Source organism: Pleurodeles waltl, chromosome 9, assembly GCF_031143425.1.
Source record: "Pleurodeles waltl isolate 20211129_DDA chromosome 9, aPleWal1.hap1.20221129, whole genome shotgun sequence".
Lineage (NCBI taxonomy): Eukaryota > Metazoa > Chordata > Amphibia > Caudata > Salamandridae > Pleurodeles > Pleurodeles waltl.
In genome coordinates, this window is record NC_090448.1 from 376,916,495 (window position 1) to 376,988,583 (window position 72,089).

General features: G+C 48.5%; 1 protein-coding gene across 1 annotated transcript; it reads left to right on the plus strand.

Annotated features, from left to right (window-relative positions):
* The first annotated feature begins 2,185 nt into the window (after window positions 1-2,185).
* On the plus strand, window positions 2,186-35,087 carry LOC138259335 (E3 SUMO-protein ligase ZBED1-like). The gene is made up of 3 exons (XM_069206976.1): window positions 2,186-2,318; window positions 22,778-22,935; window positions 32,821-35,087. The coding sequence occupies exons 2-3, from the start codon at window positions 22,788-22,790 to the stop codon at window positions 34,824-34,826; spliced, it is 2,154 nt and encodes a 717-aa protein (XP_069063077.1). The 5' UTR covers window positions 2,186-2,318; window positions 22,778-22,787; the 3' UTR covers window positions 34,827-35,087.
* The last annotated feature ends 37,002 nt before the right edge of the window (window positions 35,088-72,089 follow it).

Consider the following 72,089-nt stretch of genomic DNA (forward strand, 5'->3'; position numbering starts at 1 on the left):
AAGAAACAATCCTGCGTCGTTTTGAAGGCACCTTCGGCATGTCAGTCTCAAAAAGTACTACCACCTCACTGCCCCCAACCTCTAAATATACTGGGTACAGGACCTCCCACAAAAAATCATTTAACCAATCAAAAACTACCAATAATTAATGATATTAGTTAAAAATGCGGGCAGAACGCCCGTCCTACCAGTCCTGATGCCCAAAATGCACACCGGCACCTCTGCGCCGCTCCGCGGGCCGAAGAAACGGAAATGGACGCCCCAGCCGCAAAGAGCCGACTGACCCCGTCAGCCGACTCTCAGGGCGCGTCTGTCAAGCAGCCCCGCCTGCTCGCAGAGACGTGACTGGCCAGAGCACACCTCGAGGAGCCCTGCGCCTCGAGGAGTGCAGGAACGTCGACCCCCAGGCCCCGCTGTGGAGGAAAAAGTGAAAGGTAAGTCTAGCATGGGCTAGACAGAAAAAACAGGAGGTGGTGGGGGTGGGGGGGATTTAAAAGGGGATGGGAGGGTCTAGGTGGAGGCAGGAAGCCTCATTGGTTGAAAGGAAGGCGAGGGAGGGACGGGAGGTAATGTTAACTAGGGCACCTTGTGCAGTTAGAAATGAGTGATGAAGTGCCTTACTGAAACTGGGAATGCAAAAGGAGGGAACGCACAAAGCAGTCCAAAGTGTGGCGCACAAGAAAACAGGAACAAAGAAGAGGAACACTCATTTCAAAACCCACCTATTGACGGTAACTAGCAGATTTTTTGTAGCTGCATCATTTGCAGATACCACATTGAGGTTTGAACAAAAATTAGAGCATTTCAAATTAAACGCCATTGTTTTTTTTGCAGGCGCAAGCTCTGAAAATCATATGCCGAAGTTAAAAAAAATGCAATGATGTTTATGACTTCATATTACAGTTCTCATGAGAACAAATGCACTTTTAAGACTCGCCTCTGTAACTCTGCACCTTCTATTCCGATCTTTACAAGAACTGCCAAAAATTAGAGTAAAGCATTTGTTAAGAGATAGACCAATAAAGATTGATTTCATAGTTGGAAGAGCTAAAGTTAGTGGCCATCAAAAAGCCCTTTTTGCTTAACTAGGTAGTCGCAAATTAAGGATATCAATAAATCAGAGCATTCCATTAATCGTTGTTCACCACAGTTGCCAAAACGTTTGACAGCCACAGAAAGTCAACATTTCAGAACAGAAACATAATTTCGTATCATCTAAGCCAAGATCTCTGGAGTTGGCTATTAATCCATTGTCTTTGTCAAAGCTTGTTTTACTTTGTCATGTTTTTTGCAAAAATGTATTGTTGTGGCAAAAGCGAAAATTGTTTTTGTCTCAAAAAGCACACAGTCGGCTCTGGCAACGAATGGGTCTTCTTTGTGAGTGATGTGCTCCTTGTGAAAGGCCAGAAATCCCTGAATCAGTGTCAAGTTAGCCAATGGCAGAAGTGGGCTGGTCCACTGTCCTGCGATGCCTGCTGTAGAGAGAGAAAGAAAAATGTGAATGACAAAATAACAGACCAATTGATGAAGGGGGGGAGGCTGAAAACCCCTGCGAGGAAGTATATTATACATTTAATTTTAGTGAAATCAAATGGTCTTGGCTAACGCCTGGTCTAAAGCGAAAACATCATCGCTAACAGTAAAACACACTTACATACCGTGTCGTAAAATAACTATATAAGTTCTATATTCTACCAATTATTATACTTGTTCAATAAGTATGCTCACGTTTGAAAGAAAAGCATCGTCATGTCATCCAGAGCTAACGATGCCAGATTCCTGTATACTACATACCTCGAATTCAACCTAGTGGGTTTGGTGAGATTAATGCTGCATACAGAACAAAATAATGCTGTCAGACATCTGTGACTCAAATTTGCTATTAATCCTGAGGTGATGTAATGTTAAGGAGCAGAAGCGTAAGCGCAGCGAATTAGCATGTTTTAGCAGATAAACTTTATGCGCTTCTGCATATTCCTAAACGCGGGAGAATTAACCCAAATGTTGTGTGATTCTGCGCCCGACAAACACTCTGCATTGCGCAGAGGCGCAGCATCCCCAGGAGTTGCGAGCTGTGTGGCAGGTCACGGCAGGTCTCCGCTGCTGCTGGGCGCAGGGAGGCGCGCTAGCTACGCTGACATCACTCCTCCGGCCCAGGCATCCCGGGAGATGTCTCCCCTCCCGCTTCCCGCGGCAGTGCGGACTTTTGAGAGGACCCCTTGCCGGATGACTTCCAGAGGAAAGGTTAGCTGGTACATTCTGCTGCAGGGTGCTGCAGCTGCGGCCAGACGGGGACCTGCCATGCACACGAAGGAGCCGTGAGTACTCGAGGCTGGCATGGCACGGGGCCCCTTCACCACCCCTTACGTTCTGCATGTTGATGAGGGATCGCATGTTATTCCTGATCGACTGAGTGCTTATGATTGGTCGACAGTGCCCATTTGGCAGATTTCTACCGCAAACCCACTTGACATTTGTCGGTCTGTGATTACCAGATTACTGCATCACCTGCGCCAACACGCTTACATCTCTGGGCTATCAATTAGCAGTTTAGTGGATTGTGGTTGTTGTAGTCTCAAGTTGTAATATGGGAGCCAAATATTGTATTTCATGGTGTCCCAAGTGACAGCAGGACAACCTTAAGTTTAATTTCCCCACACCCCAAAACACTGCTTTGCGCCCCCGTTTGCTTTAAAAGTATTTATGCTTATTTTTGACAGCACGCCCCCTTAATTTAAACGTTGTAAATCACATTTCCCTGGAGTAAATACACTTTATACTAATAGAAACGTTCTGAATATTGGCCAGGAGGCAGGCACTCGGAATAAAAAACGCGAACAGAGACGAGCGCTTCGCTTCCATCCGCTCCCGCTAGGAGTGAGTTGCGCGCTGGCGCAGGTCACTAAGCTGCAGACGCCTGGGTCGATAAGTGGTGGGGAGGGCACTGGCTGGATTGTGCACTACGGTGAAATGTTGGGCCGTGTGCAATCCTCTCAATATCCATGCTTGGTTCCATTGAAGCTTTTCCCCTGCAGAATGAATCCATGAAAGCTATGGCTCGGGCTCTCTGATGCGCACGGTCTAGGGTTCTTCCACTCTAACTGGCACCGCTGCCAAGTAGAGCATGTCAGGGCTGCCAGTCTGAATTCGCCAGGCAGTCCTCATACTGATAAAAGACGGTTTAATTTTCCAGGTATAAGTAATGACACGCAAGTCTCACCGTGCAATGAGCCACTCACCGTAAGCGCACACATGGCATCGAACAACTTGCGGTTTATGTCTGTGAAGACCGTGTCCTGGAGCGCACACTCCGTCGGGTATACACGTTGGTGCCGCCCTGTCCAGGCCAGAGTGATTATTAGAACACCTTATTCAGGGAACACGACAGAACCATACCTCGAGTGCCCTCTCACTACCTCTACAGGCAGTTAAAACACAAGTTTTGTTTTGCACCGCCCCGAATGCAGGGTTCGGTGGGGGGTTCTTTCCGCATCTCACTCAAGGTGGTGGGACTTTGCCCGCAATGCGCGCATATTATTGAAAACTGTTTCCTAGAGTCAGTACTTAATTTGTAAATAAAGAGGTGCCGGTGCCCAAAGCCCTCCTCTTAACAGGAGGCTGCTGTAATTAAATGTGTGAACACGGAATACTGAGGCAGCATAATCCTGAAGCCATCTCGGGTCTCTTCAATCCATATAAAGCCACTCCCTGCACCTTCAGCTCACCCTTGCAGCTGTTTTCTCCCTTTATGACGCTTTTTCGTTTTTCCCTTGGTCCGTCTTTCCCATAGGTGTCTTTTGCTTGCAGCAAATGCTTGAGGCAGAAGAGCAAGCCCCGGCCCTCAAAAATAAGTGCCGGTGCTCAGCACCGGAAACAACAAGCACGAATTAAGCACTGTCTAGAGTACACATGTATCATTGAGGGGCCGATTCCTGATGCAAGCCAGTCGAAAGTGAGGGGGGTCATATGCGCACTGGGCAAGCTATGAGACTTGCAGTCTTTTCTGCCGCGTTCGCTCGTTGTTGCAAGTTCCTCTAATCAGTGAACGCTCCGTGTCACAGTATCACAATCCCGTCCGTCGTGCACGTTCTGTGTAGCGGTGCTCGCTACAGGTGTAAGCTTACTGCCGGGGGCAGTCCCACGTCCGGCTACTTTGCACCCTAAGTATTCTGAGATTCAGTGCACGGTTGATGAGTCCTATCTATTGTGGCCAGTCTCTTTCCTGGTTCCTTTCTGCAGCCGTCAGTAACATGGGAACCTGTGCACGCCCAGTGTCTTGGGGACCTGTCATTGTGCACGCATGATACGGCGGATCTCCGTTGGCAGCGAGGCCATAATTGGAATGCGCACTTAGAGTCACGGGGTCCGGTGCACAGTGGACACTCGGAGTTTTGTGTACTGTCAATGTTCGTGTATTCCTTCAAAATCTCTCGCCGAGAGCTGCGGGCTCCGTCCTACTATACGGTGTTTCCTTCCTATCCTTCGTGTTGGCATCTCGGCCTCAGGCGCAGTGTATTCCCTTTATTTATTTAGCCACACCTTTGACCCCGCCCGCACGCTCACTGGACCCGCCCCACTGCTTGCAGCATCGTAGTTCCCATTCGTTTTCAATGCACTTCGAACACTGGTCCCCTCAGTGATGAATGAGTACTCCCGGCTCTAGCTCGGTCGGTGGTCGTTTAGAAGGTGAACCCTGCTAAACTGGGATAAGACCGACCGATGCCGCTGGTTTGCGTTTCCTGGCGGTAATGGCAGATTTGTTATCAGGTGATGTTGTAACGCCGTATCACCGATGTAGGAAAAGTGTGTAATTAAATCAGTTCAACAACATAAATAATAAATCTACCACATAACCGATAACGTGTGCAGAAACAGATTTCGCACAAGTCTAAAGGACGTCTCATTACCCTTGGTTCCGCCTCCGGTCAGTCAGTGTCTTGAGGCCTAGACTGAAAGTTCTCTAAGGCCGTGCGCCCGCCCAGTGGCATACAGGAAATGAAGAACCCTGAACTTTTCTGAAGTTTTCACTCCTTAGCTTTCGAGTACCCACCGCCTACCTGTAGCAAATACGTGGCTAGTGAAGGGACCGTGCCTGCATGGCACACATCTGTGCCACCTCTTCGTTGCAAGGAGTCAGGCCTCTGAAATAATACACATTCCTGAGCTGAATCTTGGCATATAAGAGAGACCAGTAATATCCCTACTTAGGGCATGAAAAATCGGCGCAGAAAAAACACTCATCAAGTTACTCAGCGAAGTTACTAGAAATAAGAAGTATCCACTCGATCTAGTTTTGCTCAGTAGAACTGACATTTATAGGTAAATACTGTGTTTTATTTATTTAAAATCATTAGCATTTTCCTTCCTAAAAAATGGCACATATATATAATTTGCAGCATACAATGCAGTGGGGTAGGCTCGAGTGAATCGCTGGTTAGGGTGCCTGACTGCCTTTATTCCTACCCTACCTGTCTTTCAGATAGGATGCTGGAAGGAGCATGGGTTTCTAAGCCCTGTTGGTGTATGAATGAAGGAAAGTACGAATGGTGACTTGTTGTAGTGTAAACAGCGCTCTAAGGGCTACATGTACGAATAATTGATTTGCGACTAGCAAATTGCGAGTCAGAGTGAATCGCAATTTGTGAGTCGCAAAACCTTATGTTGAATAGTGTCAATGACACTGTTTGCGATTCACAAGGGGGTCACAATTTGCGACCCCCTTGGGAATGGCTTCCCTCACAGGGATGGTGGCCTGCTGGAGACAGCAGACCACAATGTCTGTGACTTCTTTTAAATAAAGCATTTTTTTTTTTTAAATGCAGCCCGTTTTCTTTAAAGGAAAACGAGATGCATTTCAAAAACAAAACATGAAACGTTTTCGTTTCATTTTTTCAGAACAGGCAGTGGTCTGTAGGACCACTACCTGCTCTGAAAAAAATGTTTTTACTGCTGTTCACAAAGGGGAAGGGGTCCCATTCGGAGCCCTTCCCGTTTGCGAATGGGTTAGCACCATTGTGACACTGATGCTAACTACCATTGTTTTGCGACCACATTCGTGGTCACAAAACAATCATACATGGGACTGCGACTTGCAATTAGGAAGGGAACACCCCTTCCTAATTGCAACTCGCTATCCCTTTTTACGATTCGGTAAATAGTTTATTGAATCGCAAAAATGGGTTTGAACAAACCAAAATGCATTTTGCACGTCGCAAACGGCCTGATTCGCTGTTTGCGATGTGCAAAATGCTACGTACATGTAGCCCTAAATGCGGTATCCTGGCGCTAAATAACCTAAAGTGGTGAAGACAGTTAATTTAGCTCTTCTAGTGGCGGTCCAGGAATGTCCTAAAGAGTAACTTACTCGAGGTATGCCTCAGAAGGTCAGCCCGTTGTCACATCCAAAAGGCTGTCTAAGTGGAGCTAGAGCTGCTCATGTCAGACCAGTGACTGTATAGCGGTGGAGCTGGGCACGGTCGGTTAAGTGTCCCCATCACTTTTAAACGTTGGACAAGGGCGAGGCATAGTCAGTGGGAATCTTGACGTGACCTGACTGTCAGCCAATCCCGTTCACTTTCAAAGGTGATGTCTGTTCCACTGATCTATAAAAATGTCTTAGTTTATCGGAATGACAAGTGAAATAAGTAAATGGTTGTATACAGAAATAGATATTTTGGACAATCTTCCTAGACTTTGTGATAAATTCCTGCCAAGAGCAAAGCGAACACACGCAGTAGTTACATTCAAGTCGCTCACAACTGTCCTTTACAGATTTCCGTTTCGTTCTGCAGAATGTCCTAAAGTTCAGATGGAAACTCCCCCCACCATACTAATGATGAGGGCTAATTAACAGTTCTTTACCTGTTAAGCTGCCCACCTCTAGCGTGCAAAGATTGGCTCTTGCAAGGCTGAAGTGCTAATGTATTTCCACAGTGCGGACTAATGAACAAGTTACTTACTTTCGGTAACGCATTATCTGGTAGAGACTAGCTGCAGATTCCTTACCTTTGAATTCCCTACCATTACCACCAGTCAACTTCGAATCTGGAATTTTTTGCTGCGCAATACCCTGCGCACGCCATCAGGTGGCATCGTTCGGATCCGCATGCTTCATCCAGCTCTGCGTGGCTTCGTCAGCAATGTTGGAGCCGTCTGTGACATCACAGTCGCCTATAAAGGCACCACCCCGGCGCGCATACGTCAGTTCTTTTATCCACAAAACTTCCACGCCAGAAGCGCAGAGTCATGGATAGAACCGACATTTTGTCTCTGCAAAACTAGGACCCTGAAAAGGGATAAACCATAACCCAACTAGACATATCCGCAGAGTGAGGAGGCATGGGTGGGTGTAAGGAATCTGCAGCTAGATAGAGTCTCTACCAGATAATGTGTTACCAAAGGTAAGTAACTTATTCATCTGATAGAGACTTGTAGCTGCAGATTCCTTACCTATGAATGGATACCCAACCATAAGCTCCTGGCGGTGGGCTGCGGATAACTCTAATTACACTAATACTCTAAAAAGTCCTGTAGGACTGAACGGGCGAAGTGTCTGTCCCTCCGTACTTGACTGTCCAGGCAGTAATGCTTTAAAAAATGTGTGCAAAGATGCCCACGTTGCCGCCTGACAAATCTCCAGGACTGAAACACCTGAGCTAACGCTGTGGTACTAGCTTTGCCCCTGGCCGAATGAGCCCTCAGGAGGCTGCTTCCTGGCCAATGCATAGCAGATTTTGATGCAGAGAATGACCCAGCGCGAAATGGTTAGCTTCTGGACTGCCTGACCCTTCTTTGCTCCAACATACTCCACAAAGAGTTGGTCATCCACCCGGAACCCTTTTGTGCGGTCAAGGTAGAACAACAACGCTCTTTTTGGGTCCAGTCGGTGGAGTTGTTCCTCTTCCTTTGAGGGATGCGGTGGAGCAAAAAAGGTGGGCAGGGTGATGTTCTGGCCCAGATGAAATGGGTTCACTGTCTTGGGGAGGAAGAGGCAGGAGCTCTAAGTACCACCATGTCCGCATAGATAGTGAGATACAGTGGCTTTGATGACAGAGCCTGCATCTCACTCACCCTCCTGGAAGGTGTCATCTCCACAAAGAAGGCTGTCTTGAGAGTGAGCAGCCGGAGGGGGCAGTTGTGCAAAGGCTCGAAAGGAGTACATATCAGAAATGTGAGGACCAGATTTAAGTCCCATTGGAGCATAACAAAGGGCATAGAGGGAAACGTATGTACAAGCCCTTTAAGGAATCTATGTACAATGGGGGATTTAAACAGAAAAGGCTGATCAGGCAGCCGAAGAAATGCGGATAAAGCAGCCAGATAGCCCTTGAGAGACCCAGGGCAGAATCCTGCTGGGCAAGGGAAAGTATGAATAGAAGGATATCAGAAAGAGAAGCAGAAAGAGGATCAACAGACCTTTCTGTACAATAATATACAAAGCGTTTCCATTGGCAGGCGTATAACATTTTATTGGAGGGACGCCTGGCTGCCAAAATAACTTTACAGATTTGGGGAGGAAGGTCAAAAGCCATCAACTGCTGGCCCTCAATCTCCACGCATTAAAGCGCAGAGTTGACAGGTTCGGGTGGAGAACCCTCCCCTGCTGCTGTGACAGAAGATATTCCCGAAGGGGCAGCCTGATTGGAGGATTGATGCTCATTTTGAGACGCTCGGGATACCAGACTCTTCGTGCCCAATCCGGAGCCACTAAGGTGACTTGGGCCCGGTCATTCTTGATCTTCTTGAGAACTCTGGGCAGAAGTGGTATGTGTAGAAAAGCATACAGGAGGCCTGAATTCCACTTGTGACGCAAAGCGTAGCCGAGCAATTGCAGCCTTGGAAACTCTAATGCGCAATACTGCTGACACTGCGCGTTCTGTGCGTAGGCGAACAGATCTAACCAGGGCTCTCCCCACTGCTGAAAGAGACTGGTGGAAAATGCCTCTCATGGCATGGTTACCCCCTAACCTTTTGCCTTTTGTTGATGATTGAAAGTGTGCTGGGACCCTGCTAACCAGGCCCCAGCACCAGTGTTCTTTCCCTAAACTGTACCTTTGTCTCCACAATTGGCACAGCCCTGGCACACAGATAAGTCCCTTGTAACTGGTACCCCTGGTACCAAGGGCCCTGTGATCGGGGAAGGTCTCCAAGGGCTGCAGCATGTATTATGCCACCCTGGGGACCCCTCACTCAGCACATGCACACTGCCTCACAGCTTGTGTGTGCCAGTGGGGAGAAAAGGACTAAGTCGACATGGCACTCCCTTCAGAGTGCCATGCCCACAACCCACTGCCTGTGGCATAGGTAAGTCACTCCTCTAGCAGGCCTTACAGCCCTAAGGCAGAGTGCACTGTACCACAGGTGAGGGCATAGTTGCATGAGCACTATGCCCCTACAGTCTCTAAGCAAAACCTTATACATCGTAAGTGCAGGGTAGCCATAAAGAGTATATGGTCTGGTAGTCTGTCAAATATGAACTCCACAGTTCCATAATGGCTACACTGAATTCTGGGAAGTTTGGTATCAAACTTCTCAGCACAATAAATCTACACTGATGCCAGTGTGGGAGTTATTGAAAAATGCCCACAGAGGGCATCTTAGAGATGCCCCCTGTATACCATTCCAATTCCTAGTGTTAGGCTGACCAGTTCCTGCCAGCCTGCCACATCCAGACGGGTTTCTGGCCACATGGGGTGAGTGTCTTTGTCACTCTATGGCCAGGAACAAAGCCTGTACTGGGTGGAGGTGCTTCTCACCTCCCCCTGCAGGAACTTTAACACCTGGCGGTGAGCCTCAAAGGCTCAAGCCTGGTATTACAGCGCCCCAGGGCATTCCAGCTAGAGGAGATGCCAGCCCCTCCGACACAGCCCCCACTCTTGGCGGCAAGTCCAGAGGAGATAGTGAGAAAAACAAGGAGGAGTTACCCACGAGTCAGGACCGGTGACCCCTGCCTTAAGAAATCCTCCATCTTGTTTTGGAGGATTCCCCCAATAGAAATAGGGATGTGCACCCCTCCCCGCAGGGAGGAGGCACAAAGAGGTGTAGCCACTCTCCAGGACAGTAGCCATTGGCTACTGTCCCCCAGAACTAAACACACCCATAAATGGAGTATTTAGGGGGGACCCTGAACCCAGGAAATCAGATTCCTACAATCTGAAGGAAGAAGAAGGACTGCTGACCTGAAAGCCCCGGAAAGACAACAAAGACAACAACTGGCTTGGCGCCAGCCCTAACGGCCTGTCTCCAGAGTAAAAAAACCTGCACATCGACTCATCCAGCGGGACCAGCGACCTCTGAGGACTCAGAGGACTGACCTGCACCTAAAGGACCAGGATCTTCCTGAGGACAGCAGCTCTGTCCAAAATCTGCAACAAAGAAAACAACTCTAAAGAAGACTCCAGCCTCACTCCGGAAGTGTGGGTCTTCACACTCTGCACCCGACACCCCCGGCTCGTGTTCAGAGGAACTAACATTGTAGAGAGGACCCCCAGGTGACTCCAACGACGTAGACACCCTGAGTAGAACTCCCTGCACCCCCACAGCAACACCTGCAAAGAGGATCCAGAGGCTCCTCCTGACCGTGACAGCCCGGAAACAAAGGAACCCGACGCCTGGACAAAGCACTGCACCCACAGCCCCCAGGACCGATAGGAGCCAACAACCGGTGCAGGAGTGACCAGAAGGCGGCCCTCATCTTAGCTGAGTCGGTGGCTGGCCCGAGAAGCCCCCTGTGCCCTGCCTGCATCGCCAGAGTGACCCCCGGGTCCCTCCATTGCTTTCAGCGCAAATCCTGAAACCTACTTTGCACACTGCAGCCGGCCGCTCTTGTGCCGCTGAGGGTGTATTTTGTGTGCCTGGGTGTGTCCCCCCCAGTGCTCAACAAAACCCCCTGGTCTGCTCCCTGAGGACACAGGTACTTAACCTGCTAGCAGACTGGAACCGGAGCACCCCTGTTCTCCATAGGCACCTATGTTATATGGGCCCTCCTTTGACCTCTGCACCTGACCGGCCCTTGTGTTGCTGGTGCTGGGTGTTTGGGGTTGACTTGAACCCTCATCAGTGGGCTGCCTATGCCCAGGAGACTGAACTTGTAAGTGCTTTACTTATATGAGAAACTAACCAATATTTACCTCCCCCAGGAACTGTTGATTTTTGCACAGGGTCCACTTTTAAAATAACTTATTGCCATTTTTGCCAAAACTGTGTACATTACTGTTTTAATTAAAAGTTCCATACTTACCTGTGTGAAGTACCTTACAATTTATGTACTTACCTAAATTCTGAATCTTGTGGTTCTAAATTAAATTAAGAAAATAATATTTTTCCATATAAAAACCTATTGGCCTGGAGTTATGTCTTTGAGTGTGTGTTCTCATTTATTGCCTTTGTGTGTACAACAAGTGCTTAACACTACCCTCTTATAAGCCTACTGCTCGACCACACTACCACAAAATAGAGCATTAGCATTATCTAATTTTTCCACTATCAACCTCTAAGGGGAACCCTTGGACTCTGTGCACACTACATCTCACTTTGAGATAGTATATACAAAGCCAACTTCCTACAGAGTCCTTGCGCCATCTCCGGATGGAGATACCATTCGTGATCTGCTAGGCCTTGACAGCTGCGTTCGTCCGCTCTGGCATTCAGAGAACCTGCCAGGTGTTGAACCACCAGGGTTATGCCCTGCTGTTCCAGCCATGTCCAGAGACGCAAAGCCTCTTGATAAAGGGTCCACGACCCCACACCGCTCTGCTTGTTGCAGTACCACAATGCGGTGGTGTTGTCTGTGAACACCTGCACTATCTTCCCTTTCACAACAGGAAGAAATGCTTTCAATGCCAGTCGGATAGCCTGGAGCTCCAGCAAGTTGATATGGAGTCCAGATTCCGCTGGAGACCAGAGGCCTCTGATCTCCACCTCTCCCAGATGGCCACCCCATCCCAGAAGTGACGCATCTGCACTACTGTGAGATCTGGTTGGGCAAGGGAGAGGAGTCTGCCTCTGACCCAATTGCAGTTCACTAACCACCACTGCAGGTCTTTTGAAGTTCCTTCCGAGACCTGAACTGTGTCGGTAAGATTTCCCTGATGCTGTGCCCACTGGAACATCAGTTGCCCCTGCAGATCCCTCATATGCCATCTGGCATGTTTGACTAACAAGATGCAGGAAGCCATGAGTCCCTTCAGCCCCAGAGTCTGTCTCACCGAAATCCAGGATAGAGGCTGAAACATCGGTATCATAACCTGAATATCCTGGACTCGCTGTTCGGGAGGATAAACCTGAAACTGCAACTTCTGAGAGGGAGTCAGGTGTGACTTCAACACATTTATAGTGAACCCAATGAATGCAGGAGGTCAGTTGTAGTGTGAAGGTGGGTGACAAGAGCCTGTGGCATAGGAGCCTTCAACAGCCAGTCATCGAGGTAGGGGAAGACTGAAATCCCTAACCTACGCAGATAAGCTGCCACCACCACCATCACCTTTTTAAACACCAGAGGGGCACTGGTGAGACCAAAGGGGAGCACTGAAACTGTAAGTGCTCGCGGCCCACCTTGAACCGCAAGTAACGCCGTTGGGCGGCAGGATGGGGATGTGAAAATATGCATACTGCAAGTCCAACGTTATCATCCAATCTTCTTTGTCTAGGGCAGACAAGACCTGAGCAAGAGTGAGCATCTAGAATGTCTCCTTTTTGAGGAAGAGATTGATGTCCCTTAAATCCAAGATAGGGCGAAGACCCTTGTTCTTTTTTGGAATCAGAAAGTAGCGGGAATAACAACCACTGCCTACTTCTGACATCAGGACCTTTTCTATGGCTCCTTTGGCCAAGAAAGCCTTAACTTCCTCGTGGAGCAAGATTAAATGATCCTCCATCAGCTGTCTTTTAATGGAGGGATAGAGAGAGGTAAAGACTGGAAGGGGAGGGAATAGCCCTTCTGTATGATCTGCAAGACCCATTTGTCGGATGTTATGGACCGTTAGTGAGGGAGATGAAATCGAATCCTTCCTCCAACTGGATGAGCATGGTCTTGCAGAACCATACTAGGAGGGCTTGGGCGTTGTGGAAGAGGGGGGCTGGGCGATGGCTGACCTCTGGCTAGACCCTCTGGGTCTGAAGGTATGATGACCTCATCCTCGCACTGAATGCTGTGAAGCTGGAGGATGGCGGCTGACCTGTGGGTAATGTGGTACCCCACCCCTCCCGAAGCCTTGAAAGGGGTGAAAGGCAGACTGCTGGCGAGCGGGCACCAAGAGGTCCAAGGATCTGTCCGTAGCTCGAGAGTCCTCGAACCACTCAAGCGCGCCAAGTCTGCCTTTTCTCAAAAAGGCGTGAGCCATCGAAGGGCCTGTCCATCAGATTTACCTGGACATCCCCTGAAAAAGCCAGTGGTATAAAACTAGGCGTGGCGACGAAAGGTCACTGTCGATGAAATCGCCCTGCCCAGCAAGTCTGTCGTGTCCAAACTACACCGAATTGTAAACTTGGCTGCATCTCCCCCATCCTTGACAGCCTGAGTAAGAGTGTCCCGTCTGCCCTCCGGGACCTGGGGCAGCACCTGTGCCACCATATCCCATAAAGTATGGAAAAAGCGGTCCAATAAGCATGAGGTGTTTATGGCCTCTTGGATTCCCTATACGGGGGAGAGGAAGAGAAGCTACCATGGGATGTGGAGGCTTTGACCACCAAGCTCTCCGGGGTGGGGTGTTGGGTGAGGAAACTAGGGTTGGTAGGAGTTGGTCGATGGCGGCGGCCACTTGTCCTATTTACAGGAGCCCCTGTGCTAGCTTTGGACCACGTCCCCAGCAGGACATCAGTAAGGGCCTCATTAAAGGGTAACATCGGCTCCGATGTAGCAACCCCTAGCTAAAGCACCTCTGTCAAGATGTTAGTCCTAACCGGCACTTAGGCAAGTCCAGGTCGAAGACCTCAGCTGCCCTACTCACCACCATGGCATATGACGCTTGCTCCTCCGTAGCCACAGGAGGTGAGAGCATACCAGCATCTGGAGAAGTATCCACTCTGCTGGCTTCCTTCCCCTAGATCCTCATACCAGTCCCACTCCTCTAATCCATACTCTAAAGGGTCCTCAGACCCCTCCCATTCCTCACCTGTGCCTGGCTGATCAGAATAAGCCTTAGGCACTGATCTGGGCCGTATCGGCGCCGTCAAAGTCGGAATTGGTGTCGTACGATGTTGTTCTGGCTCCAGATCATCTGGAATGAGGATGGGGCTCCCACCACTGGTGGATACCAGCGGTGGGGGGGGCATCGATGTCGTGCCCGGTGCCGGAGAAGGCCTGCTGTGTGGAACCAGCCCCAGTCCGGATCTGATATCGGATCCCAGGGTCCCCAGCAGCGCTGAGGCCGAAGCCACCGGTGTCGAACCCAGTGGGGCCCTTGCTTTCCCCATGGAGTCCTAAGACCCACCCGCGGGGGCAGCCTGCTCAAAAACGAGGAGCATGGCTTTGTAGAAGTCTTTCATTTGAGCGGGGGTCGCTCCCGGATAAGGGGGGAGACACAAAGTCAGCCCTGGCATTGGCGCAGCGGAACCGTGCTCGGAACGTCGATGTTCCCGTGATACCTCGTCAGCCGACAGGCGTGGCGAAGCTGAAGTCCACTTGGACTTCTTCTTGTGCCTCTTCCCTGAGCGTCCCGAGGACCTTGAGTGCGAAGAAGAGGACTTGGGGCTCCTGGAGCGGTCCCGCGACCTCCTGGGGTGGGACCGTGACCTCCTAGGAGTCGCGCCAACCGAAGTCGACTGCCAGGCCGCCATTAGCTTTAGAGACCACTCTCTCAAAGCCTCTGGGGCCATGGCCCGGCAGTTGGAGCACAACTTTGTGTCGTAGTCTCTGTCGAGGCACCAGAGACATACCTGGTGGGGGCCGTCATGAACATGGCACAGTGACAGGCGCCACACGGCTTAAATCCTGTCTTCCTAGACGACATTCCCGTACAGACACGAAAAAATCTTCGACAAAACGGTTGAAAAAAGGCTTGCCAAAAAAGGCAAAGGGTAGCTCGATCCCAAACCTGACCTTAACTGGCATAGAAGCAAAAGAAACGACGTACGTGCACTGGGGTGGTGCCTTTATAGGCGACCGTGACGTCACAGACTGCTCCATCGCCGCTGACGAAGCTATGCAGAGCCGGATGGCGCACGCGGATCCGAACAATGCAACTCGACGGCGTGAGCAGGGTACTGCATAGCAAAAAATTCCAGATTCGAAGCTGACACCAGGGAATTCAAAGGTAAGGAATCTGCAGCTAGAAGTCTATCAGATTGCAGCTCTGTAGGAAGTTGCCTCTGTATATATTATCTCAAAGTGGGAGATACTGTGCACAGAGTCCAAGGGTTCCCCTTAGAAATTGATAGTGGCAAAATTAGATAATACCAATGCTCTATTTTGTGATAGTGTGGTCGAGCAGTAGGCTTATCAGAGGGTAGTGTTAAGCATTTGTTGTACACACACAGGCAATAAATGAAAAATACACACTCAAAGACTTAACTCCAGGCCAATAGTTTCTATATAGAAAAATATATTTTCTTAATTTATTTTGGAACCACAAGATTCAAGATTTGAGGTAAGTACATAAAATGCAAGGTACTTCACACAGGTAAGTAGGGAACTTTGATTTAAAACAGTAGTACACACAGTTTAGGTTAAAATGCCAATAAGCTATTTTAAAAGTGGACACTGCAAAAATCAACAGTTCCTTGGGAGGTAAGTTTGGTTACGTTTCTCAGGTAAGTAAAGGACTTACACAGTCAATCTCCTGGGCATAGGCAGCTCACAGTTGGGGGTTCAGGGCAACCCCAAAGTCACCGCACCAGCAACACAGGGCCGGTCAGGTGCAGAGGTCAAAGGAGGGCCCAAAACACTTAGGCGCCTATGGAGAACAGGGGTGCTCCGGTTCCGGTCTGCTGGCAGGTAAGTACCTGCATCCTCGGGGAGCAGACCAGAAGGGTTTTATAGAGCACTGGGGGGGGGGGGGGGGGGGGGACACAAACAGGCACACAAAACACACCTTCAGCGGCACAGGGGTGGCTGGGTGCATTGTGCAAAGTAGGCATCGGGTTTGCTATAGGAAGCAATGGAGGGACCGGGGGGGGTCACTTAAGCGATGCAGACAGGGCACAGGGGGGCTTCTCAGGCCAGTCACTGACTGGGCTAGGAAGAGGGCTGCCTGCTAGTCACTCCTGCACTGGAAGGTGGTTCCTCTCGGTCCTGGGGGCTGCGGGTGCAGAGCTTGGTCCAGGTATTTGGTTCCTTGTTACTAGGCAGTCGCGGGCAGGGGGAGCCTCTGGTTCCTCCCTGCAGGCGTCGCTGTGTGGGTGCAAGGGGGTCGACTCAGGTTACTCACGTTGTCGCAGTCGCCTGGGAGTCCTCTCTGCGGTGTTTGTTCTCTGGAGCTCGAGCCGGGGACGTTGGGTACAGAGTGAGCCATCTCACGCTTCTGGTGGGAAGAGAGAGTTCTTTAGAAGTTGCTTCTTTGTTGCAAAGTTGTTGCAGGTTTTGAACAGTGCCGCTCTTCTCGGGAGTTTCTTGGTCATTCGGGTTCAGGGCAGTCCTAGGAGTCCTCAGAGGTCGCTGGTACCTGTCAGATGCGTCGCTGTGCAGGTTCTTTGAGTCTGGAGACAGGCCGGTAGGGCTGGGATCAAGTCAGTTGGTGTCTATGTCGTCTCTGCAGGGCTTTCAGGTCAGCAGTCCTTCTTCTTTGTGTAGGTTGCAGGAATCGGATTTCCTGGGTTCAGGGTCGCCCCTAAATACTGAATTTAGGAGTGTGTTTAGGTCAGGGGGGCAGTGGTCAATGGCTACTGTCCTGGAGGGTGGCTACACCCTCTTTGTGCCTCCTCCCTGAGGGGAGAGGAGCACATCCCTATTCCTATTGGGGGAATCCTTCAATCTCAAGATGGAGGATTTCTAAAGGCAGGAGTCACCTCAGCTCAGGGCACCTTATGGGCTGTCCTGACTGGTGGGTGGCTCCTCCTTGTTTTCCTCATTATCTCCTCCAGCCTTGCCCCAAAAGTGGGGGCAGTGGCCGGAGGGGCCGGCATCTTTACTAGCTGGGATGCCCTGGGGTGCTGTAACAAAAGGCATGTGTTACAGTTCCGGCAGGGGGAGGTGAGAGGCACCTCCACCCAGTGCAGGCTTTGTTTCTGTCCTCAGACAGCACAAAGGCTCTCACCCCAGGGGGGCAGAAACTCATCTCAGTGACAGGCTGGCACAGACCACTCAGTCCTGCACTGAAGGATCGGGTAAAATACAGAGGGCATCTTTTAAAATGCCCTCTGTGTGCATTTTGTAATAAATCCAACACTGGCATCAGTGTGGGTTTATTATTCTGAGAAGTTTGATACCAAACTTCCCAGTATTCAGTGTAGCCATTATGGAGCTGTGGAGTTAGTTTTGACAAACTCTCAGACCACATACTTAAAATGGCCACACTGTACTTACAATGTCTAAGAATAGACTTAGACACTGTAGGGGCATATTACTCATGCAGCTATGGCCTCACCTTTGTTATAGTGCACCCTGCCTTAGGGCTGTAAGGCCTGCTTGAGGGGTGACTTACCTATGCCACAGGCAGTATTTTGTGTGCATGGCATCCTGAAGGGGATGCCATGTTGACTTTGCCTTTTTTTCCCCACCAACACACACAATCTGCAATGGCAGTGTGCATGTGCTAGGTGAGGGGTCCTTTATGGTGGCAAACGCATGCTGCAGCACTTAGGGACCTTCTCTGGTCACAGGGCCCTTGGTACCACTGTTACCTGTTACAAAGGACTTATCTGTGTGCCAGGAGTGTGCCAATTGTGGAAACAATGGTACATTTTTAGTGAAAGAACACTGGTGCTGGGGCCTGGTTAGGAGGGTCCCAGCACACTTCTTAGTCAAGTCAGCATAAATATCAGGCAAAAAGTGGGGGTAACTGCAACAGGGAGCCATTTTCCTACAGGTTCACAGTGAATATGTAATGTCACAGGGTTCCAAACATGGGCCCACAGGTATGCTATCATAGGGTCAGGTCAACAATGCAGATTCACTTGCGTAGACTCCTTGTTATGGGATTACGTGCAATCTTGATCCCATTTAAAGTGCAGACTTTTTTTGTGCTGTCCTCTTTGCCATGTACGTGGCTTTGGGATTCTGCCAATGGTATGAAACTGCTGCAGTATGGTCTTGTCTGCTGTACATGCTGGGTTATGTGCCCTACGCTCCCATATGCAGATGGGCGTCATACAGTCTCACCTTGGGTTGGGGGGGGATTGCAATCATGGAGTCTTGCACACAAATTTATCAAGGTTTTGCATCACTCATGAGCCATTCAGGGTGACGCAAAACCTAGAGTGAAATTTATGAATTCATGCAAGGCCACCTTGCGTGGCCCTGCGTGGATTGGTAAATCTAGAGTAAATTGCAAGTCACTGCCTTACATTAATCTGCTCTGGGTAGGCATTCCCAAGCATCCAACTATGGATTTTGGTGCATTCCTAGATTTACCAAGACAGGTAAACTTAGAAATGCATCAAAATGCTTTGCCTTCCCAAGGGAGATGCAACAAAGAGAAATATCTTTATTTCTCCTCGGTTTCCTCTTTCTAAGTGTGTAGCAAGAAAGAGGAAAATGCATCTGAGTATTGTTTTTGTGCAGGAAGGTGCCCCTTTCTTCAGAAAAACAATTCTGCCTATATTGCAGGCCCCACTGCACCACGCGGAAGAGTGCCTGTGTTGGCACAAGGCTGCACATTGTGCGCCAGTGCAGGAGAGGACAAGAATGCTTCATATATTGTTAAATATGGTGCATTGCTGCCCTGTCCCCTTGATGCAGCACAGCAAGGTGTCTTGCTACGTTGCTTGCGTGAAAATATGATAAATCTGGCCCTTGGAGAAGCAACTGTGCAAACACCAACACATTTGCAGTACTCGATTACTTTAGGTGTAATACGGAGTACAGGCATCAGCAGCAGCGTAACTCTTGGGAGGAACACAGTTATTCCTTCACTGTAGCATCAGTCTGGTACACAAAGGAATCAAACTCCAATGCACAACGAGGAGCTTCAGAAAATGGCAGCTTATAAGCAGTTCCAGGCAGCAGCAAACCCAGGGTAGAGTCACATGGCTGGGCTGCACAAGATAGGTCACAGGTGTGTGCAGTTTCATACTCTTACAAGTCTTGGAGGAGAGAATCGAGTACAAAGGCTCAACCAGACTTTTCCTATAGGAAGCAATTGACAGCAGATTACAGGTCTTACCGACTACCAAGCAATGCATTATGGGACCTGAAGTCAAAGGGAACAAATGTAGTTCTTCCATAGCATGCCATATCGAAAAGGGATGCAAATAGGAGTCAGACAGGGACCCTGGGTGAGTGTAAATGGTATTCCCAGGCTATAGACAGTCAGTTTACAGCATCCCCCAGAGACGGGACAGCAGAGGCGTAACAGTCCTAGGTTGCTTGTCTTCTGTTTCAAGGAGGACCTAGCTTGTCAGTTCAGACTGGACTGTTCTGATTGGAGCAGGGTTGAGGCTGATTTGCATATAGCTGGGCCCAAACTGAGGTGGCATGGTGTGCAGTGGCACAGAGTAACTACCAGTGGCTGAGAGTAATTCAAGCATTACATCCATCACTTTTTGGATACTCGTTTGTTATCGACAGGCTATTTGAAAATAACTCATGGAAATTTGTTTCTTTTGTCAAAATGTTCATATGGTTCCATGTCTTTATTTTTTGGCAGCAGTCTCGTCGGACGACCAGGACTTTAATAGTGATATTTGGCAAGCAAATGTGTAGGAAAATAAGAAGGACTGGATAAATGCTTCGACAGTTGAAGCTTATTTTGAATGCATGAGTTAAGATCCAAGAAATTAAGATCTGTTTTTGGAGCATGCTCTTTGGACTGTTAATGAACTTTCCCATCTGGGCATTTGCAGCTGTGATGTTTCGTACAGCTGGATGCAATAGCCATTGAATGATACAATCTAAAGCAGTCATATGTGGGGGCTTTTGCTGATTCAGACTCTTGATTTGTTAGGTACAATTTGCAGAGATTAACTTGGATTAGCCCGAACTAGTCATTAGTCTGCACCTACCAGTGAAGCCATAAGTCATCGGTTTCTCTCCAGGCTTGGAACTCAGAGCAGTCTAATGAAGGAAACATCCTCCTCTACAGCACTACTGCATTTCGAAGCAGCAGTTTAGATGGTTACATAGATCATTTGCTGCATGGTAATCAGTGTTTCGCTCTTGGGACCCACATGAATAGCAAAGCTCTATATGTAGATTGTTGTTGGAGGCACCTAAAAGCACTGCCTTCCCAGCTATGGCCCCAGCGCAGAGATTCATTTTTTATTTTAATAGAAACAGCTAAGCAGAAATCATCTCTGAGTTTAATATATAGTGCAGAGTTGAAATGATTTTAATTTTAACACCCTCGATAATTCCCACTGATAGTCAGATTGAGATAAATGGAAATTGCTATCCGGCTGAGAGATCCCCTTACATTTAGGATCATCAAAGATGAAAAAAAACTACCTAAAATTTAAATTGGGCTGTCCCTGGAAGGAAGGGCAGTCAGAGGGTGGGCAGTAATTGTAATGGAAAGCCCAGAGCAGGGATGAGTTTGCTTTTAGTGGACCCGCTAGTGAAGCTGTCTCATTGATTGTGACTGACATAGGGAAGACAAGATCCATTGATTGTGATTGTAATGTTGCTGGCAGATCAGAGATCCTATTGATCACAGCTGCTAATTCCATTACAGTGATGTTTTGCTAATGCTCATGAGGAGTTATTGGACCTCGTTGGCCAATCTGTGCTTACCAGGTGGCCATAATTGCTCAAACCTTTTTACTTCTGCTTTTTAGGCCTGTTTATGGGGATTTGTTTGATTGTGTTGTTATGGCCTGTTTGACTAATTTGATATTTCTTACACTGATATTAGGTACTTTGTTTGGCTCTTACTGCGAGATTGATGAGATTTCCCAACCAAAGAATAAGCATCACAGTGATTTATGCACGCTTTTTGTGATTTTTGGTAGAGTGGGTTATGGATACATATTTGATAGAAGTCACAGGTACCCTTCTGTGATTTCAGTTGCTTTGATATGGTCAACCTAGTTGGGCACGCCCAAACCTAAATTTACTAATACTTAGCTCCTTTTGGTTAACCGTTAATCTGCAGCATTGAACTGGTCATTCAAAATGCTTACTGGCTGAAGTGCGAGCGCCAGAGCCAGGTCATATGTCAGTGAGGAAGACGGGAATGGTTGAAAGACTAACACTCCTCATTTCAATGCCGGCCACTCATTTGTGGGGTGTTGTGAGGCTATAAGCTGCTTGAGGTGAAGTCCTTCTGGACCTCATGCTAACTGGAATCCAGAAATTCTTGACTCTATCCACTCAATACCATTTGCAAATGTGAGGTTGTTTCATGGCACCCTTCAGTGCTGCTCGAATCCCTTTTATGCCTCTTTCCACTGCCAGCATACTATATATGGTCTCCAGTTCAGAATGTGGCAAACAAGATTGCTATGGTTGTTTGACTTTAGGGCTTCCAGTTTTTGGTGATGCAGCTGTCTTCTCCATCCCAATGTGATCTGCACACCTCCCACCACACCAGTTGGCATTCCTGCATTCACCTCAGATTATTACAGTCCTTCACTTTCGTGGCTAGACGGAAAGTACACTCTTCAATTCTCTGCAACGGTTGTGAAGGCCTTTGGCCCAGCTTAGTATCCCACATGCCCAGCACCACTATATATCTGTTCCCCTCATCCTGTATGTAGGTTGACTCCATCATTGATCAAGAGTTGTCTTTCTTCTCTATAGCCTCTTCTCTCATGTGCCTCCATACAGGGCTCGTGTAGTGTCTCTCACTGGGGTTCCTTCACTTGCAGTGGCTCATTACTTTTGCATTAAGTCAATATCTTAGCAGCTAAAAAAGATATGCTATCGCAACGGGGGCTGTGATTTTGATATCTTAGACCCTATTAGATGGACCACCTATCACCTACTAAGCCCCTAGGGCAACTTTCAGAGCCCTTAGGTCTGTCTTCCAGGTTTCAGATGCTGGTGGCAAGTGGTTTTAGCGTCCGGAGTCCTGGAAGTCAAGTCCGCCATATTGGTCTCCTGACTAAACCCTACACTCACCTGTATTTAAACATGAATGATTTATGTACAGCCAGTGATGCAAAAAGTTACGTAAAAGGCATCACGTTCCACCATGCAAGTCATCCAAAATTTGCATATCTGCATTTGTACATCTGAAACTGCACAGCATGAGCTGCAATCGACCATGTAAGGGGATCCTGTAAGTGTTAGACGGTAGGGCGAGGGCAGAGCCCTGGGGACCTATACGGGAAAGACTGCGAGAAGCAGACAAAGAGACAAATTGCCAGCTGAACATTTTCAAAAAAACGTATTACAAACTAACCAATCCAGTGCTTTACTTTTTACTGTCAACGGGAAAAACAGAAAACGGGTATTAAAAATCCATGTTTTAAAAATCCCAAACGCCTAAAAAGTACACCAATAAAACAAAACAAAGCTGAAGTACCCCTTTACAATATCCTTTTGTTTACTTTTAAAAATAGATTTTTCTGTAGAAAGCTCTATTCTTTGACTCATTATCAGTGACCTTCTAGGTGACCTTATTGAATTCGCTGCGCAGCATCCTGATTTCTTCATGCACACGTTCTTTAGTCTTGTTAGAGATCTTCTTTACGCACCCGCTAATCTTGCACTGTTTTTTTTTGTCCCACACCCTTTTTTCCACAGAAGCAACTAAATGGCGGACTCTAAGCGGGTATCCATGTTCTTGCAAAAGCCTCCTTCCAAGAGTGGTGGGGATGCAACGGACCAGGTGATGGTGGAGGAGATGACAGAAGAGCATGCTCTGAACATCATTAGACATCCATATCCACAGACTGTGGAGGGTAAGTTACCCAAGTGCATCGCACGGACGGGAGGGGGTTCATTTAGATTCCTCCAATCAACAAATGAAACACACTCAATTTGCTTGTAGGTTCCAAACACAAATATCTGCCCTCTCTGTGAGAGGCCTATGCTACTGAATGATCCATTTCAAGCTTTTCCCCTTATGCTTTTCCTATTTCACCGTAGTCCCGCTCATCCCTAACTTATCACGTACTATATATAGTCCAGAATCCAGTGACATCTGGGCTCAATCCTCAGTGTGCCCCAAGACACCAATGGCTTCTTGTGGTTTGGTTACGCACATTGTCAAAAAGTTGTGATTTCCAAAAGGCACCCCACAATAAACCGTTGTGATTCTTAGTCAACGGTTCTTTCATTTATTCTGGTGCAGCAGCAAAATTGCCCCCTGCTCGTGAACGCTGTAGTAAACAACTGAAATAGATGCTGTATACCTGGCAGGTATACAGGCTTGCTGAACACATGCCTTGGGCATAGCCAGTCCTAAAGAAACCCAAAGCCCGGCGTTTGATACATATCGTTTAGAGCAGTGGTTCCCAGTGGTCCGGGGACCCATGGGGGTCCGCGGAGCGTCCGTGACTGCTTTGTTTTTAGTGTCTGCATTAAACTTATACTTTCAACAGGATTAATTTTGTAGTTAACATTTGGATTATTTTTGACGGGGTTGTCCCCAAGGCTTGGGCACTTCAAGCCTGTATACCTGCCAGATATAGAGCATTAATTTCAGTTGGTAACACACATTGTCATGTTTATAATCACATCACCGGTTGTCTTCCAGTAATGTATATCCACCCTTTTCTCTTATTCCACACTCATCCAACAGACATTGACTCAACAGAGTACTTATCTATTCAACTTTGGGGGCTAAGCACCAGGGGCATTCTGGGTTTACTTAATGTATATTAGAGCCATATTTATGACCCTGTTTGCGTCGCAGGTGCACCTTACAACGTGATACATGCATGACACAAACAATAAGTGAGATTTAGGAAGCCATGCAAGACCACTTTGCGTGGCTGTGAGTGGCTCGATATTGTTGCTTAAGGCAACACAGAGCATATCTGTGTGTTGCCTTACTCTTCCCTGAGAAGGCATTCCATGGGTGCTTAGTGGGTGTTCCTATGCAACTCCCATGGTTTTGGACGCATTCCCAGATTTACCAGAACTAGTATACCTGCCAATGTGCCAAAAAGATACGCCTTCTCAGGGAAGGCTTAAGGAGGAGAAATAGCTTTATTTCTCCTCGTTACTTCCTCTTTCTATCTTTGCTGCATTAGTCAGCACACGTTGAAAGAGGAATAGACCTCTCAGGATGGTTTTTGTGCAGGAAGGTGCCCCTTCCTGCACAAAAACAATCTTTCATGCAACGTAGGCACCCTTGCACCATGGTGCAAGGGTACCTGTCTTGGCACTAAGCAGCCAATTGTGTGCCAGCGCCCGCTGCCCTTTCCCTGTGACGCAGCGCAGCAAGTTGAGTTGCTGTGCTGTGCCACATTTTCATAAATTTGCCCCTGGGTTTAGCAAATTATTGCGTAGCTTTATGTACAGCTGTCTGTCTTTTGAGAGTTAAATCAGTAACCATATTGACTGTTCAATAAATATGCCTTACAAAGCACACCAATCAAATTATAACCCTACCAGAATCTCAATAATAAATCGTTCAAGAAAATAGTTGGGTAAACCGAGTATGATTCAATTACTTTATCTTCAAAATGAGTGTAAAGGCCCATGACTTAAAAATGCATCTATTGTTTACCGTAACGCATACTTAATGTAAGGAATCGGGAGCACAGCATTTACTTCCCTTCTCAGACTTAACCTTACAACCGTTTCAGAAGAAGCGCTAGTTCTCCAGTTGTTAACAAATCGTTCTAAAATCACACGAGGTACAATTAAGTGTGATCTAAAGTTACTGGCATTACAAAGTTCAGCTGACTGCAGTTTGTTAGACGTTTTCACTTGTTCATTTTTTTAAAACGTAAAATTTAAATGAAGGCTACAAAATCACATTCAGATTTAATTTGTACTTATTCATTTGCAACAGTTTTACACTTTTCAGGACACACCTTGTTTTTTTTCTTTACAAAAACGGCATAAGGTAGGGAGGGAGAGGGAACTCTCCTGGTTCATCCAATTGGAATGCACAGTCGAGCCAGCAAGAAACCTTTGGTTTGAGTAAGAGTTGAGTTCATGTGTAATAAAAAGTATTACCAGCGTTAGGTTTGGCGCGGATGAGCAGGAAAGGCTTACTATTCAACGGTGATGTATTGGTTTACGTGATTTTTTTAGTCCATGGTAAGCACTGGCGAATCTCAAGTTTTCTTTTATACTTCTTGGTTCCACAATAAAGCGGAGCTCTGACAACCTCCAATTCATCCTTAAAAGATCCTGAGTGAGGTATCATAAACAAAAGCAAATCGACCAGTGCCCAAATCCAAGGAAGGAAATGGACACTGAAATGGGGTCTCTTGGTACCAGAGGCCTTGCCTAGAAGAAGAGCAGTGAGGAACCTTTCTCACCTTCCAGTTGTGGAGGCTTGCTGTACAAGGAATATCGGCCCAGACAGCTGCTGAAGTATGCCACAGAGGAGGTGAGAAGGCTTTGCCTGGAGCCCATCTGTGAAGATTCAGTAGGCTCACAGCGACTCTGGGATTGGTAGTATTATGGAGGAAAATGGATCCGGCTCACTGGAGGTTTGTGATTAGGAGGCCACCTAGAAGGTAGGGCTCAGTGCTGTGGTTGGTGCTGGAAGAAGAATGAAATAAGCCCTTGACAGACCGGAGACAGCAGGGCAGACAACCAGAAGAATTCTCGAATATTCAGGCTAGAATAAGAACGGGATATCGGCCAGGGCCACAGTGGGGTGTGAGGACAGGCCATGCAGGGGATAAATGTAGCTCCAATCCCCTATTCCTTATTTCCTCTGATGCTCTGTGGAGATCTGGGTGCTCTGCCTCCAATGTTTTGAAGAGGAACACTTCCCCTGGTCCTGATTGGCAGCCCAGGTAGTGGAAAAGAATGAATCAAACTTGACCTGGGAGATGGTGAAGAATCAGGTATCTGTGGCACAGGGTCCTGTAAACAATGCAGCAGGGTGTACGTGCCGTCTGAGCACCAAGGCATACCAGGAGTCATCCAGGTATCTGAAAAATGGCCTTGGATCAGCATGGCCACTTTGTGAGTTGTGGCCGCTGATTGCCCACCCAGAAATCTTAGGTTATTAGGCACACCAGACCATGATTGCAGACGCTGCAGTCTCCAACAGGCTAAGTATTAGACACAATACAATGGAAAGGGGCAATGCATGCAAGGGAACACCTAGATGGGCCCAGCAGTCTGAGAATCTAGGAATGGCTGTTGTGGACCCACCAGGCTCTGGGGCTGCCTCAATAGACTTACAGAAGCATGTCAACTACTGAAAAAGAGGTCACAATACATAAACGGGCCCTAGCAGTGTGCTACAAAATAACATATGTACAGAACTAAATGAACATGTTTGAAGAGAGGCATTTCTTTGCCTCTGCTGTTGATCATATGCTATCTGTAACACTTTTGACAGATTGAGTGAAAGACGATAATGCCTGGCGTTGGTTTCAGGCGACGTTCTGACATCTTAGAACACGTGTACCAGCACACATGACAGCTTATGGGATGAGTAATGACTGAACATATACACCTATGCAGCAAAATAAAATTGATCAAATAAACCAGCAAAAGAGACATGCAAGGGTTAACGATCACAAATATCCTACAATCTATTGAGAGCCCTGGGAGGCCTTAAAGAGTCAAATAAACACCATAACAATGGAGGTAAAACATCTGTGGGCAGATCTCATGAAAGTAAATGACAGAAGGAAAGCAACTGAGCAATAACTAGACCAGCTGCTACAGTCAATGGACTTTCTGTCCTATCCCAAAAGCTGGAATACTGATTGGGAGACGCCGAAGAGGGGTCCTGGAGGAAGAACCTTAATTTTATGGCCTTCAAAGAGTGAGCAGAAAGTTCATCTACTGAACGATTTCTGAAACAATGGATTACAGAGTTATGTTTTGTGGTCTTGCAGATGCTTATCTCCTAAAGCATCTGAGCTGGGTGTTGCAGGGGTGTAGATAGAGCCCCCTCCAATGTCTTTTAGGATAGGAGTTATTATCTATAACCAGCTAACCATACACTATATTTACTGTCTGGGGGTTGGTGTTAGAGTTTTAATTTGTGTGTTGTTGTGCTAAGTTTAGTTAAAGAGACTTTTCATAGACAATCAACTGGCCGGTATCGAGGAAAGTAACTTAACAGTGTGTAACATAGTAGTACCTATTTGAGGGAGGATATAAAGAGGACATTTTAAATATTTATAGTTGTAAATGCAGGTGGCCATGTAGCAGTTATGATGAGTTGAAGAAAACAAAAACGCTTAATATTCCAATGTTGGGTTAAAGGGTGGCTGGAGCTGGTGGGGGCAGCTGAAGTTAGGGGAAGTGGAGGTTGTTGCAGCAGTGAGTTAACTGTTATGTTATGTGTATTTATATTGAACACAAATCACCTGGGAGGGTATCCTGGCACTGTAGCAGGAGATGCATGGGCTGAGCCAGGGTTGGGGCTAGATGAAAAGCTAAGTCTTCAAATTCTTGCAGAATTCGAAAACTTAGGAGAAGGCTCAGGTGTGCGGGAGCAGGTCATTCCAGGCTTTAGGCTAGAGGTAGGAGAAGGCACGACTGCTGTATCTGGTTCTGCATTTGAGGTGTCTGGATGAGCACAGGCATCTTGTAGTTTTGTGGAAGTCTATGCAGGTTTTGAGGTATACAGGGCCAATGTTATGTAAGGCTTTGTATGTCTGTGTGAGGGGTTTGAAGGGTGTTTGTTTTTCTGGATTGGTAGCCCGTGGAGCTGTCTGGGGTTCAGGGCGGGAGATTGAGGGTTAGCCTGGCTGCTTAGTTTTTTATGCTCTAGAGTCTTACAGTCATTTGAGCATTGATTCCAGCACAGTGTGTGTTGCTGTCGTCCAGCTCGCTGGTGATGATGGCTTGGGTGACGGTTCTGCCAGTGTTGGTGGGGAGCCATTTGAAGATCTTCTTGAGCATTTGGGGTGTGTGGCAGTAAGAGATGGACAATGCGTTCACTTGGCTGGTCATCTGTGATTCTTTGTGTGGAGTGCTGGGAGGGGTATGGGTGTGAGTTTGTCAGGCCACCGGGTGGAGTCCCCGAGTGAGGAATCTTTGCCGAAGATTAGTACCTCCACCTTGTCTGTGCTGAGCCTAAGGCAGTTGGTTTTCATCCATTTGGTGATGCTCATGCAGGTGGAGATATTATCGTGGCGTTTGGCATTTTGTCGGAGAGGGAGAGTATGAGCGGGGTGCCATCTGCATAGCATATGATGTTGATTCAGTGCATGCGGATAATGCTGGTGAGTGGGGTCATAGGCATTGAACAGAGTGGGGCTGAGTGAGGATTCTTATAGAACTCCGCAAATGCAGTTGAGGTGAAGGTGGGCTAGGCTGACCGATGGGGTGCGGCCTGTCAGAAAGGAGCAAATCCGGTGAAATGCCAGTTTTGTGCAGCCTTTGGATAAGGATGGGATGGGAGATGGTGCTGAAGGCTGTGGAAAGATCCAGTAGGATGAGGCCAGTGGTGTCACCTCTGACTGTGATCACCCAAAATGTTGTCCTTGGTGTTGATGAGTGCTTTATCTGAACTGTGGTTGGGCCTGAATCTAGACTGAGTGGTATCAAAGAGGTCGTTGTTAGCAGGGGCATAGATTCAGGGGGAGGGGGTTTGTGGGGTGTTACAACCCCCTAACAATGTATTTTGTGATAAATAGCTGGGTGCAGGTGCTTTCAGTTGGGTATGTTGAAGTGTCTGTCGGGTTTCACCACGAAATGTCCACATACAGACAAAAACGCGCACACACTTTCTCTGTTTGGAAAGACTTTAAAAATGTTGGTTATTTCACTAAATAATGGCTGTAGGAAGTTGGCTCTGTATGTACTATTTCAAAGTAAGAAATCACATGCACAGAGTCCAAGGGTTCCCCTTAGAGGTAAGATAGTGGCAAAAAGAGATAATTTGAATGCTCTATTTTGTGGTAGTGTGGTTGAGCAGTAGGCTTATCAGAGGGTAGTTTTAAGCATTTGTTGTACACACACAGGCAATAAATGGGGAACACACACTCAAAGACAATTCCAGGCCAATAGTTTTTTTATATAGAAAAATATATTTTCTTAGTTTATTTTAAGAACCACAGGTTCAAGATTTACAAACAATACTTTAAATGAAAGGTACTTCACTTAGGAGCTTTGAATTAGCAAAATAGCATATACAGTTTTCACACAAATGGCAATAAGCTATTTTAAAACTAGACACAGTGCAATTTTCAACAGTTCCTGGGGGAGGTAAGTAAACCACCTACAGGGTTCCAATTTGGGTCCAAGGTAGCCCACCGTTGGGGGTTCAGAGCAACCCCAAAGTTACCACACCAGCAGCTCAGGGCCGGTCAGGTGCAGAGGTCAAAGTGGTGCCCAAAATGCATAGGCTTCAATGGAGAAGGTGGTGCCCCAGTTCCAGTCTGCCAGCAGGTAAGTACCCGCGTCTTCGGAGGTCAGACCAGGGGGGTTTTGTAGGGCACCGGGGGGGACACAAGTCAACACAAAAAATACACCCTCAGCGGCACGGGGCGGCCGGGTGCAGTGTGCAAACAGGCGTCGGGTTCGCTATAGGATTCAATGGGAGACCAAGGGGTCTCTTCAGCAATGCAGGCAGGCAAGGGGGGGGGCTCCTCGGGGTAGCCACCACCTGGGCAAGGGAGAGGGCCACCTGGGGTCGTTCCTGCACTGGAGGTCGGATCCTTCAGGTCCTGGGGGCTGCGGGTGCAGTGTCTTTACCAGGCGTCGGGTCTTTGAAGCAGGCAGTCACGGTCAGGGGGAGCCTCAGGATTCCCTCTGCAGGCGTCGCTGTGGGGGCTCAAGGGGGTCAACTCTGGCTACTCACGGTCTCGTAGTCGCCGGGGAGTCCTCCCTGTGGTGTTTGTTCTCCACAAGTCGAGCCGGGGGCGTCGGGTGCAGAGTGCAAAGTCTCACGCTTCCGGCGGGAAACGTGTGTTGTTTCAAAGTTGCTTCTTTGTTGCAAAGTTGCAGTCTTTGGGGAACAGAGCCGCTGTCCTCGGGAGTTCTTGGTCCTTTTAGATGCAGGGTAGTCCTCTGAGGCATCAGAGGTTGCTGGACCCTGTGGAACGCGTCGCTGGAGCAGTGTCTTTAGAAGTGGGGAGACAGGCCGGTAGAGCTGGGGCCAAAGCAGTTGGTGTCTCCGTCTTCTCTGCAGGTTTTTCAGCTCAGCAGTCCTTCTTCGTCTTAGGTTGCAGGAATCTATCTTGCTGTGTTCTGGGAGCCCCTAAATACTCGATTTAGGGGTGTGTTTAGGTCTGGGGGGTTAGTGGCCAATGGCTACTAGCCCTGAGGGTGGCTACACCCTCTTTGTGCCTCCTCCCTGAGGGGAGGGGGGCACATCCCTAATCCTATTGGGGGAATCCTCCATCTGCAAGATGGAGGATTTCTAAAAGTCAGAGTTACCTCAGCTCAGGACACCTTAGGGGCTGTCCTGACTGGCCAGTGACTCCTCCTTGTTTTTCTCATTATCTTCTCCGGCCTTGCCGCCAAAAGTGGGGCCGTGGCCGGAGGGGGCGGGCAACTCCACTAGCTGGAGTGCCCTGGGGTGCTGTAACAAAGGGGGTGAGCCTTTGAGGCTCACCGCCAAGTGTTACAGTTCCTGCAGGGGGAGGTGAGAGGCACCTCCACCCAGTAAAGGCTTTGTTACTAGCCACAGAGTGACAAAGGCACTCTCCCCATGTGGCCAGCAACATGTCTGGTGTGTGGCAGGCTGCTAAAACTAGTCAGCCCACACTGGTAGTCGGTTAAGGTTTCAGGGGGCACCTCTAAGGTGCCCTCTGGGGTGTATGTTACAATAAAATGTACACTGGCATCAGTGTGCATTTATTGTGCTGAGAAGTTTGATACCAAACTTCACAGTTTTCAGTGTAGCCATTATGGTGCTGTGGAGTTCGTGCATAACAGACTCCCAGACCATATACTCTTATGGCTACCCTGCACTTACAATGTCTAAGGTTTTGCTGAGACTGTAGGGGCATAGTGCTCATGCACTGATGCCCTCACCTATGGTATAGTGCACCCTGCCTTAGGGCTGTAAGGCCTGCTAGAGGGGTGACTTATCTATACCTATAGGCAGTGTGAGGTTGGCATGGCACCCTGAGGGGAGTGCCATGTCGACTTAGTTGTTTTATCCCCACTAGCACACACAAGCTGGCAAGCAGTGTGTCTGTGCTGAGTGAGGGGTCCCCAGGGTGGCATAAGACATGCTGCAGCCCTTAGAGACCTTCCCTGGCATCAGGGCCCTTGGTACCAGAGGTACCAGTTACAAGGGACTTACCTGGATGCCAGTGTGTGCCAATTGTGGAAACAACTGTACATTTTAGGTGAAAGAACACTGGTGCTGGGGCCTGGTTAGCAGGGTCCCAGCACACTTCTCAGTCAAGTCAGCATCAGTATCAGGCAAAAAGTGGGGGGTAACTGCAACAGGGAGCAATTTCTTTACAATGGCTTTCTCTCACTTAGTTCATGTACCAATATGTGTTCCTCTCCCTTTCCACTGCCACTTAAGCCCCTCTTGTGCACCCTACTTGTTGTATAATGTACTTCAACATCATGTGCCAGCGTGATTGTTGGAAATCTGAAGCTAACACCCCTCTCCAGTCATACTGACCAAGCTACGCCCCTGGTTGTCAGTAAGGTTGGTGGTTAGTTAATTGTTTATCATCCGTTACAATTGCTGGGTATGGTAATAGTGATATAGGCTGGTAGTTGGCTAGCATATTCAGGTCTGCTTGGGGTTTCTTGAAGGGGGTGGGTACTATGGTGTGTTTTCAGGGGTGTGATGACTGGGTTGTTCAGGATCGGGGGGAAGGCTGCGCTGATGAGGTCCAGTCCTTTGATGAAGATGTGGTGAAGGCATTGGTCCAAGGGTGCTTTGGACTGTATAGACTGCATGGCTGTTGCAGTTTCTTGAGTGGTGAGGGGGAGCCAGGTGGTTAGGTGGTCCTCTAGGTGTTGATAGAGTGGGCCAGGTGGACTAACAGGGTAGGTGGGTCCAGCTGGGGCCTGAAGTTTTTTTAGATTCTGGTGATCTTGTTGCTTGAGAATTGGGGGAGCTGTGTGCAGAGGACCTGATTGGGAGTTATGCTGGTGGAGCTTGGTGTCTCTGAGGTGAAGTCTTTCACTATGGCAAAGATTTCCTTGGCGCTGTTGGTGTTACTTTCAATGCAGTGTTTGAGCGTGGAGCGTTTGATGGCCATGTTTGCTGATAGTAGCATCGGAGGGCGGATTTTTAGGTGCTTATCGGTGTTGTATTGTTGCCTTCCTTGCTGCATAATTTAGTTAATCACTCTACATAGTTCAGTCCTCCAGTGCCGCATAATTCCAGGAGTCCTAGTTGTATACTTTGTTTGTCCAATAAAATATATTACACTGCGTATTACATAGAAAAATATCTCTTCAATAAGTAATGTTTTTTCTTGGTTCCATGTAAACAAAAACACCAAAGTTTGAAAAAACATTTAAGTGGGAAAATGGGCAGGCACAGTAATGCCAGAAAGGAAAGATTATATTACAAAAACCGAAGTAGAACGCGCCAGGCAGGCCACTCAACACTGAAAACCATCGAGTATTGTCATTAAGCTCTCATACATTGTTTTGGGTAAAGGGGTCTATGAACATAACTGTAAATTAAATAAGCATGTTTAACATGTTGACATCTCCAGAAGATGCGTGGATTTGACATTCCCTTTTGTTTCCCTTTCTCGCAGAGGAGATATCATTGGTGTTTAACACTTACAACATGCCATCCAATTTCGGTGTTTCCTCTCGCAGAAAAAGAGAGAAAGGGATCAATTTGGATGGGACCATCACCACTCTTGCTGTGGATCGCCGCAAGTCTAAGGTTTGGAACTACTATACCAAGCTGGGTGATGCCTATGTGGAGTGCAATGTGTGCAAAAAGCAGCTGTCCTTTCACAATAGTACCACAACCATGCGGGAGCATCTGGTGCGGAAGCACAGCATCCGTGACACCCTTCTTTCTCAGCTGAAGGAGGAACAGGCATCAGAGCCCGAGGAAATCATGGCAAAAAGGTCGCGGCAGGATACACCAGAGATCCATCTGTACCACCCCACCTCTTGCCCCGAACCCAGAACTGACATGATTACAGATCTAGTGCTAGAAATGATCTTCCGTGACCTTCATCCTCTCTCCGTAGTGGAGGACAAAGGGTTTGGCCTTCTCATAGGATACCTGGAACCCAGTTTTACCCTCCCATCGCCTGTGCAACTGTCCAGTATGTTGTGGCACAAGTACAATGTAGTCAAGCAACACCTCGAACACTATCTGCGTACAGCCGAATCAATTGTCCTGTCGGTTGACCTCTGGGTTTCTTTGCCCCACCAGGCTTACTTGACAATCACGGCAAACTTCATAGATTCTGATTGGAGATTTGCCCGATGCATTCTACAAACTCAACAGGTACATGAGGTAGACTTAAAGGATAATCTGGCAGAGAAACTTTACTCTGTTTTGGTGGAGTTTGGCTTGGCTGCTAAGTCAGTGTTCTGTGTGTTGCACGACCGATTGCCAGACATGATGGCTAATTCGGAGCAGTTACAAAAGCTTCACGGTTGGAAGAGTTTGTGCTGTTGTGCTCATCTGTTACACCACTGCGTTCAAGCCGGACTCCGTGTGCAGCAGGTGCAGGAAGCTCTAGCTGCAGCCAGGCATATTGTTGCCTTCTTCCAACAGGACGTGAAGGCATCCTGCTCCCTGAACAGCAAACTGGAGGCCATGAATAAAATCAAACAGAAGCCGGTGATGGACATACCGTGCCGCTGGCTGACGACCATCGAAATGTGCGAGAGCCTGCTTGCGCTGAAATGGGCCATCATGTCCGTTCTGGAAGAACAGACCAAAAACACCTCAGCTGTGCAAAATCTAGCAGACCCTCAGTGGAAGCTCTTGCAAGATCTCGTTCCCATAATGAGAACGGTTAAGATTGCAACATCTTTTTTGCGAGAAGAACAAAACACCTCAACGTCCTCCTTAATGCCATGTGTACACGGCATTGTGACTGCTATTAGCCAACAATCAGAAGATTCCACTGAGGCTATCAAGACAGTTGTGAACAACATAAGGTCGGAGATCCAGCAAAAATGGGACATGCAGGATGAAGAGAAGTTACTTGAAAGTCCAGCTGTGATAGCTTCTTTTTTGGATCCCCGTTTCAAGGAGCTAAGGTTCCTAAACCCTAGCGCAAGGACTGAATTACACACTAAAGTGAAAGAGATGTTATCACAGATCTGCAGTCCTCAGGAGCAATTCACTCCTCTGTCATTGGGGTCACCAGAATGCAAGTTGGACTTCAGTGATGGTAACCACCAGTTTTCCAATCAAAAGGACAGAAGCGCATGCGGGCAGTCACAGAGTATCTATGACATTCTCCTTGGGAAAGATCCAACAGAAAGCATGCCCGAAATCCACCAGCAGCTAGAGAACTACATTGTGGAACCACTCTGCAAACGTAGTGCCAGCCCCCTTGACTGGTGGAGAAACAATGAGCACAGATTCCCTGTGGTCGCCAAACTAGCTAGGCAATACTTTGCCATCCCAGCCACGGCAGTGGTGCCGGTGCGTGCATTTGCCCCGACGGAAAGTTCTCTTGAGCAACGACGAGCAGTCCTCTCCCAGGAACACCTGGATCAAATTCTGTTCCTCCACCAAAATGTTGACTTTTTAGAATCAATGAAAAATAACATGGGCACATGATTTCAACTTAAGATGCACCACTGCGCTTTAAACCAAAATGTTAGGAATATAAGTAGAAGAGCACTTCACGATGAGGTGTGCAGTAAAATATTTAACGCCACACAACGTGCATGGCTTGTCCCCCTGTGGAAGAGTGCGGAAATGTGGCATGTTTTGTACTGTATTATAGCTCTCATAAAGTATCCCAAAGAAAAGAAAAACTGCATGTCTTATTACGTTTTCATCTCTGATTTAAAAGTTTTACTAAAGTATTCAAAACGTGCTTATATTTTCTCTGAACTTTGTTTATTTCTCATGTGAGATTAATTTTAGTCATTTTCATTATTGCCTATCAAAGAAGTTAACTTAACAGGAAGAGTCATACCCACCATGATTAACCCTGGCTATTGATAAGTGGTGTAGATTAGGGCCTGAAACCAGTAGTAGCTGACAAAGTACATATGCTTATGTCGTTTTTTACCGGCAGGGTGTGGTACGGTTTTTGCCCCCTGAGCCCCATTGATTCCCCAAATTTCGATACCTTAAATTCTATCACAGCAGCTAACCTAGTAAATGACATTGAATCAGTGGTATGATAAGGATCAACACGGGTCTTAACAGTCATGGTGGGCTAGGAATAAGGTTTTACCGCAATACAGAGAAGAAAATACAGAAAGAAGCAGAGCAGGGCAAGGTTGGTAAGAGGTCACAGGTGTCCACTGGTATAAACCCTAAGAAGGAACAGAGGGTAAAATTGAATAATCTGACAAAAACTAATCAACACAGCTGCAAACAACTGCACTGTACTTGGGTTCACCGCTAGTATCTTTGGCCACCACAGTGAGAAGCAGTTCAGTGTCACAAAATCGAATCTTTCAGTAGTTATATTCCAACTGATATCCAAATAACCAATAAATCATTTGTTATAAACAGCCCACAAGTCTAGTAGATAAGTTGATTTTTTCTATTCACAACTGCCTCAGCACAACAGTAAGGATAAAGGCTGTCTGAAAATCTCACGCTCTTCGCTTGGTATTCCTGGCACTATACTCTGAATATTCATGACTTTCGTGCAAGGCAAACCCCAGTAACCTCATCATAACCTACAAGGTCCCAGTTACATTACAATATCATTTCCCAACTTGTATTCAAGTTAAAGAAAAACAAACAAAACTTTCAATTAAAATAACCACAACGTGAAAAGCCCCCCTCTCTCTCAGGTACAAGCACTTGAACACTGAAAGAACATCACTGTAAATGGGGGTCATTTCACCGCTCTTTGCTTGTTCCACAGAACAACGCCCACAAGTCCAACGTGACATTTTCCCATCTGTTTAGGGATCCAGTGAAATGGCTAAAACCTGAGGTACAAAATACGGATTAAAGACCATCAGCCATGTGCACATAAAATGAAGATGAGATACAGCCTCTCTTTTTATCAACATATTATGGCATCTGTTATTGCTTATAACATATATCTGCCTCTGTTTTATTCCAATCAACATTATGGGTCCTGGCCGAATAAATGACGGAACCACGCATGCTATTACAACTGGGGCATTACAACACATGCGTCTTTACAAAGCATGCCTTTTCCACACAGATTTTTATCACAAATATGTCTTTACCATGCATGCTGATGAATGGTAAAGGCATATGCGTGATTAGAAATTTACAGTTAAGTAAAAAAACCTTATGTGTGTGTGTATATATATATATATATATATATACACGTGTATATATATATGTTCGATGGCATGTGTAGCTGCAGATACACATGCTGTGCATTATCCTGCCATCTAGTGTTGGGTGTTACAAGTTGTTTTTCTTCGAAGAAGTCTTTTCGAGTCACAAGATCGAGGGACTCCTCCCTTTCGGCTCCATTGCGCATGGGCATCGACTCCATCTTAGATTGTTTTCTTTCCGCCATCGGGTTCGGACGTGTTCCTCTTCGCTCCGTATTTCGGTTTGGAAAAGATAGTTATCCATCGGAAAATTCGACGGTATTGTTTGCGCTCGGTATCAGGTTAGTGCTAGCACATCGACACCGAAGAAAGAAGAGCTCCGGCGGCCCTTCGGGACTTCCACTCCTCAGCCGGGCCTGGTCGACCCGACCGCGTCCATCTTCAAACCTCATGGACCAGACCCCCTTCCGCTTCTGCCCCAACTGCCACGCTAAGTATCCTTAACAGACCAACACTTGGTCTGTAATCTGTGTTTGTCCCCCGAACACAAAGAGGATAGTTGCGAGGCCTGTCGGGCTTTTAGATCCAAGAAAACACTGAGGGATCGAAGAGCAAGAAGACTCCAGATGGCGTCGACACCGGCCAGACACACCGACGTCGAAGAAGAGGAGAGATTCTCCATTCGAGATTCGGACTCACACGAGTCCGAGACCGACCAGCCGAAGACGCAACAAACCGTGAGTAAACCAGCACTGGTAAAAACTAACACAAAAATAATGAAGGCCAAGGGGACGCCACCGCCAACAGGCCATGGCTTAACCCGAAAACACGGTGACCAAACATCAGCACCGAAAAAGGCCTCCCAGCAGCCGAAGACATCCGTCTCCGGTCGAGATACCGGCTCCGAACAGACTCAGCACCGAGAGTTCGGCACCCCGAAAGTCAAAAAGGTTTCCTCGGAGCCCAAAAAAACGATCGAAAATAATTTGGTGCCGAAACATGCGGCCTCGGAGCCGAAACAAGGCTCCTATACAGAGGGACAACACCTTTCAAAACAATTACAAGGTCACCGGTTTGAACAAGAACTGGGCATGGGAGAGCCAGACCATACCCAGAGGAGGCTGCATATACAAAAGGATACGGGGAGAATCAGAACTCTTCCTCCAATAAAGATGAAGCGCAAGCTCGCATTCCAGGAGGCGGAAATGCAGCCGAAGGTGAAAGTGGCTAAAGAAAAGACACCACCACGTTTCTCGCCACAGCAATCGCCAACACAATCGCCACATCTGTCCCCGGTAGCAACACCCCCAATGATGCAGTCACCAACACACACAGGGATGAGCCAAGATGACCCGGATGCATGGGATTTGTATGATGCACTGGTCTCTGACAATAGTCCTGATTGCTACCCGGCAAGGCCGTCACCATCTGAGGACAGCACCGCATAAATGCAGGTGGTTTCAAGGGCAGCTACATTTCATATTGCAGCATTGCATGCAGAGCCCATAAAGGAGGTTTTTTTTTCAACACCCTCTCATCTACGCACAGCCAATACCAAAGCTTGCCAATGCTGCCAGGAATGCTAACACACGCCAAACAAGTGTTTCAGGAACCAGTCAAAGGCAGAGCCATCACGCCTAGGGTGTAGAAGAAATATAAACCTCCCCCTAGCGACCCTGTGTATATCACACAACAGTTAACTCCTGATTCGGTGGTAGTAGGAGCAGCCCGGAAAAGAGCGAGCTCACAAACTTCTGGAGACGCACCACCGCCCGACAAAGAAAGTCGGAAATTCGATGCAGCAGGCAAAAGGATGGCAGCACAGGCAGCCAATCAATGGCGAATTGCCAATTTGCAAGCTCTGTTGGTACGATACGACAGGGCACATTGGGATGAAATGCAACATCTCATTCAGCACCTTCCCAAAGAGTTCCACAAACGTGCCCAACAGGTTGTTGAGGAGGGCCAAGCTATCTCGAACAACCAAATAAGGTCGGCTATGGACTCAGCAGACACGGCGGGGAGGACAGTGAACACGGCAGTAACCATTCGAAGACACGCATGGTTACGAACCTTCAGGTTTAAGCCAGAAATCCAGCAGGCTGTGCTGAATATGCCTTTCAACGAACAACTATTGTTTGGGCCGGAGGTGGATACAGCGATAGAAAAACTGAAAAAAGACACAGACACGGCCAAAGCCATGGGCGCGCTCTACTCCCCACAGAGCAGAGGCACTTTTAGGAAGCCACACTTTAGAGGGGGTTTCGGGCCCAAACCCCACAGTGCCTTCCACCTCACAAGTCAGACCCACATATCAGGGCCAGTATCACAGGGGAGGTTTTCGAGGACAATATAGAGGTGGACAGTTCCCTAAAACAAGAGGGAAATTCCAGAGTCCAAAACCCCCACAAACCAAACAGTGACTTCAATGTCACAAACCCCCACCACACAACACCAGTGGGGGGGAGACTTACAGATTATTACCACAACTGGGAACACATAACTACTGACGCGTGGGTCCTAGCCATTATCCCACATGGTTATTGCATAGAATTCCTTCATTTGCCACCAGATGTGCCTCCAAGAGCACACAATATGACCAAACAACACTTAGACCTGTTACAACTAGAAGTCCAAGCATTGTTAGAAAAAGAAGCAATAGAACTAATACCCAACCATCAAAAAGGAACAGGTGTTTACTCCCTGTATTTCCTAATTCCAAAAAAAGACAAAACACTGAGACCCATATTAGACCTCAGAACACTGAACCTTTACTTCAAATCAGATCACTTTTACATGGTGACACTTCAAGACGTGATTCCCTTGCTCAAACAACAGGACAACATTAAGATCTCAAGGATGCTTATTTCCACATACTCATACATCCTTCACACAGGAAATACTTAAGGTTTGTAATCCGAGGCGTGCATTACCAATTCCAGGTCTTAGCATTCGGCATAACAACAGCCCCAAGGGTATTCACAAAATGCCTTGCAGTAGTAGCCGCTCACATCAGGAGACAGCACATACACGTATTCCCTTACTTAGACGATTGGTTAATAAAAACCAGCATTCAGCAACAGTGTCTTTTACACACAAAATACGTCATAGAAACCCTTCACAAACTAGGGTTCTCTATAAACTACAAAAAATCACTTCTACAACCGTGTCAAATACAACAATACTTAGGAGCAACAATCAACACACAAAAGGGGATTGCCACTCCAAGTCCACAAAGGGTACAAGCCTTCCAAAATGTAATACTAAACATGTACCCAAACCAACACTATCAAGTAAGGTTTGTAATGAAACTCCTAGGCATGATGTCTTTATGCACAGCCATTGTCCCAAATGCGAGACTACACATGCGACCCTTACTTAAGTGTCTAGCAACACAATGGGCACAAGCACAGGGTCAACTTCAAGATCTAGTGTTGATAGACCGCCAAACACACTTCTCGCTTCAGTGGTGGAATCCTATAAATTTAAACCAAGGGCGGCCATTCCAAGACCCAGTGCCTCAATACGTGATCACAACAGATGCTTCCATGATAGGGTGGGGAGCACACCTCAACCAGCACAGTATACAGGGACAATGGGACGTTCAACAAAGGCAACTGCATATAAATCATTTAGAGCTGTTAGCAGTGTTCTAGCATTGAAAGCATTTCAACCGCTAATAGTCCACAAACACATTCTTGTAAAAACAGACAACATGACAACAATGTATTACTTAAACAAACAAGGAGGGACACACTCATCACAACTGTGTCTCTTAGCACAGAGGATTTGGCATTGGGCGATTCACAATCACATTCGCCTAATAGCACAATACATCCCAGGGATTCAGAACCAGTTGGCCGACAATCTCAGTTGAGCTCACTAACAGACACACGAATGGGAGGGAAATTCATCCCCAGATACTACAAACTTACTTTCTATGCTGGGGAACACCAGAAATAGACCTATTCGCAACAAAGGAAAACGCAAAATGCCAAAACTTCGCGTCCAGGTATCCACACCCTCAGTCTAAGGGCAATGCGCTATGGATGAGTTGGTCAGGGATATTTGCCTACGCTTTTCCCCCTCTCCCACTCCTTTCTTATCTAGTAAACAAAATGAATCAAAACAAACTCAAACTAATACTAATAGCACCAACCTGGGCTCGCCCACCATGGTATACAACATTACTAGACCTGTCAGTAGTACCTCATATCAAACTACCAAACACACCAGATCTGTTAACTCAACACAAACAGCAGATCAAACACCCGAATCCAGCATCGCTCAATCTAGCAATCTGGCTCCTGAAGTCTTAGAATTTAGTCATTTAGACCTTACACAAGAATGTATGGAAGTCATTAAATAAGCCAGGAAACCTACTACAAGACATTGTTACACAAACAAATGGAAAAGATTTATTTATCACTGCCATAATAATCAAATTCAACCACTACATGCTTCTGCAAAAAACATTGTAAGCTATTTATTACACTTACAAAAGTAAAAACTAGCATTTTCTTCTATCAAAATACATATCTGCAGATTACACATTCAACATCACTCTAGAATCCCAGTCATCAAAGCACTTATGGAAGGTTTAAAAAGAATCATACCCCCGAGAACACCACCAGTTCCCTCATGGAACCTCAATATTGTACTAACACGACTCATGGGTCCACCATTTGAACCCATGCACTCTTGTGAGATGCAATACTTAACCTGGAAAGTAGCCTTCCTTATAGCTATCACATCTCTTAGAAGAGTAAGTGAAATACAAGCATTCACTATACAAGAACCATTTATATAAATACATAAACATAAAGTGGTTCTCTGTACAAATCCAAAATTCTTGCCAAAAGTTATATCACCGTTCCACCTAAACCAAACAGTGGAACTCCCAGTTTTTTTTCCACAACCAGACTCAGTAGCCGAAAGAGCCTTACATACGTTAGACATCAAAAGAGCACTAATGTATTACATCGATAGAACAAAACAATTTCGCAAGACAAAACAATTGTTTGTAGCCTTCCAAAAACCTCATGCAGGAAATCCAATATCCAAACAAGGCATTGCCAGATGGATAGTGAAATGTATTCAGACCTGCTATATCAAAGCAAAAAGAGATCTGCCTATTACACCAAAGGCGCCACAATGGCCTTTTTAGGAAATATACCTATGTCAGAAATCTGTAAGGCAGCCACATGGTCTACGCCTCATACATTCACAAAACATTACCGTGTAGATGTGTTAACAACACAACAAGCCACAGTAGGGCAAGCTGTATTAAGAACATTATTCCAGACAACTTCAACAACTACAGGCTAAGCCACCGCTTTTGGGGAGATAACTGCTTACTAGTCTATGCACAGCATGTGTATCTGCAGCTACACATGCCATCGAACGGAAAATGTCTCTTACCCAGTGTACATCTGTTCGTGGCATGAGATGCTGCAGATTCACATGCGCCATCCCGCCTCCCCGGGAGCCTGTAGCCGTTTAATTTGATGAAACTTGTAAATTTGTAAATATATACTATTTTTATACACATTATGTACATACATACTCACTCCATTGCATGGGCACTTTTACTATATACACAACTCCTACCTTACCCTCTGCGGGGAAAACAATCTAAGATGGAGTCGACGCCCATGCGCAATGGAGCCGAAAGGGAGGGGTCCTTCGATCTCATGACTCAAAAAGACTTCTTCGAAGAAAAACAACTTGTAACACTCTGAGCCCAACACTAGATGGCAGGATAATGCACAGCATGTGAATCTGCAGCGTCTCATGCCACGAACTGCTCATGAGAAGGATGTAGGGTTGCGTAAAAAGTAGGCACAATGATGAATTAGCCTACATGAAAGGGCGTGACCACTTTAGGAAGGAAGGAGGCCCTGGTACAAAGCACCACTTTGTCAGAATGGACAGATAGAAATGGTGGCTTCACAGATAGAGCTTGAAGCTAACTCACTCTGCAAGCAGAGGTGATGACAACAAGGAACAATTATGTAGTGGCTCAAAAGAAGCACACTTAAGGTGGGTAAGTACCAGGTTCAAATCCCACTGGGGCATTAAGAACAGTGTAGGTGGGAACATGTGAGTGAGTCCCTTAAAAGAACCTCTCAACAATGGGAGATTTGAACAAAGAGGCTAGATTTGGCAGTCTGAGGAAGGCAGAGACCCTTTAAGGGTGCCCAAAGCAGAGCCCTGCTGGGCAAGAGAGAGGATGAACAGTAATACCTCAGGCAGAGGTGCAGAAAAGGGAATAACAGACTTGTCGGTACGCCATGCCACAAATTTGCTCCAACAACAGGCTTATACCATTTTGGTGGAGGGACTCCTGGCTGCCACAATACCATTGCAGACTTTGGGTGAAAGGTTGAAAGCTGTCAACTTCTGCCACTCAATCTCCACACAAGGAGGTGGAGACTGGACTGGTTCGGGTGGAGAACTGTCCCCTGCTGCTGTGAGAGAAGATCCTCCAGAAGAGGCAGTCTGTTAGGAGGATCGATGGCCATGCTCAGAAGCTGGGGATAGCATACTCTTCGTGCCCAGTGGGCCCGGTTGTTTTTGATCTTCTTTAGAACTCTGGGAAGAAGTGGTATTGGCGGGAAGGTGAAAAGGAGGCCTGAGTTCCACTCAGGATGAAAAGCGTTGCTGAGAAAGTGCCGCCTTGGAAACTCCAAGGTGCGAAACAGCTGACATTGCACGTTCTCTGCATAGGTGAAGAGATCTAACCAAGGCTCTCCCAACTGCTTAGAGAGACCTTGCACCACCGCCAGATTGAGACGCCATTCGTGATCGACCATGCACCGACGGCTGAGTTTGTCTGCTCTGACTTTCAGAGAGCTCACCAGATGTTGAACCACCAGGGATATGACCTTCTATTCCAGCCATGTCCAGAGGCACTGAGCCTCTTGACAAAACATCCATGACCGCACTCTGCCCTGCTTGTTGCAGTACCACATGGCGGAGGTGTTATCTGTGAACACCTGTACCACTTTCTCTTGGAGAGAGGGAAGGAATGCTTTCAACCCAAGCCTGATCGCCCTGAGCTCCAACAGATTGATTTGGAGCCCAGACTCCACCCGAGACCAGATTCCTCTGATCTCTGCCACCCACATGTGGCCACCCATCCCAGGAGTGATGCATCTGTCACTACTGTGAGATCTGGATGGGAATGAGAGAGGGATCTGCTGCTGACCAAATTGTGATTCGAAAGCTACTACTGCAGATCTTGTGCAGTTCTCTCCGAGATCTGGACCATGTTGGAGAGATTCCCCTGATGTTGCTCCCACTGGAACTTCAAGTCCCACTGCAGAGCTCGCATATGCCAACTGGCATGTATAACCAACAGGATTCAGGAAGCCATGAAGCCCAGCAGCCTCAGAGTCATTCTCACCGAACCCAGGATAGAGGCTGGAGTAAGAAATAAGTTACTTACCTACAATTGTAGTTCTCCAGTATTGGAAGCTTTCATAGATTCACATGCGACCCACCCGCCTCCCGGGGGAGCTCACCTTCTCTCTTTTCTCAGTACATCATTACAGCACTTATGCTCGGAAAATCTGAGGTAAGGCAGCTCCTCACAGGAGGTTCTAAGGGGTGAGACAATCTGATTGGTTCAAATTTGAGTTTGGGTCTATTTGACAAAATGACTGTGATAGGTTCTTCTATTGAGGCCTAGGCCATGTAGTGTATATGTACATTTTCAGGCCTAGGTTTTACATTCCACCGGCGACTCCCATCTCAATGACGGGAAGTATTCAAGCATGTGAATCTATGAAAGTTACAATACTGGAGTAAGGTTGAGTTGGCACGACTGACGTCGGCACAGATCCAACAACAGATCCTGAGGGGCCCTCTGGAGCCAGGGTCTAAGCCTCCAGAGCGGAACTTGAGGGGGCCCCTCCAACCACAATGGGCCCAAAGGCATCGCAGGGAAATCAGTCAGCACAAATATGAGGCGCATGGCCTCATAGAATTCTTTGAGTTGGGCAGGGTGGCTTTGGTTCCTGGAAACTTGGGGAGGCACGGAACCAAAGACAGAGGCCTAGATCATCTATGATCTTCCCGCGTCACATTATCCAAGCTAAGGGATGAAGTCGAAGAATGTTTGTTCTTCTTTGTCTTCTTCATTCTTGTGGCCTGAATGTCTCGAGAAGTACGATTGAGACAAAGAAGAGTGGTGATGGCTCTGCAAGCCGTCTCGTGACCTTCCTCTCGATCAAGACTGGGAACGATGCAGAATCGAGCGCCAGGCCGCCATGAACTTTAGGGACTGGTCCTTCAAAGACCTTGAAGAAAAACTTCGGGTCCTGCCCATAACACCACAAGCACACGAGGTGCGGATACGTCACTGACATCATGCAGTGACAAGAGTCACACAGCTTGAAACTAATCTTCTGTGACATCCTAAACGCAGCAAAAACGTGTAAAAAAACTCAACAAAACGGTCAAAGTCAGTCAAAAAACGACTGATGGTAGCTCCTCTCCAGTTCTGTGCGTAGGCTGGCGTGAAAAGAAAAGAACTGATGTCAGCGCGCCAGTGTGGCACCTATATACAACTGCGATATCATCTTTGTGACCATAATGTCAACTACGCATGCGGAGTCGATCGACGCCACCTGATGGAGAGCAAAGGTACTGCTCAGAGAAAAATCTCCGGATCCAGTCTGACGTCTGGGGGAAATTCTAAGGTTAGGAATCTGCAACTAGAAATCTCTATCAGACATTATGATTAGTGCTCTAAAAAACAAAAATGAGGACATATTGTCTGAGTTATCAAATAGTGGCAAAGCACTTTTAAATTATTTGCTATCTTTATGTTTTTTTCATCCATTTGATTACTTTATTATATGTTTCACTTAGGGGAGAGGTTGTGGCGTTATGGCCAGAGCTGCAGACTTTGCAACTAGGGAGCCAGGTTTGAGTTTTGGCGTCACCTCGAAATCATGTGATTCTGTGCACATCACTTAATCTCCTCATGCCTAAAACCAAAATTAATGTGTCCTTGTGTAATGTAACTAATGCTCATGGAAAGCACTTCAGTACCTTCAGGTCAAGTCTGCGCTATATAAAACTGCAAAAAAACAAAGGCCCTCATTCTGACCCTGGCGGTCCTAAACCGCCAGGGCCGCGGGCAACGGAAGCACCGCCAACAGGCTGGCGGTGCTTCATTGCCCATTCTGACCGCGGCGGTAAAGCCGCAGTCAGAAAAGGGAATCCGGCGGTTTCCCGCCGGAATACCCCTGGCAGGGCTGAACCTCCATGGCGGCGCTGGGATTCCGACCCCCTTCCCGCCAGCCTGTTTCTGGCGGTTTTGACCGCCAGGAACAGGATGGCAGGAACGGGTGTCGTGGGGCCCCTGCACTGCCCATGCCACTGGCATGGGCAGTGCAGGGGCCCCCTAACAGGGCCCCAGCATGATTTTCACTGTCTGCATAGCAGACAGTGAAAATCACGACGGGTGCAACTGCACCCGTCGCACCCCTGCAACACCGCCGGCTCCATTCGGAGCCGGCCTCTGTGTTGCAGGGCCTTTCCTGCTGAGCCGGCGGGCGCTCCTTTGGCGGGCGCCCGCTGGCCCAGCGGGAAAGCCAGAATGGCCTCCGCGGTCTTTTGACCGCGGAGCGGCCAAATGGCAGTGACCGCATTGCGGGCGGTTACCGCCGCCTGCCGCGGTCAGAATGACCGCCAAAGTGTTTTGTACAATTATGTCATTGGGCTATATTTGGGTGATATATGTGCTACATTTGTTTTTTTTTTCTTTCCTCTGGAGGCAATCTTGGGACACTTATTTGTGACAAAGACTCCTAATTTCTTCATCTGCTGCTTGTAGGAAGTTGGCTCTGTATATACTATTTCAAAGTAAGAAATAGTGTGCACAGAGTCCAAGAGTTCCCCTTAGAGGTAAGATAGTGGCAACATTAGATAATTCTAATGCTCTATTTTGTGGTAGGGTGGTCGAGCAGTAGGCTTATCAGAGGGTAGTGTTAAGCATTTGTTGTACAATCACAGGCAATAAATGAGGAACACACACTCAAAGACTTACTCCAGGCCAATAGGTTTTTAAATTGAAAAATATATTTTCTTAGTTTATTTTAAGAACCACAGGTTCAAGATTTACATTAAACACTTTAAATGCAAGGTACTTCACTTAGATACTTTAGGAACTTTGAATAAAAGCAATATCATATACTGTCATTGTAAAAACGGCAATAAGCTTTTTTCAAAGTGAACACTGCAAAAATCAACAGTTCCTGTGGGAGGTAAGTAAAGGTTAGATTAGGAGGTAAGCAAAACACTTACAAGTCTTAGTTCTGGGGCATAGGCAGCCCACCGTTGGGGGTTCAACGCAACCCCAAAGTTACCACACCAGCAGCTCAGGGCCGGTCAGGTTCAGAGGTCAAAGAGGTGCCCAAAACACATAGGCGCCTATGGAGAACAGGGGTGCTCTGGTTCCAGTCTGCCAGCAGGTAAGTACCTGCGTCCTCAGGGGGCAGACCAGGGGGGTTTTGTAGAGCACTGGGGGGGACACAAGTAGGCAAACAAAACACACCCTCAGCGGAACAGGGGCGGCCGGTGCAGTGTGCAAAGCAGGCATTGGGTTTTAGATGGGAATCAATGGAGGGACCCAGGGGCTACTCTAGCGGTGCAGGTAGGCACAGGGGGGACTTCTCGGGACAGCCACCACCTTGGCTAGGCAGAGGGTCGCCTGGGGGTCACTCCTGCGCTGAAGTTCGGTCCCTTCAGGTCCTGGGGGCTGCGGGTGCAGTGTTGGTTCCAGGCGTCGGGCCCCTTGTTACAGGCAGTCGCGGTCAGGGGGAGCCTCTGGATTCTCTCTGCAGGCGTCGCTGTAGGAGCTCAGTGGGGTCGTCTCTGGTTACTCACGGGCTCGCAGTCGCCGGGGAGTCCTCCCTGTGGTGTTTGTTCTCTGGATCTCGAGCCGGGGGCGTCGGGTGCAGAGTGTGAAGTCTCACGCTTCCGGCGGGAAACGTGCAGTCTTTGAAAGTTGCTTCTTTGTTGCAAAGAAGTAGCTGGTTTTGAACAGGGCCGCTGTTCACTGGAGTTTCTTGGTCCTTTAGTCCAGGGCAGTCCTCAGAGGTTGCTGGTCCCTGTCGGATGCGTTGCTGGTTGCAGGTTTTCAAAGTTGGAGACAGGCCGGTAGGGCTGGGGCCAAAGCAGTTGTTGTCTTCCTCCTTCTCTGCAGGCTTGTAGGTCAGCAGTCCTTCTTCTTTCTTCAGGTTGAAGGAATCTGATTTCCTTGGTTCAGGGTCGCCCCTAAATACTCAATTTAGGGGTATGTTTAGGTTTGGGAGGCAGTAGCCAATGGCTACTGTCCTTGAGGGTGGCTACACCCTCCTTGTGCCTCCTCCCTAAGGGGAGGGGGGCACATCCCTATTCCTATTGGGGAAATCCTCCAAAAACAAGATGGAGGATGTTTAAAGTCAGGGGTCACCTTAGCTCAGGACACCTTAGGGGCTGTCTGACTGATGATTGACTCCTCCTTGTTTTTCTCATTATCTCCCCTGGACTTGCCGCCAAAAGTGGGGGCTGTGTCCAGGGGGCGGGCATCTCCACTAGCTGGAGTGCCCTGGGGCATTGTAACACGAAGCTTGAGCCTTTGAGGCTCACTGCTAGGTTTTACAGTTCCCTCAGGGGAGAGGTGTTAAGCATCTCCACCCAGTGCAGGCTTTGTTTCTGGCCTCAGAGAGCACAAAGGCTCTCACCCCAGGGGGTCAGAGACTCGTCTCTCAGCAGCAGGCTGGCACAGACCAGTCAGTCCTGCACTGAAGGATTGGGTAAAATACAGGGGGCATCTCTAAGATGCCCTCTGTGTGCATTTGTTAATAAATCCAACACGGGCATCAGTGTGGGTTTATTATTCTGAGAAGTTTGATACCAAACTTCCCAGTATTCAGTTTAGCCATTATGGAGCTGTGGAGTTTGTTTTTGACAAACTCCCAGACCATATACTTAATATGGCCACACTGTACTTACAATGTCTAAGAATAGACTTAGACACTGTAGGGGCATATTTCTCATGCAGCTATGCCCTCGCCTGTGGTATAGGGCACCCTGCCTTAGGGCTGTAAGGCCTGCTAGATGGGTGACTTACCTATGCCACAGGCAGTATTTTGTGTGCGTGGCATCCTGAGGGGGATGCCAATGTCGACTTTGCCTTTTTCTCCCCACCAACATACACAATCTGCAATGGCAGTGTGCATGTGTTAAGTGAGGGGTCCCTAAGGACCTTAGAGACCTTCCCTGGTCATAGGGCCCTTGGTACCACTGGTACCTTTTACAAGCGACTTATCTGTGTGCCAGAGATGGGCCAATTGTGGAAAATGGTACATTTTTAGTGAAAGAACACTGGTGCTGGGGCCTGGTTAGCAGGGTCCCAGCACACTTCTCAGTCAAGTCAGCATCAATATCAGGCAAAAAGTGTGTGAGGGGTGGTAACTGCAACAGGGAGCCATTTTCCTACACTGCTGTATCCTGAAGTAGAAAACGCTTTGAGTTTTCAACTTCGATTCCATCAAGATTGTATTCAGATATGTCACACTTTTGGCATAAATTCAGAATGTTAGCACTCTAGTTGTTCATTGGAATATTGTAGTAAAACCGCTGATCACCAGGGGGTTAACTTGCAGTCTGCTACTGGTGTTGAAAGTGCATGTTTCAGGCTGCATGTCAGAATGTTTTAATGAAATAGAAGAGGAAGATAAAAAAACTCACATAAAACGTGTTCTATTTTTTTCTTTCTACAGCACCATCCACAATTTCTATGACATAATGAACCCCATCATTTTGTTCCTTTCTAAATTAAATGTTTCAAGTTTTACCAGTTTGATTCAATCAAGATGGCTTTATAAGTAAGACGGTTAGCACTCTAGTTGTTCTTTAGAATACTCTGGGAGGCTCCAATAGAACACAAAAGAATCAACTGACTGGCTGCTCTTGTTGGAAGTTCATGTTTTACTGAGAATGTCAGACTTCAGCTAAGAAAGATAGTGTGAATTTACAGAAAATATGCTCTCATTTTATCTTCTGGAGCACCTTCTATAACCTCTATGAGAAAATCATTAGAAAACAGTTTTCCCTGAAACATGATTCATGAAATCCCAGCAGGGTAAAATCACCTTAGTTCCTAAAATTTGAATGGTACCATTGACAAATTATTTATATTGTAACAAAAATGTATCATCCTTTTACATTCTCCTTTTTGTGACTCTCAAAACCTGCCATTCACTACAATGCATTTTAATGGGGTGCTATCATGTATATTGGTCCCAAGATGACTGGCAGCACTTCCTGGATTACGTGCTGTCAGCCAATGAGGTCTGTGCTTAGGTTCCACCCAGATATACACATTTTTTTCCTTTAATATCTCAAAAACTACTGAACAGATTTACACCAAATAGCAAAAAGTGTGCTTTCTAGACCAAGAGGTACCTTTCTGCCAAATTTGGTGTAATTCCATCCAGAAGTTCGGTTTTGGGTCTTGTTGTGCATGGAAAGTTCGGGGTGATCCGTCAAGTGGGGGACCAAGAAAAAGGGGTGGTCAAAAAAAGTGTTTCCCATGTTAATTTCCATAGATTCTTTAGACATGCCTGCAGCTCGAACCGTTGGACAGAACTACTCCAAATCTGGCAGAATGATAGCTTTCAGTCCGGAGATCACGCTTTTTATTATTTGGTGGAAATATGTTCAGTAGTTTTAGAGAAATTAAAGGAAAAACGACTTTGTATATCTAGAGGCGCAAATCCACTCATGGCGAATTTGCAAACCGTTGAGCCACAGAAATGTCCTTATTGGCTGGCAGCATAAACAAAAAAGAGATTCATACACTCACAGACCCACTGAGACACTCATGCTTCCACTCACAGACCCAATGAGACACTCATGCACCCACTCACAGACCCACTGAGAAACTCATGCACCCACTCACAGACCCCTCAGACACTTATGCACTCACTCACCGACCCACTGAGACACTTGTGCCTTTAAACAAGCCTTAAGGAATCCTCTGACAGTCAACGGGGGAGCAAAGGAGCCAGCTTGTGTTGTTATGTACAGTTTTTATGCAGTTACTTGTGCACCTCTTGCTTTTTAAAGTTCTATTGCATTAAAGCATTTTTTTTAGCCGTTCCAATTCCCACTGATGCTGTAATCAATCTGTGCTCTGTGTATGTCGAATCTGATTGTTCTGCTAAATTCACTGGTTGGCATAATGCTAAAGGAACCACCTTTGAACTGGAGTTGAATTGGTTTTTACTGCAATCACATGACATGCTACCTCCTGGAGTGAACTGCCCAAGAGGAAAAAGAATGGACAATTGAAAGGGAAAGAGGCCCCTCCCCCTCCAGGGGTAGTGGTCGGAGGGGGCGAAGGGGCTAGCTTTGTCACCAGGGGGTGGGGGGACACTAAAACAATATTAACCATACTGAACTACCAGACTCACTGCAGCCCTCTCTCTACAACCAACACTCCAAAAAGTTGTAATGTTTGTAATTGACTGCCAAAAAGGAAGACAAACAAGGCAAAAACGTGTTAACAGAGGCAATGATTTGGTTAATTTCATAAGGAGTGGGGACGTGAGGGAGGGAGGAAGAGTGAGAAGAGGGAACTGGAATGGAACTAAAGAATGCATGCTGGAGTGTATAAAAATGTCTCTGTGAATTCCTTTTCCTAAAACGTCAATCTGAGATGTTCAAGACATGAAAAAATATGGGCCCACAGATTCCTGAATACATTTAAAATCTTCTCCGCCTCTCACCGGATTGTTAAAATATAAAAAATACAGTTGTGAAATAGTTTCTTTTCAAACAAACGCTGGAACAAATTTTGAAAATATAATATGTTTGAAAGGTAAAGGCGGGAGCAGCATTCATTATTTAGGCACCCCGCTGCTGACGGACAATTGCACTAATTGACTTTCAGTGATAAGCAAAATGTAGGCCAGGGAGAACTTCTTTTCCCAATCAATCAACAGGGATCAGTAACCTCATTAAAGCCTTTAATCACAGATCCCCTTTCAGACACGTTGTAGGAACTGGCTCTGTATATACTAAATCAAAATGAGATATAGGCCCTCCGTTAATGTAGCGGTAGTACCACCAACAGGCTGGCGGTACATACAGCCACATCATGAGATTGGCTTCTCGGGCAAGCCACCGGCTGGTCAGGGAGGAGTGCTGCCTGCTGGTCATTGCTGCACCGGTGGTCAGTTTCTCTCGAGTATAAGGGCTGCAGGGGCAGTGCGTCTCCAAGCGTCGGATATCTTCGTGCCGGGCAGTCGTGATCAGGGGGATCCTCGGGATTTCCTCTGCAGGTGTCATCGTGGAGGGGTGGAGAGGTCAGCCCAGGTTGGACACTTAGTCGGAATTGCCTGGGGGTCCTCTGGCTGGTTGGTTCCTCTGGACATGGGCCAGGGGCGTCGGGTGCAGAGGAGTTTTGGACTCATGCTTCTGGAGTGAGGTGGGAGTCTCTTTAAAGATGGTTGCTTTTTCTTCTTGTTGGACAGGTCCACTGTCCACATGAGTTTCTTGGTCCTCGTTGATGCAGGCAGTCCCCAGGGAGATTTTCAGGGGTCGCTGGTCCTGTAGAACGTGTTGCTTCTTCTTTTGAAGCTTTTTGAAGCAGGAGATAGGCCGGTAAGGCTGGGGCCGAATCAGTTCTTGTCTCCTTCTCTTGTCTGTGGGGTTTTCAGCTCAGCAGTCCTTCTTTCTTGAGGTCATCAGGAATCTGACTGGCTTGGCTCAGAGAGCCCTTAAATACAAGATTTAGAGGCGTTTCCCTTAAGGTGACTACACTCTCCTTGTGCTCACTCCCTTTGGAGAGGGGAACACATTCCTATCCCTATTGGTCCTGATCCTCCAAACCAAGATGAAGGATTCTGCAAGGAGGGGGTCATTTCAGCTCTGGGCACCCTAGGGGTGGTCCTGGCTGAGGTGGTAACTCCTCCTTGTTTTTCTTAATTATCCCTGTGGACTTGCCGCCCAAAATGGGGGCTTTGTCTGGGGGCTGGGCATCTCCACTAGCTGTAGTGCCCTGGGGTATTGTAACTCGAAGCCTGAGCCTTTGAGGCTCACCACTAGGTGTTACAGTTCCTGCGGGGGTGTGAAGTACCTCCACCCAGTGCAGGCTCTGTTTCTGGCCCAAGAGAGCCCAAAGGCTCTCACCCCATGGGGTCAGAAACTCATCTCTTAGTGGCAGGCTGGCACAGACCAGTCAGCCCTGCACTGAAGGATTACGTAAAATACAGGGGGCATCTCTAAGATGCCCTCTATGTGCATTTTTAATAAATCCAACACTGGCATCACTGGAGGTTTATTATTCTGAGAAGTGTGATACCAAACTTCCCAGTATTCAGTGTACCCATTATGGAACTGTTTAGTTTGTTTTGACAAACTCCCAGACCATATACTTAATATGGCAACACTGTACTTACAATGTCTAAGAATGGACTTAGACACTGTAGGGGCATATTGCTCATGCAGCTAAGCCCTCACCTATGGTATAGTGCACCCTGCCTTAGGGCTTTAAGTCCTGCTCGAGGGGTGATTTACTTATGCCACAGGCAGTGTTTTGTGTGCATGGCACCCTGAGGGGGATGCCATGTTGACTTTGCCTTTTTCTCCCCCCCAACACACACAATCTGCAATGGCAGTCTGCTTGTGTTAGATGAGGGGTCCCTTAGGGTGGCACAACACATGCTGCAGCCCTTAGGGACCTTCCCTGGTCACAGGGCCCTTGGTACCACTGGTACCTTTTACAAGAGACTTATCTGTGTGCAAGGGGTGTGCCAATTGTGGAAACAATGGTACATTTTTAGTGAAAGAACACTGGTGCTGAGGGCCTGGTTAGAAGAGTCCCAGCACACTGTCAGTCAAGTCAGCATCAATATCAGGCAAAATGTGGGGGGGGGGTAACTGCAACAAGGGCCATTATCCTACACAAGCCCCCCCACCCCCACCCCGCGGACAGGCCAGAAGACTCAGCCAAACCTGGAAGAGTCTTCCTTAGTCTGTCAGGCGAGGAAGAGCAGGGAAACAGGCTGTTTTGTGGCAGGGCCAACTCTGCCTTACATCCTCCTGTCTAAGTCATTCCCTCTGGGGAGTGGACCTACCTCAACAGTGATAGGACCCAATCTGAATTGCCTCTTGTCTGTGTTTTTAGTGTCTTCACTCATTCTTTTTATTTTGGGGTTAGGGTCATCCACCTCTGCTAATCTTATTTTAGCTTACCCAAAGAGGTTACCCACAGCTGGAGTAACCCCACCATGACCAACAGGGTCAGGCGGCCTAACTTGCTATTTGGCATGGGGTCAGACCACCATGCCAAAGACAGTGCCGCCTTAAAGGCTAACACCCTGCAGAGGCCGCTGACAGCTGTCGGTGCCCAGAACCACACCTTTAGCTCTTCACGAACAAGGGAAGGGGCTAAGTTACAGGCTTCTTTGTGTTCAGGGTGTCTGTCTGCTGTGGTAGAGTGGAGAGTTCCTACCTCTTGTAGCAAACACCTTTTTTCCACTCTTTCTTCTGTTAGCTGAGGAGCCAGCCACTCATGCTTAACAGTTGTCTGACTAGTTAGGACTTCTTGTGGGTCAGGTTGGACTTAACTAGCGCCACTTTTGGAGTTTTCCCCTACTGGAGCAGAATCCCCTTAGCTTACTGGAACCTTGGCTAAAGGTTGTCCACCTTTCCTGCACTGTGTTCTCTTTTTTCTCTTCTGGGGCCTACCTTTAGACCCCGCAGGGGCAGTACCTCCAAAATCCTTGGGAGAGGGCTGGCACTGGACCGTTCCTCTTTTGGGCTCTGACTAACCTCTGGATAGTCATTTCCAAGGAGAAAATCAAGGGGGAGGTCTGTACTGAATACCGCCCTTCTCCAGCTAAAGGTCCCACCCCCTTCTAGGGACACTAAAGCCACAGGCCTATTAGTGACCTTTTCTGGGCTAACCCTTACTCTGCCAGTCTAACCTGGGACCACACCAACCTCTCATGCACAATAGTGTGACTGGCACAGGTGTCTCTTAGGGTAGTGGCTGGAATTCCATTCACCAGTAGGTGGTGGAAGTGTCTACTTCCCTCTGGAATCTCCAGCTCACCTGTTGGGCCCATTTTCCAGTTGAAGGCTATGAGGACCTCCTCATCTGAGAAGTCATCCCCAATGACTGAACTGGTCCCCCCTGGGATTATGCTGGGGGTTTGTTTTTGGGACAAGAAGTGTCCTTGGTGTGGTGCCCTGTCTGTCTACAGTTCTGTCACCATACCTTAGTGGCATCACAGTTCTTACCCTGGTACCCACTTTTGTTTTGGGAAGTGTCTTGGGGCCCACCAACCTGAACAGGTTTTTGGGGGCCTACTGAGGAATCGTTTTCTTTATTTCTAGGAGCGTCACCTACTTTCTCCTGGGAAGGCTTTTTAACCCCTTTCTTTTGGTCACCCCCAGTGGAAGCCTTGGTTACCCTAGTCTTGACCCAATGGTCTGCCTTGTTTCCCAATTCTTGGGGAGAAATTGGACCTTGGTCTACCAGATATTGATGGAACTTTTCATTGAAGCAGTTACTTAAAATGTGTTCTTTCATAAACAGATTATAAAGCCCATTATAGTCAAGCACTTCACTTCCAGTTACCCAACCATCCAGTGTTTTCACTGAGTAGTCTACAAAACCAACCCAGGACTGGCTCGAGGTTTTGTGAGCCCCCTGAACCTAATTCTATACTCCTCAATGGTGATTCCAAAGCCCTCAATCATGGTAGCGTTCTTGAGGGCACCTGATTCAGCATCTGCACCAGTGAATGTGAGGAGCCTATCCCTACACGTACCAGTAAACAGTTCCCACAGAAGAGCTCCCCAATAAGACTTTTTTAATTTTCTGGTTCCACAGGCCCTCTCAAAGGCTATGAACCACTTAGTGATGTCATCACCATCCTCATATTTTGAGACAATCCCTTTGGGGATTTTTAGGATATCAGTATTCTCTCTGACCCTTTTTATGTTGCTGCCACCATCTATGGGTGCTAAGCCAATTTATGTTCTATCCCTTTCTATAGCCAGGAGCTGTTTCTCCAAGGCTAATCTTTTGGCCATTCTTGCTAAAAAGATGTCCTCCTCACTGAGGCTGCCCTCAATGTTCACAGAGGAACTGGAGTCCCCTGTGGAAGAACCAGATACTGTGAGTATTATCTGTGGAGACATGGATCTTGGAACCCTGGTCTCCCTAGTTAGGTTAGGCGGGGGGAGTTGTACTTCCTGATCCCTAACGTCTTCCCCATCTGAGGGGAGGTCTTCCTCCTCAGTAGGGTGGTCCCTGGCGTATTCTAGCAAGAGCTCCTGGAGCTTGACTTTGGTAGGGTTGGAACCAGTTTTAATCTTTCTTAGCTTACAGAGGGACCTTAGCTCCGCCATCCCTAAATGGAGGTAAGGAGTGAGGTTGAGTTCCATCACTATATCCTCTGAGCCATTCATTATGGCCCTCATTACAGCTCTGGCGGTCGGTGATAAAGCAGCTGTAATACCGCCAACAGGCCGGCGGTAAAAATAACGGGATCACGTCCATGGTGGAAACCGGTAACATAGACAGCCACTTTAACACACAGTAGCAACAAACACCGCAGCGGTCACCGCCAACAGACAGGCGGAAGACAATGTACCGCCCACGCTATTACAAGGCACCAATCAGCCCGTTTTTCTGGGGCGGTACCAATGACATCAAAAGCACAGCGGAAACACTACACTGATGGGGAACCACTCACCTTTCGTCACTCAACGAAGAACCAGAACACCACGGAGCCTGAACTACAGGTCCTGCCGATGCTGGTGTATCTGCTAATACACCAGGAATATCAAAGAAGGCGGCGGCTACGACCACGGTGAGTACTGCACCTAGCACACAGGGGGATGGGGGAAAGAGTGACACACACACGCAACACCCCCAGCCCCACCCCCACCCTCACCCTCACGCACAACACCATACACACAAAAACATGCAGCAGCATTACATTTACACCCTGTAACCCCCAGGAAGAACGCAAGGACAAAAGGAATTTAGTGAAATAAGTGATATTTAGAAAATGCAGATAAAGTTAACGATTGTAAACAACAGTATATACAAATATTTACAATATGTACAGAGGGCTGTACATTGTCCTTTGCAAATGTCCGTGGACCAGTGGGCCAAAAAAACATGGGCGAAGCCCTCACTTGACTCCTGCCTCAAAACGGAGAGAACACTGCAGGGGCATCAGGTCGAAAACACACAGGCACCTCAGGGGAAGGGGAGGGGGGGCACATCAGCCGGAAGATGGTATTACGCCACTGATCCTGGAGGGGCAACATGCCCACAGCAATGTCCTGGGAGTGCAAAGCCACAGTCTCTCAAGTGGGTGGTTTGCCCACTACTTGGTCCTGGGGAGTTCAAAGCCACAGTCTCTCAAGTCTCTCAAGTGGGTGGTTTGCCCACTGCTTGGTCCTGGGGAGTGCAAAGCCACAGTCTCTCAAGTCTCTCAAGTGGGTGTTTGCCCACTGCTTGGTCCTGGGGCATTCAAAGCCACAGTCTCTCAAGTGGGTGGTTTGCCCACTGCTTGGTCCTGGGGAGTTCAAAGCCAGTCTCTCAAGTTGGTGACATGTTCCCTGGTTCTGGAGGGGGCCTTGTGCCCAGTCTGCTTCATCCTGCCAAGGATAGGGGGAGTAGATGCATAGCTCCACTGGTTCTGGAGGGGGCCTTGTGCCCAGTCTGCTTCATCCTTCCAAGGATAGTGGGAGTGGATGCATATCTCCACTGGCTCTGGAGGGGGCCTTGTGCCCAGTGATGCTGCACCTGGGGTGTGGCAGTTCACATTCCCTCACCTGGGTGTCTGAGGCACGAGATGTGCAGGGAACAGGTAGCATGATACTCCATGGAGGCAGAGCTAGACTCCATCCTGCGGTGACTTACGCTGCAAACTGCTGGTGGTGGTGCTTCAAGTGGTGGGTGCAGGGTCCAGGGCGTCTCCTGCAGCCTCGGACGGCTGCCCACTGGGGATGCAGCTGATGTCCGATGTAGTGGCACCGGCTGGGCATGTGGCGGTGCATAAGACGGTGCCAGCGGCGGTGTCTGCGGCGGAGATGCTGCCGGTCCTGGCCATGATGCAGGTGCTGGAAATAGTGAAGGGGAACACCAGGCCGTCTTCAGCAGCCTTGGACGGTTGCCCACTGGGGATGATGCTGCTGACTGTTGTTGTGGCAGCGGCAGTGCAAGTGGTGGTGCAGATGGCAGTGCAGATGGCGGTGCAGGTGGCGGTGCTTGTGTCCGGGGTACAGGTTGCTGGGCTGTCAGGACTAATGGTGGTCACCTGTCCCTCACCTGGAGGCTTCGAGCCCTGAAGTGCCCTGCCTTTGTTTTTTTTTCCATTCCCCACTTTGACAAGACGCTGCTGGGCCCTTGGCACTGTCCTCTTGTTTTTTGGATGAGGCCTTGCTGGGTGGCTCATGCGTCTTGTCCGTGCTGCATGCTGGCCCCTTCTTCACCTTGGCAGGTGGCGGAATCGGTTGGTCCTTTGCATTGTTCGGTGACACACTGCCAGCCCTGACCAGTGCCCCCTTTGATCCTCTGGGACTTGCATGTACCACAGCGGACGCCAAGTTGGTGGCTGAGGTGCTGGCCTGGGATCTTGACACCATGGCCCTAGGGGAAGGACAGGGGAGAGGCGTAGGGAAGACGTCAATGTTAGCGAGGAAATGTTTTTTGGACACACTGGGACGGGAAGATGGAGGGGGTGTGGGGGTGGAGGAAGAGGAAGAGGAAGAGGTACTGGTTGTAGGAGGTGTACGTCTGCTGAGTTTGGGTGAAGGTGCATGGGCTGGATGCTGTTGTGAGGTGGATGGCTGTTGCGTGGGTGTGTGCCTGCGTTTTTGTACTTTGGGAGGAGGGCTCACAGACATACTGGGAGAGGACACAGGAGACGTGTCCATGGTTGTCGGTGTGGTGACTGCTCGTGAGGGGTGTGTTGTGATGGGTGTGCTGGTGGTGGAGGTAGTGGCTGATGATGTAGTGCATGCAAGTGTGAGTGGAGACGCTACTGGGAGGGAGGTGGACAAAGAGGAGGAGGGGGACACAGTGGAGGAAGTGGATGTTGGTAAGTTTGCATGGGTATGGTGCTTGTGTGAGTGCCTGTGTGATGATGTGTGGTGCTTATGTTTTCCTGAGCCACTTTTGTGTGTTGATTTGTGTGCATGCTGGTCTGAAGGTGTGCTTGGGATAGGGTGAGGTAGAGGGGATTGGGAGGGGGAGGAGGGAGGCTGGACACAGGGACAATGGCTGCCATCAGTGCTGAGGCCAGAGCCTGAAATGCTCTCTGTTGGGCTGCCACGCCAGAATGAATGCCCTCCAGGTATGCATTTGTTTGTTGCAAATGCCTCTCGACACCCTGGATGGCATTCAGAATGGTTGACTGCCCAACAGAGAGGGATCTCAGGACGTCAATAGCTTCCTCACTGAGGGCAGCAGGGCTGACTGGGGCAGGGCCTGAGGTGCCTGGGGCGAAGGAGATGCCCACCCTCCTGGGTCAGCGGGCATGGGAAACACACTGAGGGGCTGCTGGGGAGGGTGGTGCTTGTAGGGGGGTGGCGGCTGTACCTGCGTGGAGCTCCCTTTGCCCTCCATCCCACTGGTGCCTTCACCCTCGGTGGATTCGGCCTCCAGGCCCATGTGGGATGCAGCTCCCTCCGTCCCGGTGCCTCTGCTCCTCCGCCAGTTGATGCTAATGCACACAAGGACAGAGTGACAAAACAAAAGGAGGGGGGAGAAACAGAGGATAAACTTGGTCAATGCCAGCAACAACACTACCGTTGGCGGACACAACACACAGGGAGCAGCCCTATGCACTAGGCCATGCCTAACCAGTCACTAAGGTAGTCACCAGCCCATGGGGTACAATGCCTAACGCCAGCATCTGCACACCTGACACCCACAGGAGCCTGCCCAGTAGTAGTTGGCCACTTCCCCCACCCTGCTAGCTCCTAAAGCGCACAAAGTCCGCTTTCTGAATCTGTACTCACCCCCTTGTGGCTGCTGTGATGCCCTCAAGCGCCCATCCAACTCCGGATATGCCACCGCCAGGATGCATAACATCAAGGGGGGTCATGATGCGACGGGCACCCCTTCCACGTTGGGAGGCCACCCCCAGCTGGGCCTCTGCCGTTTTCTTCGTCCAGCCGCGCAGGTCCTCCCATCTCTTGCAGCAGTGGGTGCTCCGCCTGTCATAGACCCCCTAGGGTCCGCACCTCCTTGGCGATGCCACGCCAAATACCCTTTTTCTGGTGAGCGCTGACCTAGAAGGAAAAGACAGCGGAAAATGTAATTACTCACCCATCCGGACCGTCATACTCATTGCCCACCAGTTCCCACCCATGCCCTGATGCACATACACTGGCCACCACTCATGCAGCACTCAGGCCAGGACGCCTTAGCACCCCCCAACATGTGGCTTACATCCACACCTCTCCAAACACGCATTACCCACAAATCATGCTCACAGTGTCCTCACCTGTTTGTCTGGAGGACCGTAGAGTAACGTGTACTGGGGGAGGACCCCATCTACCAGTTTCTCCAAATCCTCTGCAGTGAAGGCCAGGGCCCTTTCCCCAGACACTCTAGCCATTGTCGCTTGCAGACTCAGGTCACAGCAGCAATTGCAGTGTAGGTCCTCTCCTGTTGATGGTCAGGTAGCAAGTGACTGAAGAGCTAGAAAATGGCGGTGACGTCTGCGGCGGTGCATACCGTCACCTCCGGCGTACATCGCCATTGCCTCCTGGAACCCATAGGGCCCAATGATAACCAATGCGGAGTTGCGCAGCGGTCATCGACCGCCTACCGCGACGCAGCACAACACCAGCGCAGTTACCTCATTTCTCTTTGTCCCTCCTCACAGGTCAGGCAGCCGCCATTTCAAAGGGGCACATAGCATGGCACCTAGCTGCGTCACAGCACGTATTGGCACATCTACTGACTCTCGAATTCACACACTGCCTCTGTGACATTCATTAAAAAACAGTTGTGTCATATATGTGGAAAATGACCTTCTGCTCACCGTTCTCCTTCATAGGCTACAACCGCTGAGGCAGATGATGAGATGGCGGCATCCTCCTGTGTACAGACCCCTGGTGGACCTGTCGACAATGGAGGACAGACACATTATCATCACATACAGACTTGATTGTGCCACAATCCAAGAACTGTGTGCTCAATTGGAGCCAGACCTGATGTCAGCTCACAGGAATACCCCCTCTAGTGCAGGTCCTGCCAGTACTCCATTTCCTGGCAAGTGGTTCCTTTCAAACTACAGTGGCCATGGCATCAGGGATGTCTCAGCCCATGTTCTCCAACGTGTTGACCAGAATGTTGTCTGCCCTGCTGAAGCACATGCGCAGCTACATAGTTTTCCCCCAGATGGATGATTTGGCCACAGTGAAAGCTGACTTCTATGCCCTTGGACATATCCCCAACATCATTGGTGCCATTGATGGTACACATGTGGCATTTGTCCCCCCCTCAGAAATGAACAGGTCTGGAGGAATAGAAAAAGCTATCACTCGATGAATGTGCAAATGGTGTGTTTGGCGGACATCTCCCATGTGAATGCCAAATATCCTGGCTCAGTGCATGACGCCTATATCTTGAGGAATAGCAGCATCCCTTATGTGATGGGGCAACTCCAGATGCACCGGGTGTGGCTAATAGGTGAGCCCAAGGTCCCCACACTGTATAAGTTGGGGTCTGAGTACGGGGTTGTCCCTTAGGGGTAGTGTATGTCTAACAGTTGTCCCTCTATATTTGCAGGTGACTCTGGTTACCCCAACCTCTTATGGCTACTGACCCCAGTGAGAAATCCCAGGACAAGGGCAGAGGAACGTTACAATGATGCACATGGTCGTACGAGGAGGATAATTGAGAGAACCTTCAGCCTCCTGAAGGCCAGGTTCCGGTGCCTCCATCTGACAGGTGGATCCCTGTACTACTCACCTAAGAAGGTGTGCCAGATCATCGTGGTATGCTGTATGTTGCACAACCTGGCCTTGAGACGCCAAGTGCCTTTTCTGCAGGAGGATGAGCCTGGAGATGGTCTTGTGGCAGCAGTGGAGCCTGTGGACAGTGAGGAAGAGGAGGCAGATGAAGAAGATGTGGACAACAGAACAAACATTATACAGCAGTACTTCCAGTGACACACAGGTAAGAGACTGTAACTCAAATTTACATTACAGTAAACATTTGGACATTGTACATGGCAGCCTCTTACCCTCTGTCCATGGACACTGACTGTTCCCTTTGGATTCTCTATTTTCAGATCTGTGTACCCCATTCTGGCTACTGCTTTATGTACTGCTGCCCACCAAAGGTCATCTTGTGGTATATTTCACTGAACATAGACGTTGCAAAGCTTTGATAATGTTGTAAAAATACATCTTTCTAATCATTACACTGACTCCAGTACGGTTTCTGTTTCAAGGGTGTTTATTTTTTGCACAAATTAGTATGAGGGTGTAGGAAGTTGGCTCTGTATATACTATTTCAAAGTAAGAAATAGTGTGCACAGAGTCCAAGGGTTCCCCTTAGAGGTAAGATAGTGGCAAAAAGAGATAATGCTCTATTTTGTGGTAGTGTGGTCGAGCAGTAGGCTTATCAGAGGGTAGTGTTAACCATTTGTTGTACACACACAGGCAATAAATGAGGAACACACACTCAAAGACTTACTCCAGGCCAATAGGTTTTTATATAGAAAAATATATTTTCTTAGTTTATTTTAAGAACCACAGGTTAAAGATTTGAAGTAAACACATAAAATGCAAGGTATGCAGGTAAGTTAGGAACTTTGAATTAGAGCAATAACATATACCGTTTTTGTTTAAATGGCAATAAGCTATTTTAAAAGTGGACACAGTGCAAAAATCAACAGTTCCTGGGGGAGGTAAGTAAAGGTTAGATTGTGAGGTAAGTGAGGCACTTTCAAGTCTCAGTTCCTGGGCATAGGCAGCCCACTGTTGGGGGTTCAAGGCAACCACAAAGTTACCACACTAGCAGCTCAGGGCCGGTCAGGTGCAGAAGTCAAAGAGTGCCCGAAACACATAAGCGCCTATGGAGAACAGGGGTGCTCCGGTTCCAGTCCGCCAGCAGGTAAGTACCTGCGTCCTCAGGGGGCAGACCAGGGGGGTTTTGTAGAGCACTGGGGGACACACAAGTAGGCACACAAAACACACCCTCAGCGGCACAGGGGCGGCCGGGTGCAATGTGCAAAGCAGGTGTCAGGTTTTAGATAGGATTCAATGGAGGGACCTGGGTGTCACTCTAGCGGTGCAGGCAGGCACAGGGGGGGATTCTCGGGACAGCCACCACCTGGACTAGGCAGAGGGTCGCCTGGGGGTCACTCCTGCACTGAGGTTCAGTTCCTTCACGTCCTGGGGGCTGCGGGTGCTGTGCTGGTTCCAGGTGTCAGGTCCCTTGTTACAGGCAGTCGGGGTCTGGGGGAGCCTCTGGATTCTCTCCGCAGGCGTCGCTGTGGGGGATCAGGGGGGTAGTCTCGGGCTATTCATGGGCTCGCAGTTGCCAGGGAGTCCTCCCTGTGGTGTTTGTTCTTTGGCTCTCGAGCCGGGGGCGTCGGGTGCAGACGGTGAAGTCTCACGCTTCTGGCGGGAAACGTGAGTTCTTTAAAAGTTGCTTCTTTGTTGTAAAGAAGTTGCTGTTGTTGAGCAGAGCCGCTGCTCACAGGAGGTTCTTGGTCCTTTAGTCCTGAGCAGTCCTCTGAGGCTTCAGAGGTCGCTGGTCCCTGTCAATGCGTTGCTGGTTGCAGGTTTTCGAGTCAGGAGACAGGCCGGTAGGGCTGGGGACAAAGCAGTTGTTGTCTTCCGTCTTCTCTGCAGGCTTGTAGGTCAGCAGTCCTTCTTGTTTCTTCAGGTTGCAGGAATCTGATTTCCTGGGTCCTGGGGTGCCCCTAAATACTAGATTTAGGGGTTTGTTTAGGTCTGGGAGGGCTACTGCCCTGTGGGGAGGGGGGCACATCCCTAATCTTATTGTGGGAATCCTCCAAAACTAAGATGGAGGATTTCTAAAGGCAGGGGTCACCTCAGCTCAGGACACCTTAGGGGTGGGTGACTCCTTGTTTTTCTCATTATCTCCTCCAGCCTTGCTGCCAAAAGTGGGGGCAGTGGCCAGAGGGGCGGGCATCTCCACTAGCTGGGATGCCCTGGGGCGCTGTGACAAACGGGGTAAGCCTTTGATGCTCACTGCTAGGTGTTACAGTTCCTGCAGGGGGGGGTTGGGAAGCACCTCCACCCAGTGCAGGCTGTGTTCCTGGCCACAGAGTGACAAAGGCACTCTCCCCACGTGGTTAGCAACTTGTCTGGTTTGTGGCAGGCTGGCAGGAACTGGTCAGCCTACACTAGAAGCCGGATTGGTATTCAGGGGGCATCTCTAAGATGCCCTCTGGGTGCATTTTACAATAAATTGCTCACTGGCATCAGTGTGCATTTATTGTGCTGAGAAGTTTGATACCAAACTTCCCAGCTTTCAGTGTAGCCATTATGGAACTGTGGAGTTCGTGTTTGACAAACTCCCAGACCATATACTCTTATGGCTACCCTGCACTTACAATGTCTAAGGTTTTGCTTAGACACTGTAGGGTCATAGTGCTCATGCACATATGCCCTCACCTGTGGTATAGTGCACCCTGCCTTAGGGCTGCTAGAGGGGTGACTTACCTATGCCACAGGCTGTGTGAGGTTGGCATGGCACTCTGAGGGGAGTGCCATGTCGACTTAGTAATTTTCTCCCCACCAGCACACACAAGCTGTGAGGCAGTGTGCATGTGCTGAGTGAGGGGTCCCCAGGGTGGAATAAGACATGCTGCAGCCCTTAGAGACCTTCCCTGGCATCAGGGCCCTTGGTACCAGGGGTACCAGTTACAAGGGACTTATCTGAGTGCCAGAGCCGTGCCAATTGTGGAAGCAAAGGTACAGTTTAGGAAAAGAACACTGGTGCTGGGGCCTGGTTAGCCGGGTCCCAGTACACTTTCAATCAAAACTTAGCCTCATCAAAGGCAACAAGTTAGGGGGTAACCATACCAAGGAGGCATTTCCTTACAGGGGGTAAGTGCAAGGGGCTGGGGTGATGGTAGAGGAATGTCCATGATAGAGTCCAGTCTATTTGTATCACAGGTACATTATCCAATGGGGCATTGGAAGGGAATCACTGGCAGTTCAAGGTGGACAGGGTGACAAAGTGGGACAGAAGGGTGACAATCAGGAGAGTCTTATTTCCTGGTGGGGGTCTTGGCAATGTTCTCTGGCTTCTGCCTGGATCGCAGGGACCGTTTGCGGGGTGGTTTTCCTTCTGCGAGGGGTGGGGTGCTGGTGGCCTGTTGGTCCTGTGGCGGTACCTCCTGTCCACTAGCACCAGCGGAGGTGGAAGGCTGTTCCTTGGTTTGGCTAGTGTCAGGGGCCCTTTGTTGTGCCACTGCCTCCCTCATAGTGTTGGCCATGTCTGCCAGCACCCCTGCAATGGTGACCAGGGTGGTGTGGATGTCCCTCAGATGCTCCCTGATCCCCAGGTACTGTCCCACCTGCAGCCGCTGGGTCTCTTGTAACTTGGCCAGTACCTGGCCCATGGTCTCCTGGGAATGGTGGTATGTTCCCATGATGATTGAGAGTGCCTCGTGGAGGGTCGATTCCCTGGGCCTGTCCTCCCCCTGTCACACAACAGTCCTCCCAGCTTCCCTGTTGTCCTGTGCCTCTGTCCTCTGAACTATGTGCCCACTGCCACTGACCCCAGGTCCCTGATCATCCTGGGTTTGTGGGGTTGCCTGGGGTCCCTGTAGTGGGGGAAACACTGCTGATTGACGTGTCCTGGGAACAGAGGTATGGGGCCGCTGGTTTTCTGGGAGTGTGGCAGGGTAACCAACTGTACAGAGGTCCCTGATGGGCCAGGTTTGTCATCCAGACCCAGGCGTGCAGAGCTGCTGTCATCACTGTGGGCCTCTTCTGGGGAGGGGGAGGGGACTGGATGTAGCTGGCACCTCCTCTCCGGTGACGTTGGGTAGGGGTCCTGTTGGGATGCAAATTAATTGTTAATGTATCTGTGTGTGCCATCTTGTGCAATGGGTGTGTTTCCCTGCATGATTGTGCTTTCACTGTCGGCTTGGCCTTGCGTGAGTGTTGATTTTGTGGGCTGGGAGAGTCTCTCTATTGGGCATGCTGGGGTGATGGGTGTCCATGCATTGTTGTTGCATGCAGGGCTTGGTACTGGGATGGGTGGGTTGTGATAGTGGGATATATGTGAGTTGGTGGAGTGATGGGAGTGAGGGCAATGTGGGGGTATGTGATGGCATGCAGGTAGGGTGTAGGGGATAAAGTATTAAAGATTTGACTTACCAGAGTCCAGTCCTCCTGCTACTTCTGCGAGGCCCCCAGGATGCATTATTGCCAAAACTTGCTTTTCCCATGTTGTTAGTTGTGGGGGAGGAGGTGGGGGTCCACCACCAGCCTCTGTACAGCAATCTGGTGTCTTGAAACCACAGAACGTACCTTCCCCTGTAGGTCGTTCCACCTCTTCCTGATGTCATCCCTTGTTCTTGGGTGCTGTCCCACGGCATTGACCCTGTCCACTATTCTCCGCCATAGCTCCATCTTCCTTGCAATGGACGTCTGCTGCACCTGTGATCCGAATAGCTGTGGCTCTACCTGGATGATTTCCTCCACCACGACCCTGAGCTCCTCTTCTGAAAACCTGGGGTGTCTTTGGGGTGCCATAGATGTGGTGTGAGTGATAAGTGTGAGAATGTGTGAGGTGATGTGTGGGGTGATGTGTTGGGGTGTATACTGTGATGTGCGTGGATGGTGTATGGCTGATGGGGTTCTGTGCCTCTGATTGCTTGTCTCTCTGTTCTTGGTCTCTTTTTTTTCATTGTAAGGGGTTGTGGGTAATGTGGGTGTGTGTTTTATAGTGGTATGGGTGTGAGGGTGTGTGTATGTGTGTCAGGTGTGTGTATTTTGAACTGTCCAATGTGGTGTGGTTTTGTAATTGTGTGTGTATGTTGTGGACGGCGGTGTGTACCGCCAATGGATTACCGTGGTTGGATGACCGCCGCGTTGATTCGTGGGTCTTGATACTGTGGGCGTATTCCTGTTGGCGTAACGGTGTGGGTTTTGCTATTACCAGTTTATCACTGACCTTTGGTGTGGCGGACTTGTGTGGGTGTCTGTATTGTGGCGGGATTCTCTGTGTGGGTCATAATACCCGTGGCGGATTAGCACCGCAGTCACGGTATCTTGGCGGCCGTCGGCACAGTGGTAGGCGGCATTTACCGCCAGGGTTGTAATGAGGGCCTATGTCTCTAAACTTGGGGTTACTTTTTAGGAAACTAAAACTATCTCTAGTAACTAAATCCTAACATTATAAGAACATTTTTAAACTTAAAAAGAGATGCTGACAGTGACTTACACAAGGCCCTAGCAGGACGTTTACAAATTTAGAAAAATTTTCAAAAACTCAAAAATCAATTTTCTAAAGCCAATTTTGGAATTTAGTTATGTGATCAGGTATTGGCTGAGTAGTCCAGCAAATGCAAAGTCTTAGACCCCACTGCTGATCCACCAATGTAGGAAGCTGGCTCTGTATACACTATATCAAAATGAGATATAGGCCCTCATTATGACCCTGGCGGTCGGCGGTAATTTGGAGAAAGGTACTGCCAACAGGCTGGCGGTACCTTTTACCAAATTATGACATTGGCGGTTTGGCTCATGTCAAACCGCTAATGTACCAGTCCGTCTGCCAGGGTGGTAACGGCCGCTGGGCTGGAGGCTTCGGTCTTCAGGCATTTGTTATGCACACACAAGCAATAAGTGAAAACACACACTCAATGACTTCACTCCGGACCAATAGGTTTTAATATAGAAAAATATTCTTTCTTAATGTATTTCTAGAACCACAAGATTCATTTAGCAGGTAAGTACATTAAATGAAAGGTACTTTGCATAGTAATACTTAGAACTTTGAACAATGTACACAGTTTTCTTTAAAATGGCAAAAAGTTATTTTAAAAGTGGACACAGTGCAATTTTCAACAGTTCCTGGGGGAGGTAAGTAAAGTACAGTTTTTGAGGTAAGTAACAAACTTACAGGTTCAGTCTCCGGGGCATAGGTAGCCCACCGTTAGGGGTTCAAGATAACCCTAAACAAGCAGCAACACAGGGCTGGTTAGGTGCAGAGGACAAACAGGAGCCAGGATAAGGTGGGCCCCTATGGAGACAGGGGGTACTCCGGTTCTGGGCTGCTTGCAGGTAAGTACCCGTGTTGTCAGAGGGCAGACCAGGGGGCTTTAGAGGAGCACTGGAGGGGCCCCAAGTAGGCATTAAACACTGAACCTCAGCGGCACTGGGGCAGCCGGGTGCAGGTTGCAAACAGGGTGTAGGGGTCCCAATGGAACTGAATGGGCAGACCCCGGGGTCACTTAGACGCTGCAGGCAGGGCACATGGTGGCTTCTCGGGTGCAGAGTAGTTTTGGACTCACGCTTCTGGAGTGAGGTGGGAGTTCCTCTAAAGATGGTTGCTTTTTCTTCTTGTTGGGCAGGATCGCTGTCCCTAGGAGTTTCTTGGTCCTCGGTGATGCAGGCAGTTGCCTGGGGGATTTTCAGGGGTTGTTGGTCCTGTAGTACGTGTTGCTTCTTCTTTTGCAGCTTTTTGAAGTAGGAGGTGTGCTGGTAGGGTTGGGGGCGAATCACTTGTTGTCTCCTCTCTTCTCTGCGGGGTTTTCAGCTCAGCAGTGCTTCTTTCTTGAGGTCGTCAGGAATCTGACTAGCTTGGTTCATGGGGCCCTTAAATACAAGATTTAGGGGCGTTTTCAGGGGTCAGAGGGCAGTAGCCAATGGCTACTGTCCCTGAGGGTTGCTACACCTTCCTTGTGCTCACTTCCTTTGGGGAGGGGAGCACATTCCTATCCCTATTGGCCCTGATCCTCCAAAACAAGATGGAGGATTCTGCAAGGAGGGGGTCACTTCAGCTCTGGACACCTTAGGGGTGGTCCTGGCTGAGGTGGTGACTCCTCCTTGTTTTTCCTAATTATCCCTTTGGACTTGCCGCCAAAAGTGGGGGCTTTGTCCGGGGGCTGGGCATCTCCACTAGCTGGAGTGCCCTGGGGCGTTGTAACATGGATTCTGAGCCTTTGAGGCTCACCGCTAGGTGTTACAGTTCCTGCAGGGGGGAGGTGTGAAGCACCTCCACCCAGTGCAGGCTTTGTTTCTGGCCCCAGAGAGCACAATGGCTCTCACCCCATGGGGTCAGAAACTCGTCTCTCAGTGGCAGGCTGGCACAGACCAGTCAGTCCTGCACTGAAGGTTTGGGTAAAATACAGGGGGCATCTCCAAGGTGCCCTCTGTGTGCATTTTTAATAAATCCAACACTGGCATCAGTGGGGATTTATTATTCTGAGAAGTTTGATACCAAACTTCCCAGTATTCAGTGTAGCCATTATGGAACTGTGGAGTTTGTTTTGACAAACTCCCAGACCTTATACTTAATGTACAAGTTACTTACCTTCGGTAACGAAATATCTGGTAGAGACATATTCTAGTTGCAGATTCCTTACCTTAGAATTTCCTCCAGGCGTCACTGGATCCGGAGATTTTTCTTTGAGCAATACCGTTGCATGTCCGTAGGTGGCGTCGGTCGACTCCACGGGCGTCATTGGCGTTGTAATTGCCGTGATGATGTCGGGAGTAGTATATAGACGCCGCATTTGCGCAGTGACGTCTGTTTCTTTTAACGACTTTCCACGCCAAACCGCAGAGCCACTAACAACATTGAGATTGATGCGCCAGAGTTAAGGACCTGAAAGGGGAATCCCTGTCCCTAGAAATCAGTTCGCAAGCGGGGAGGATGGGTAAGGAATCTGCAACTAAAATATGTCTTTACCAGATATTTTGTTACCGAAGGTAAGTAACTTGTAAATCTAACAAAGACTTCTAGTTGCAGATTCCTTACCTTAGAATAGATACCCAAGCAATGCCATCCTCGGAGGTGGGCTGTGAACCAAGATATAACTAGGAAGTCTTCCAGGACCGAATGACCAAAGCAGCCGTCCCGACAGACCTGACTGTCCAGGCAGTAGTGTTTAGCAAACGTGTGCAGGGTTGCCCACGTAGCTGCCTGGCAGATATCCAGGACAGGAACTCGGTGTGCTAACGCAGGGGAAGTAGCAGTTTCTCTGGTGGAATGAGCATGCAAGCCCACAGGGGGTTGCTTCTTGGCCAAAGCATAGCACATTTTGATTTTGATGCAAAGAAGCACCCATCGAGAGATGGTATGCTTTTGCAATGCCTTCCCTTTTTTCGCACCCACATACCCAACAAAGAGTTGATCATCCCCCTGGAAATCTTTAGTATGATTAAGATAGAAGGTCAAAGCTCTTTTTGGGTCCAGACGGTGGAGTCTCTCCTCCTCATGAGAAGGATGTGGGGGTGCGTAGAAAGTAGGCAGGGTGATGGACTCCCCTACATGAAAAGGCGTAACTACCTTTGGGAGGAAGGAAGCCTTAGTGCGCAACACCACTTTGTCAGGGTGCACAGACAAGTATGGAGGTTTAGACAAAAGGGCTTGAAGCTCACTCACCCTGTGAGCAGAAGTGATGGCATCAAGAAAGACAGTTTTGAAGGTGGGGTGCCGTAGGGGACAAGATTGAGGTCCCACTGAGGAATCATAAATGGAGTGGGACGAAATAAATAGGTGAGGCCTGTTCGGAATCTACTCACAATAGGAGATTTAAAAAGTGAGGGCTGATCAGGTAACCTAAGAAAGGCCAAAATGGCAGATAAATACCCTTTAAGGGTTCCCAAAGCAGAGCCCTGCTGGGCCAAAGAAAGAATGAACAGAAGAACCTCGGATAGAGGGGCAGAGGGGATCAACAGATTTGTTGGTGCACTATGCCACAAATTTATTCCAACGACAGGCGTATACAGTTTTGGTGGAGGGACACCTAGCTGCCAAGATAACATTGCAGACTTCGGGCGGAAGATCAAAAGTCGTTAACTCGCGCCGCTCAATCTCCACGCATGAAGGCGGAGGTTGGACAGGTTCGGGTGAAGGACCGTCCCCTGTTGCTGCGCCAGAAGATCCGCCCGAAGAGGCAGTCTGAGTGGAGGATCGATAGACATGCTCAATAGATCTGGATGCCATACTCTCCGTGCCCAGTCTGGAGCCACCAAGATGACTTGGGCCCGGTTGTTCCTGATCTTCTTGAGAACTCTGGGCAGAAGTGGTATAGGCAGAAAGGTGTAATGGAGGCCGGAGTTCCACTTGAGACGAAAAGTGTCACTATAGATAAATCTGGTTAGGGAAGCCACCACTGCAGGTCTTTCGCAGTCCCATCCGAGATCTGGACCATGTCTGAGAGGTTCCCCTGATGCTGCGCCCACTGGAACGTCAAGTCCCACTGCAGAGCCCGCATATGCCACCTGGAATGTGTTACTAGCAGGATGCAGGAGGCCATGAGGCCCAGCAGCCTCAGAGTCAGTCTCACTGAAACCGAAGACTGAGGCCGAAAGATCAGAATCATAGCCTGAATGTCCTGGACTCACTTTTCGTGAGGATACGTGCGAAACTGCACTGTGTCCAGAACAGCTCCGATGAAGGGGAGTGTTAGAAATGGGGTTTTTGGTTGGCAGTCAGGTTGCCCTCTGTCCAAGCAAGAACCCTCACTCTAGTCAGGGTAAGTCACACACAATCCAAAATCAGCCTGTGCTCACCCTCCGGTAGCTTGGCACGAGCAGTCAGGCTTAACTTAAAAGGCAATGTGTAAAGCATTTGTGCAATAAATCATACAACACCATAGCATAACACCACAAAAATACACCACACAGTGTTTAGAAAAATATATAATATTTATCTGGGTATCTTCAGGTCAAAACGATCAAAGTTGCAATACGAATTTGTAAAGATATCACTGAAAAGTGATAGAAAGTGTCTTAAGTCTTTAGAAAGTAAACAAAGTCTCTTTCAAACACAAAGTACCTGGTTTCTGGTGGAAAATCTCCTCAGAGGGCCACAGGAGAAGAGGTGCGTGGAAAACTGGTGTGTGCGTCGCTTTCTCCTCAGCACCCACGGACTTGCGTTGTTATTTTCCACGCGGGGAGTCGGGCGTCGTTTTCCGGCGCGCGGACAGTCTCTTACTGTGGTTTGCGGGGAGTACCAGATGTCCCGGGTCTGTGCGTGGATTTTCCTGCTTGTTTTCCGGCTGCGCGTCGTTCTGCGGGGCTGCGCGTCGAAGTTTCGATCTCACGGCAGGCGTTGCGTCGATTTCTCCGGCGGAGTCGGGCGGCGTTGTCCTTGCGAGGCCGTGCGTCAAAGTTTTGATCTCACAGCAGGCGTCGCGTCGATTTCTCCTGGAAAGTCGGGCGGCGTTGTCCTTGCGAGGCCGTGCGTCAAAGTTTCGATCTCACGGCAGGCGTCGCGTCGATTTCTACTGCGGAGTCGGGCGGCGTTGTCCTTGCGAGGCCGTTTGTCAAAGTTTTGATCTCACGGCAGGCGTCGCGTCGATTTCTCCCGAGAAGTCGGGCGGCG

Bases quoted from the DNA above. Each gene is read 5' to 3' on its own strand.
- LOC138259335 (XM_069206976.1), top strand. From the start codon at position 22,788: ATGGCGGACTCTAAGCGGGTATCCATGTTCTTGCAAAAGCCTCCTTCC. The intron at 22,936-32,820 runs GTAAGTTACCCA...CCTTTCTCGCAG, and splicing joins ATATCCACAGACTGTGGAGG to AGGAGATATCATTGGTGTTT.